Raw genomic sequence first — 59,128 nt, 5'->3', positions numbered from 1 at the left:
CCCTGCCTACCAGCCCCCAATACACACATGCAATAAGGCCCCGCCCCTCAGAACAACGGGTAGTTTCCCAAAGGATTACTCTTCCTACATTTCTAACCTGGCAGCAATTGCATGCAGCCATGTGACTAGTTCTGGCCAATGGGTTGAGAGCAGCAGAAGTAATGTGCTTACTCCCAGGCTAAAGCAGCTCACCTCCAGTGTACCTCCCTGCTCTCTCTTTGTCTTCCTGACCATATGTTGAGTTGATGAGGTCTCAAGCTGAAAGTATCCTAGATCACTAAGTCCCTAAGAGGCCAGTTGCTCTGAATGCAAATCCAACTTTGCTTGAATGAGAAACAGGCTTTCCTTGTGTTAGGCGACCTGGAGTTTGTGAGGTTTTCTTGTCCTGTGGTATCACCTACCGTATCCCCTCCAGTTCTTTTCATATACTCTCCGCTCCACCTATAAGGATTTTCCATACTGGCTCTCTACCACTCACCTGCACACCTGGCCAACTTCTATTTTCCTATCAGCCTTAGCTTGATTGTCCTTTTCTCCTGGACTCCCAAGTCTCAGTATGGGACTCTTGCTAAGAACTTCCATCCCATCCTGTAACATGGCACTTTGCACTTCATGTTATAACTAGTCATTCATTTGACTCACGTTCCGCTGCAGGTCAGCAAAGCTAGGACCCATGTCTATGTTGGCCATAGCTCTCTCCCCAGCACCCGACATGGAGCCTGCATGTAGGATATTGAGCCAATATTCACCCAGCAGGAAACTTTGTATTCATGGGACCTAGTCCATAGTTCAATAAATATTTGTTAAATGAACTAATGTGTGACTTTGCAACCCCTAAAATCAAACAAGCAAAAAAAAAAAAAATGAGATCTAAAAAGGAACCCGATACTCATAAACAGCCATGAGTTATGAAACTATACTCACAGAAAACTATTGATAGACAAATTAACACAGCTCCCTTCCTCAGGGCTGCCCTATATCAAAGGTCAATTGTATTACTTTAATGAGTCTTTAGTCCCTCTTTTAATAATAAACCATTGGGATAACTGAGCAACCGGGAGGGTGGCAAGCTCCCCTTTTCAGTGACTTATACTCAGCACAAATGTTGAGAATCTACAACCAGGTCCTTCCTCAGCCCCTCCCCGTCTTCCTTCATGTCTAACTCTTCCTCCCCGTTACCTACTGGGAATGCAGAAGGACATGTTCCAGGCTTTAAAACAGAAGCTATGTAAATAAGGGAAGCAGCTTAAGCTCTGGTGCCATGTAAGGCCACAGCTGTCCCACAAAGCCACAGGCACTGCTGTTGAGTCAGGTGGTTGGGAGGGGCACGGAGGGGGTGCTGAAGGGCCCCCTCTCTTTAGCTGTCAGATGCTTGCAGTGGCACTTGGGTCCTTCAGCTCCTCCATTTGTCATTCTCAGCAGAGCCAAGAGCTCAGGTCTCTGGGGACCGGGACAGGCTGCTGCAATTTTTCCCAAGGGTTTCAGTTCAATCTGGGTGAAACCTTGAGAAGTCAGCAGGGAAAGAGCCATCAATCAGATGCGATGCAAGGCAGCAAAGATTTATTGAGCATGCACATACATGAGTCCCCAGAAGGAATACTAAAGAAATCTATGTCCCAGATGGTGCCCTCAAGGGTCGGAGGCCCATGAAAAAAACCAGAGTGAACACGTGAGAAAAAAACTAGAGGACAGTACAAGGCAGCATATAATCAAGTGCTACATTATGCGGTTCAGGCTTTAAAAGGATCAAAAAGGCAAGAGTCATGTGACCAGGGGAAAGCAAGGAGGACCTCACTGTAATATTTGATGTTGGATGCCTGCTTTGCACCGAGTAGCACAAACATTAGTGCTTAGTTTTTACAAACCTCATGAGATTGGCTCAGAGAGGCTCAATAAAAAGCCCAGGGTGACAGAGCTGGTGAATGGCAGATGCAGGATTCTAACTCATGTCTAACCTCAGAGCCTGTCCAGACCCCTCATATATATGGCCTCATAAAGGGTATTGTTATGACCAAGACTCTGAGCTAACACCTTTACACAGACTGTTTTTCATCACCACGCTATTCTGGAGAGAAGGTATTACAACTCCCAGTTGACCCTTGGCAAACCTGGAGCTCAGAGAAGTTAACATACCATGGAAAAAGGGTAAAATTGGGAGACCCCTAATTCCCACACCATTCAAGCTCATTCAGATTCAGATAACTGTGCATTTTCATTTTCCCCTTGCCACTGATATTTGCTTGAGCCGCAAAGATTTTAGGGACACAAATGTGCTATTTTAGGAGCTGGGCATATTTAGATACCATAGATTACCTGTTTTTCAATGACACATTGATAAGCAGTCTTTTTGCAGCCCAGCATTCCTCCCTAGGAAGTAAGCACAGTCTCACCGAGACTTACACTTGACCAAGGTCACACCCACCAGCTCCACGTTGGCTAATATTTCCATGAAGTAGCATGAGTGAACTTTTTCAAAGCAAGCTTTGTGTTATATGCTTTTGCAGTTTCTTCGCATTTTCCAATCGCCATCAACTTTTGTTAATCATTTCAAAGACACCTATATCCTGGGCACAGGGCTAACCCTTCTTTCCACACAAATCCCATTCTGTGGGTCAGGGAGGTTAAGTTACTTGCTCCAGATCATACAAGTAGTCAGTGGCAGAGCCAGATTTCCTGTCTCCAAGACCAAAATCTGTTTTTACATCATTCTCAGTGAAAACTCCCATCTGAGTGGCAGTAAGGTGCTTCTTAAATCAACTTCTGAAAAACTTTTAAACCTGTAAATGTGTACTTTGTTCATACAAAAAGAGAGAAACACGTAGTTGTCTATCTCATTGACAACCTTTGTAACTTTTGATAAGTAACATAATCTCTCTGGGCCTCAAGCTTCTTGTCTATAAAACATGAGGAAGACAGTTCCTGTGCCATAGGACCATTCTGAGGATTAAGTTAGACAGTGCATATAAAACACCTAACATCATGCCTGGCATATCATATCACAGACATTCAATAAATGATACTTGCTAACAGTGACAATATTTATTTATTGTCTACTGTTTTCCAAATCTTATGCTGTGCATTATAAAATAGCATATATAATAAAACTCTAACATCATATGTGGTAAATACATGTATATATGTGTGTGTGTAGTACATATATATGAATGATTGGAGTATACAGAAAAGTCTAGAGTGACATAAACCAAAATATTAACAGTGATTATAGGAGGCTTTCATTTCCTTCTGCATCTTTATATATTTCCCCAATTTTTCTATAAAAACCATGGACAGATTACTTTTGTAATCAAAATAAAATCTTATGAAATCCATTTGCAATGCATTTCATTTTGGAATGAGAGGAATGCTTTATTTCAAAGAAGCAATAAAAGTTTAAAACCTTTTAAAAAGGTGCACGAGCTTAATAGCCCCAGGAGGGAAGAAGTAGCTTTTTCTAGTAAAACTGAGCAAACCCAGCTGACTTCACAGGCAGTTGCTGTGACACCTGGTTCTAGAACAAAGATCTTAGGACTGAAGAAAGAAGACTTTTCAGTGGCAATCACCCATCTGGCGGCTCAAATCTCATTTTTCATTGTTCTGAGGCCAAGCACTGCTAGGACTCCGAGCCCTCCTGTATCCCATCACGCTATCAGTGCGACATATGCGTCCTCCCTGAATGGAGACCTCACACTGATGCAGGTGTAGCAGTAAGTGGCAGCCTGCATCTCTCCCCACCTGGGAAGGCAGATTTAGCTGCTAAGCAAGGACCCACCTGGGCTGGCTAAACAGCAGCGTCCAAGGACAGAAGGGGTGGCATCTGGGAAGGGGACCTAAAAGAAGAGGAAGTGGCAAAGCAGCACTTGGGGGAGGGGCAGAGTGCTTCTGCTTACCAAGGAATTTCCCACCCAAGCCTCACCACGGGCTCAGAGGGTCATTGGGAACTCTGACTTGCAGATGAAGGGGTCTCGGGAATTTAAGAGTCTTGCTCAAATCCCATGGTTCGTGTGAGGAAAGCAGCTACCATGTGTGGACTTTATTTCAGATGGCACCAAAACAAATTATGCATGAGTGGTGAGGACCATGGCAAATCGGAGAGCTGAGCTGAACCAGGGCCAGCTTTTCAGCTCCGAGGGCTGTGCCATGCCTGAATGCAGGCCCACCGTGGCCGGGTCTACTGACTGTCTTGTGAAATGGCTCCACTTCTGAATGTTGGATTCACCTTAATGGTGAAATCAAATGAAGGCAGGCGGGTCGACCAGAACACCCCCCCAGGCTGAGTGTGGCCAACCAGCCTGAGCCCTAGGCCTCAGGGGTCACCTGGGTCAGGGTTGGGCCACCCAGCCTATCCAGAAGTGCCTCTTGCAAATGCTGCCTGGTAGTGTCATGGATTTCAGGTCTCCCTAGAAAAGAGAGGACACTTCCCATTGGGCTGGGGAGGTAACTCCAGAGAAATAAGAAAAGATATACAGGTCTTCAGATTACAGGTCAGAGAAGAACACGGGCTAAGTCCAAATTGGACAAGACAGCCAAGGGCCAGAATGGTATCTAGTTTTCTCTAACCACAGACCCTTTATTTTCGTGGGCTGAGTCAGTCAGCAGACATCACTTCAGTGATGACTGTACATTTACTGATACCATGCTAGACCCTGGGGATAAAGCCAGCGACAGAACAGAAAAAATACTGTTCCATAGAGTTTACAGTTGAGAGAGAGACAGTGGAAAATAACCCAGTGCATACTCCCTCAGTGGGGAGAGGCCAGTGAGGAAAAGTTAAGCGGGACAACAGAAACAGGACACATCGACCAAAGCCCATGCTGGTCACAAAGACTTCTCTGATAAGGTGAGATTTGGACAGAACCCGGACTTCATTGACTAGCCATGTGGATTTCTGGGGAAGAGCAGTTCAGGAATAGTAGGCAGGAGGACACATGATACAGGAAGAGCCATGAGTCAATATGCCCGCAGCGGAAAGGAGAGGGGGAGACGAGGCCAGAAGAGGTAAGCAGAGGCGAGCAGAAGGAGGAGTGGGCTCCATTTTGTAGGACCATGTTGGCCCTTGTCAGGACAGGTCTGAGAGATGAGACAGTAATGATATCTGCCCTCAGCCCTCAACGGGCTTGCAGCTTGGCCCTGGGACCACTGTATCCCATTCGTGTCCACATACATGTACTTGCTATCCTGAATTCTCCTCACCAGCCCCACATTGGTCTCAGAATCATCCGGCTGCAGGTAGGATACTTCAGAGAGCCCACTCAACCCTGGGCCACTTTCTGGATCTGGACAGAAAAGCAGAGAGAAGGGACAGCCTGTATGGCCACCAGCTGTAGGACCTGTCATGCAAGACACCGTGATTAAATGCCCACCTCCACTTCATGGGCCAACACACAGGACAAGAATCATTGTCTTTCCATTAGGAGCCAGAAGTATTTTTGCCTTTACTGTATTCATGAAACGGGTATGGATTGAGTGACGCCTGAGCATTCAGTCCTGATTAGTACGTGAGTATCCACACATTAATAAGATCACCCTCCCCACCCCAGAGCCCACAGTCCTGAGGGGATACCAACAAGCAAATACTTCCTGTAGGCACAGCAGGTAAGTTCTACCATGGGGGCAGGATGGGAGACTCTGGGTTGTAGTGTACTGGCAAATATTTAGCAACTGGCTCTCCAGAAAACTATGTGTGTGTTTATGAGTTTTACTGCCATGAAAGACGTATAGCACATAATTTACAAATAAATAATAACAAATATACAGTACTCTATATTGTAAATTCCATACAACCAATTGATTTTCACAGAATACTTTTGTTGACTTTTGCTAACACGTGAATCTGGAGCCAATCTATTAGTTGGATTTGATGAGCAGGTGTGATTGCAACAGAATATTTGCTGACATTCTTGTTTATGTTAATAAGAAAGACAAAAGTGAGATAAAAAACATATAGTGGAACTTCACCTATTTGTCAGTGACATGAACATTTTTGCAGAACTGGATAGTAGTTTTTAAATGCCAAATGAGTAGTTTCTTGATTTTTTTGTGTGTGTGCTAGTCACAATACCATGGCTACAAACACACTTTTGAGTTTAAATCTGTGTTTTCTCCATCACTTCCTTAAGTTTAGACAATCAGCACAACAGTAAATTAATCCCCAGTTAATAGGCTTTGCTGGCTTTCACGGTGTAGATATACATACAAAGACTGATTTCAAGCTATCAGTGGACTATGGTCTGAGTATTCATATGTTGAAATCCTAACCCCCAAAGTGATGGTATTAGGACGTGGAACCTTTGGGAGGTGGTTAGGTCATGAAAGTGGAGCCCTCAAGAATGGGATTAGTACCCTCACAAGAGACTCCAGAGGGATCCCTCACCCCGTCTACCATGTGAGGACACACAAGAAAGAAAGCACTGGCTATAAACCAGGAAGAGGGCCCTCACCAGAGGACAACCAGCTTGGTACCTTGATCTTGGATTTCCAGCCTCTGCAACTGTGAGAAATACATTTCTGTTGTCTATAAACTACCCCATCTATGGTATTTTGTTATAGAAGCCAGAACAGACTAAGACAGTGTAATCCACTGAAGGAAGATTTGGGAAGAGGTGCACAGCAGCCTACAAAACATATATAGTATTTTCCAGCCTATGGATACAAGAGATGGAATTTCAAGGGCATGGGTAATAGCAAGATGTACTAAAAGTGATTAGGAAATGGCGACTTTTTAGTATTTATTACCATACTTGAATTTGAGTAATGGCCGAGTTTAACAACCAGCCCGCAAAATTCCTGAAAATTGAACAATGGGTTCTTTCGAGGCACCCTGGTGGGCTGAGACCAACGGGGTGGGGCCTAGCAAGGTCTAGTGGGACCCCAGGACCAGGCAAAGGAAATCGATACCAGGAGGCGGATATGTGTTATCTCAGCAGCTGAACGGGAACAGTATTATTGGGGAAGAATAATTTTGTCTTCAGGAAAAGGTCTTGAATCAAGATACCTCTAAGTCCAGGGGGTGCAACCCCGAGGCTTTCAAGGATGGAGGGAGGGGCTGGGAGCTGTGGGCATCCAGGTGGAGGAGGGGTGGCAAGGAAGAGGGAGTGGAGTTGAGTGCTGGGCACTGCCCAAGGGCTCTTACCCTGAATGGTCCCCTCCCTCCGACCTCAGGAAAAGCCACACCACAAAGAGGCAAGACACTCGAAGAGTTTAGTTTCTTATGAGAAATGGATTGAGGACGTGGAGATGTGTGTCGGGGTTAATGCACACCTAGGCCCTGACGTGAGAGAGCATGGGGGTATCCCAAGAACTGAAAACAAGTTCATCCTCCAGAGACGTGAGGCGGGAAGTGGGGAGAAGACTGAGCCCCCAGAAGTCGGGTTGGCAGTAATGGATCCCGCCTGGAGCAGCCCAGGACTGCAGAAACTTCATTTCTACCCACAGTTCTGGGCTCCTTTGCCTCGCTCTTGTGGCCACTCCAGGTATGGGCACCCCACAAGCAACCTAGACCTTGCAGATCCCCACATCAGAGTCAGGTTACTGCCTTGCTGAACAGGACTTGATCCCCTGTCCCTGAGAACCCAAATGGCCTTCCCCCAATGCTAGAGGCTGTGGTGGGACAGGACCCAGGCAAACTCCACTGGAAAGCCCATGAACACCTGCCCCTTGGCTAACAATGACCTCTGATGGGCCCCAGGGGCCCCAGAGCGGGGACAACAAGGATTTTTCCCCAGCTGCAGAATGTCCTCTTCTGGGTCTCTTGAAATTCACCCCTGTGGTGACACAGCCAGCTCCGGGCAGTGACTAACTCAGGCTTGAGGTGAGTCTTTCCATGATGGGGCAATGAAGCTTTGGAAAAAGCCCCCTGCTGCAGGGGGTTTCCTTCTCCTACATGAGATGGCTCATCCTGAAGTCACAGAATTCTTACCTTCCTCTTCCCCATTTTCTGACACCCTATTCCTGTGGGAAAAGGAGGAGGCGGTTCACGAAACCTCCAGAATCCGGCTCTTCCTCCGTCCCTATTCTGCCCCTGAGCATCTGCACACCTCCTGCCTCCCAGGGGCTGGAGGTTGTGGGGCTTGTCTCTACTACATGTTCTCGTCTCCCAGGAGCCCACGGTCCAGTAGGTGGGGGACAGACAGACTGACAGTTGCAATGTAATATGACATACGTCCTAACAGAGATCAGCTCAGGGCTGTGGGGCGGGAGGGCGGGGGGGGGGGTTGGTGGCTGGAGGCCAGGACAGTTCAGGAAAGGCTGCCCAGAGCTGATGGCAGGGGAGTCTAGAATTAGACACTGAGTTGATGAGAAGCAGGGACAGGACAGATGGAACAGGCAGATGGAACAGCATGTGCAAAGACATAAGAAAAGAAAGCTCATTCATGGGATGCCTGGGTGGCTCAGCGGTTGAGTGCCTGCCTTCAGCCCAGGGCGTGATCCTGGAGCCTCAGAATTGAGTCCCCCATCGGGCTTCCTGCATGGAGCCTGCTTCTCCCTGCCTGCGTCTCTGCCTCTCTCTGTATATGTCTCTCATGAATAAATGAAATCTTTTTTTTTTTTATGATAGTCACACAGAGAGAGAGAGAGAGAGAGAGAGAGGCAGAGACACAGGCAGAGGGAGAAGCAGGCTCCATGCACGGGGAGCCTGACGTGGGATTCGATCCCGGGTCTCCAGGATCGCGCCCTGGGCCAAAGGCAGGCGCCAAACCGCTGCGCCAGCCAGGGATCCCTAAATGAAATCTTAAAAAAAAAAAGGGGAGGGGGCGCAGCCCAGGTGGCTCAGCGGTTTAGCACCTGCCTTCAGCCTAGGGTGTGATCCTGGAGACCCAGGATCAAGTCACGTGTCGGGCACCCTGCATGGAGCCTGCTTCTCCCTCTGCCTGTGTCTCTGCTTCTGTGTGTGTGTGTGTGTGTGTGTGTGTGTCATGAATAAATAAATAAAATATTTTTTAAATAATAAAATAAATCAAAATAAAATAAAAAGCACATTCAGCTCTTATGAGTGGATACTGGTGTGGTGGACCATGTTCTTGTTGACATTTCCACACCCCGATGAATTCAGACAGGGCTGTGGGACTTCCGTGGCTGCTGAAATTTGAGTAGAAGTGACACCAATTCACTTCCACAGAAGTGCATGGTTCAGGAGCCAGTGTCCTCTTTCTCTACCTCTGCGATCTTCGATCTGATCTTCTGATCTTCGAGGAAACACATGCCAACGTAGAGCTTCTATGAGCCTGGATGCCTGAGTGACTATAATGAATGGAGCCCCCTGCTGGTCTGAATGGCCACGTAGTGTGGACAAGAAAGGAACCCCATGGCTCCTTTGTTACTGCGGCACAACTTCGCCTGTTCCTCCCTGATACCATTGGCCTGGCTCCGGAAGGCTCATATTGGGGGATGTCGGGAGATGAGCCTAGATGTGGATGCGGCTAGACCCCCTATGATTCTTTCTCCAGATCTCAGACAGCAGCACAGTCTCTACGTAAGTGGATTAGAATCTGAGCTTTGTCATTTACTAGTTTTGAGAGTTTGGGAAGCTTAGCTAAATCCTTTGAGCCTAAGTTTATCCATCTATAAATTGAGAAGACTGAAAATCATATCACCTACTTCACAGGGCTGCGTGGTTTCCTGAGTAAATCTGTGCTGGATCTCCCCCCTCTCCACTGATGACCCTTGCAACAGCCTGTTCCCGGTCACGGGGGTGCCTACTTCAACTGCAAATTCCTCACCCCCACGCTAGACCTACCAAGTCTGAATCTCTGCAGGTGAGGCCCAGAAGTCTGTGCTTTCAGAAAGCATTCCAGGTAGTGCTCTTGCATGTTAGAGTTGAGGGACCACTGCCCTTAAAGTTTTGATAGACAATCAAAACCTCTGCCCTGAGGAGGGATCATTGCTTGGAGGCTGGCTGGGTCTGAAGCCAAGAATCTCCAGCCTGCTGCTGATCAGGTGGCTACAGTGCCTCGGACAAAAGCCAGAGGCTTAAAAGCTCTGTATTACTTGGAGATCAGGTAACCTTACTTGGAGCCAGATCGGTTTGTAGGACTCCAGCATTCATCAGCCCTCTGTAGCCCGCCTAGATCTCTGCTGAGCTTTTTATGAGGTGTTCTCCAAGGGAGAACCTCCAGCAATGCACCTCTCCCCACCCCGCCCACCCTACACTGGTCTAGGGAGGCCCACCTCCTAGGCATGTGGTATTTGTCCCTTTTCCTTCGGGACAAGGGAATCATGGGAGATTAAGACCAGGAAGTGGGCTGCAAAACTAGACCCTGGTAAAGTAGGCTTCTGAGCATATAGAGCTGCCCAAAGGCTACAGAGGAGAGAGATACTTTCAAGCTACCTGTAGTAGTGCCCAGACCAGGCCCAGCTGCCCTCTTTGCCAGCAGCTTCCTTGCAACACATACCAATGTCACATGGCTCTCTTCCTAAGCATTGCTCCAAATCGTACATATGCTCAAGAACACACCGTGGCTCCCTATGGCTTCCTGCCCATGACTCCTGCCTCTGGCTTCAGACCCTTCCAAGTCATATTGTACCATCCATCTCCAGTCCTTTCTCCCACAACGTTCCCAACCTACTAAGCTCTTTCTTCACTCCCTTGCCACCAGAAGCCACCTGGGAGGGAGTTTAGATCAACCACATGTAGCAGATGCCACTGGTGTGCCCCCCCCTCCAAACCTCCTTCCCTCGGCTGGTGCATCCATTCCCTGACACAAGGTACAAAAGGCTGGCCTTCTTGCCTCAAGGAAGCTCAAACCTGCAGTGCCATCCATGCTTCAGAGCTCTCCCTGGGGCCAGACTGAGGTTTTACTTCAATTGGACCTCATCTTTGTGTGACCTCTTCCCTTCTCCCACCCTGTCTTTCTCACTTCCTCACAGACTTTTTCTCCAGACGGAGCCCCCTCATAAATCACTTGCACAAGAATTGATGTCTTGGGCTTTGCTTCCAGGAAGCCTGAGCTAATGCTTCCAGAAAACCCGAGCTACGACTCCTGTGCCATTTGAGAAGTTACCTGAAGGCAATGATAGCTTCTAACTCTCCTTCCAGGCCGCCTATACCAGAGGTCACAGAACACAAAGGCTCATGGGCCAAATTAAGATGCTTCAATCACACCATTCGTTTCGTCAACTTAGAGCACGCACTGAAAAGAAGCAAGGCAAAGAGATGGGACGGGTGAACACACTTAGGATGAGGGCAAGCAGGTAAAAGGCCTGCCCTACCTCAGTCCTGGGTCACACAACGTCCACAGATGTTGTTCTCTCTCTGCCACAGCAGCCTTCTCTCCTGCTGGTGTGGCTACGGAGGTCAGTGTTGAGGGCAAGCCCCGGGAACAGCTGAAGGTGGCACCTGAAATAAACACACAAAAGAGCTCCTATTGGGACGACTCAGGGCCAAGTACACCTGTTCACACTACAGCACCCCAAGTAAGCTGCTGAGCAGCTGTGGGTTTTAGCTAGGTTTCTTGGAGCATCACCACTGAGCGGCCAACAGAGGAGTCACATTGCTTCAATCTGGAGAAGACGTGATCCGTGCCTTATAAATATTTAAGGTTTACTTAGTCTTCTCATCCCTTGTCTATAAGTAACATTCTGATTTGATCTATATCCAGCCCATATATGTTCTATTTATTTTAACTCTGTCTAAAAAAAAAAAAATCTCATAAGCTACTTGCTTCTATATTTAATTTCTCTCATTTTCTATAGCAAAATTGAATATTCATAAATAACATGGCAAACAAGACAGTTCCTTTCTCCAGGGTTAACATCTCCTACCCACTGGTCGCCAGAGCTTTATGTCGCCCCAAATATAAAACTGCATCTTTCAATAACAGAGCTAGAACTTGACTCGGGTTCGACTCCGGTTTTGAGCACTGATCTGTTTGGTTCTAAATCCATTGTGCCGGGTAACATGTTGTTTAGCAACATGGCTTACCACCCCTACAGATGGTAGGGACCTGTCTTCTCTCTCTGTCTCACACACACGCACATGGACACACATGCACACACACAGTGCTTGCCCGTGGTGAGCCCTTGAAAGATGTTGTGGGGTTCAGTTGTATCCATTAGCACGTTCGAGAGAGCACAACCAGTTTGCTTTCCTGTGTCACCATCACTTGGCTTTAAAAATCCAGAGGACAGAAAGAAGCTTCCCCCTCCAGCAAAGCTATGAATGGGGTATGTGCTAAATCCTGGTTTTCATTTGCCAGATTCAGCCTGTGAATACCAGTGTCCTGATAGCTCTCCAGATTCAAGAAAGCAAACTCCTGCCCCCGTGTGACTATAAAACCAGGAGCCTCTGTCCCTTTCCAACCAGTCCACCCATCACAGCACTAAAAGCTGAGCTTTTATAGGTGAAAAGCGCTTGCCAAATTCCCAGAATAGCCGTGGCAGGAAATTGAATAACAAGGTAAAAGTGTAACCCTGTACTACACCCTTAATACTGGAAGGGAGAGGGTGGTACAATCCATTAAGAAATAAAAATCTTACTGTTGGCCAGTCTAGCTCATACACAGAGCTCTAGTTGAGGTTCATGCCACCAATTCCAATCCACACAGAACTGGAGATGAGGATTGGGAAGGACTCCCTACTCCAGGCACAACCCCTCAGCTCATACCCCAAAAGGTATGGGGTTTTTGTTCTTGCCATTCTGCATCGCACCATGTGGTCACCCTTTCCTAGTTGGTAGGAAGGCCTTTCCCCTTTATACACTTTCTCTTATTTTCTCTATAACTTAGGATGCTTTTAGATGAGGATGGGGGTGAGGATAACAACTAACATTTATTGAGTCAGACATTGGGTTCCTGAGAAGAAACTCAAAGAGTAGCATGCACGATGTGCTGCTTGGATCCATGTCCACAGAAAGGGAAGAAAAAGAAGCAGAAGTGGGCAGAGGGAGAAGCTGAGCTGAGAAGGAAGCCCAACAAAGGCTTCCATTCACCCCAGGGAGAGGTCCAGGACCTGTGTGACCTTCCAGAGTTGTCCCAAGTTGAGGCAAGGGATCTAACCATTTATACTTCCTCATAGATCAGTCATTGGATGTAGACTGCTCCCGGAAAGAGACCCTGGCCTTAGGGTAACAAGGTCATCTTCCCCTGGGACAATACTTCTAAAAGACTCCCAGTGGTTGGGGGAAATAAGTCTTCTATTCCCAAAGTGTGGACTGGGTGACACATCAGAGCCCCCACAGCAAGCACATACTACATGTCCAGTCTTGTCCTACACCCTTCACATTCTCTCACTTAATCCCCACTTAAATTAAGTGAGAGTATAGTCAACCATCCTATGAGGTAGGCACTAGAATTATCTCCTTTTTGTATGTGGAAACTGATGCACAGAGAGATTTAATGATTTGTCTGATGTCACACAGCCACGGAGACGTGGAGCCACAATTAAAACCTAGGCAGACTGACTCTGATGATCATCTGCCCACCCCCCCTCCCATGCTAGTAAAAGAAAAACCAACAAAAACTGGACAGGGATTTTTCCCAAACAACACGTAGAACAGTGTTGAGCACATCATAAGCACTCAAAATGTTGTGAATGCATGAATCGGTTCACAAGGGGAAAAATCCAATGCTATGCATTTCAAGAGCAACTGGAAGCCTGGCTCTACTTCTCTGCTCGCTGCCTTCTTCCATGTGTTGGCTTTGTCCTCAAGGTGGCTTCCATGAAGGTCATAAGATGGTCTCAGGGCTACCTGTATCTGTACTTACACCAGGAGGGGAGAGAACTTCACTTCTTTACCCATCAGAAGACTCAAGTGTCACACTTCCCAGTCTGAACTGATCACGGAGACAAAAGGATTGAGATTATGCTGATCACTAGGACAGTCAGGAACCCCCTTGATATCCCGCCCAAACCTAGGAGGCAGATATGAGTGCTAGTAGGAATTACAGAGAAGAGGAATGGATATTGAGTAGGCAATCAATGAACAACCACTGACGCTTCAACCCCTGGGCCCCAAGCCCTCGAATGCTTTGCTCCCCTCGCTAGGGTCTAGCTTTTCCTTCTCCTCATTCCCTGCTTAAATGTCCCTCGTCTACCTCCATTCTGCCACTGAGGGCTTAGAACATGGGTTACCCTCAGATCCTGTGGGAGGAGGGAAACAAGAAGAAAGCAGTCCACTGAGAGTGGGGTCTAGGCTTGGGATGTTTAAGATAATTCTTTTTTTTTTTTTTAAGATAATTCTTTACATAGCTAGATTAACCACATTGCAGAGCCTCAGATAATCCCCTGTGGCCACGTGCCATACTCTCTTCTCCCCTTCCCCTGCTTTATTTTCTTCATAGCCCTTATCTCTGTCTAGACTTCTCTTGTGTTTATATTTATTCAGTTGTTTGATGTCTTCTTTCTCCACAAGAATAGATGCTCCACAAAAGCAACTACTTTATCTCATTCATCTCTGAGTGTTTGTCACCTAAAACAGTACCTGACACAAAACAGGTGCTCAGTAGACATTTGTTGGATGGATGGATGGATGGATCGATGGATCGAAGGATGGATGGATGGATAACCACTGCCTTTGTGTTGTTATATAACAGGCTCCGTCTCCTCCTCCACTTTGAATGGCATTACCAAAGACCTTTTTCTGTTATCCTCAACTTCCAAGTGACAGGCCCCAGAAAGGCAAGTGAAGAAAGACAAGAGAAGAAATGCCATCCTATCTCAAATAAATCACAGTCCATCCTCATGAACCAGAGAACATCTGATCCATAGATACTTGTCATCTCTAGGTAGAGTTTAAGAGGAAACAAATCAATGAAACCATTTTGTCTGTACAGATTTCACAAGTGTGATTTTTGACAACAATCCTTCTCAATTCTTAATAATCATTAAATTGATAGCAATCACACATGCGCTGCGAGGCCAGCAATGACTGTCTCACCTCGGCTAACGTCTAACTGGAGAGTGCTGATTGTCTCAGTCAACCTGTGTTCACATGGTCCACAGGCTCTTCGCCACAGAATGAGGATAATTCTGTCCTCTTCTGCATGGTGATTTGGGAGCACCAGTTAAGATAAAGAAAAAAAAAAAAAAAGACCACATAGTTTGAAGCCAATCTCCCTGGGTTCCAATCCCAGCTCCACTTTTTACTATTGGGTGGTTTAGAGTAAGGTAATTGATGCTTCTGTGTCTCCACTTCCTTATTCATCAAATGAGGATACTATTAGTAACTACTGCTCAGGACTGTTGCAAAGATGAACAAGTGATTACATGTGAAGCACTGAGAGGAGTGCCTGGCTCATAGCGAGCACCAAGAAAGTGTTGGCTGCTGGAACGTCTGGTCTTCAGTGTTGAAGAAATCAGGCATCAGGCAAGTCTCCTTCACTTACACAACTCACTGATATACATGTGATACATGCATAACACACGTAACACATACAACATACAACACAGAATAACACATAGAAGACACCACAACACATGCACATGTACACACATAACACAGCCAAGCATTTTTCTATACTCTGTACTTGGTGGTTTCATGCAACTTTAGAGCCAGATCGCTGTGAAGACACACTCATGGTACTCATTGCTCTTCCCCATTGTATGTCAATGTGACATCATGCAATGTTACGATAAAGCAATTTACCAATTGCTCATTCAAATTGCTCCCAGAGCAAAATATTCATTACCAGTTTGTTTCAGAAGCTTCTCAGAGGGGCACCTGGGTGGCTCAGTGGTTGAGCATCTGCCTTCGGCTCAGGTCATGATCCCAGGGTCCTGGGATTGAGTCCCACATTAGGCTCCCTGCAGGGAGCCTGCTTCTCCCTCTGCCTGTGTCTCTGCCTCTCTCTCTCCCTCTCTGCGTGTCTGTCATGAATAAATAAATAAAATCTTTAAAAAGAAAGAAAGAAAAGAAAAGAAGAAAAAAAGAAAAGAAAAGGAAAGAAAAGAAAAGAAGAAAAGAAAAGAAAAAAAAGAAAAGAAAAGAAAAGAAGCTTTTCAGCAATAGTGTCTTCTCCAGTGTAGTGTGGTGTTCTGGTGGAGAGCTCTGGAGTCAGACATGAGTTCAAATCCTGCCATTACTACTTACCAACTGTGTGACTAGGGGCAAGCTGCTAAACTACTCTAGCTGTTAGCTAGCTAGTTTCCTCATTTTATAGATGAGGAAACAAAGAACCAAAAAGAACAAACGCTAAACAGGACTCTCATGTTGTTATCCTCAAAGATGTACCTTGCATGGTTGTTATAAGAAATGAAAAGATAAAAAAAAAAAAAAGAAATGAAAAGATAAGGTATGAACCACATTTAGATGAGTGCTGAGCACATCCTAATATATGCTAACATAACATGTGGTGGGTAAATGGTGGTGGTGATGAATTTGAGTATTTCTTTCAGGATGAAAAAAAGTCACTCTGACTAAACTGTTAACTGTTAATGAAACCGATGGTGACTTGAGTTCCACCAGCACATTTGGGTTCCAGATCCATAAACTTTGACCCAGCATCGTTTTGTAACTGTACCATTTCCCTTCATGAAATTTGAGAGGTGATGTTTTGACATTGTTTCATTTCGTTTCATTTCCTCCTTATGGGTGGGCTTAACTTGTTTCTCAATTTAGGCCAGGCAAAAGGGAGAAGTGTTTTAAATCGCTGTGATAGCCCAAGTCGGTCCTACCTTCTGGTCCCTAAGAAGGAGCCCCAAGTTCTCTTCTCCCTCTCCCATGGTGTTTGGGCTTTTTCCAGCCCCTGTGATTGCCAAATATCATGCTTTCCTTCGTTTCCTCCAAAGCTTCCCTTTCCTCCCTTCAGCTTCCCCCCCGGGCATTTGGGTACCTTAACAAGGAGCTTTGAAATAATATCTTAGCCATATTTCACGTCCTTGTGGTGCCTTTCTGCTCACTCGGTGCTTTCAAGTCCATTCCTCATTACTGGCTGAAGGGAGACGAAAGTCCTCTCTGTGATGGCACAGCCAAGGCACAGGAGGTAAACCAGCAAACCCCAGGCATCGGCCTTCAAACAAATGCCCCTGTCTCCTGGTACAATGAGAAGGCAGTCTCTACTTGACATTTTTTTTAAGATTTTATTTATTTATTTATTTATTTATTTATTTATTTATTTATTTTTAAAGGTTTTATTTATTTATTCATGAGAGACACAGAGAGAGAGAGGCAGAGACACAGGAAGAGGGAGACGCAGGCTCCGTGCAGGTAGCCCGACGTGGGACTCGATCCCAGGCCTCCGGGATCAGGCCCTGGACTGAAGGCGGCACTAAACCGCTGAGCCACCCGGGCTGCCCAAGATTTTATTTATTCATGAGAGACACAGAGAGAGAGGCAGAGACATAGAAGAGGGAGAAGCAGGCTCCCTGGAGGGAGCCTGATGCGGGACTCGATCCCAGGACCCGGGAGATCACAACCCGAGCCAAAGGCAGACACACTCAACCACTGAGCCACCCAGGTGCCCCTCTAATTGACATTTTAAATTGTGATAAAATCTAGTAACACAGAATTGACCATTTTGATCATTGTCAAGTGTACAGCTCAGTGGCATTAAGCACATTCACAGTGCTGGGCAGCCCTCACCACCATCCATCTCCACAACCCCTTTCACCTTCCCAAACTGAAACTCTGACCCATGAAGCACTAACCCCCACCTTCCCTTCCCTGACCCCTGCGAACCACCTTTCTACATCTTGTCTCTGCAAAGGTCCTGCTCTAGGTCCCTCCCTTAAGAGGACTCACACAGTGCTTGTCCTTTGGCGTGGCAGACGCTTTAGCAGCAAGATTTCTAGGAGGACATACCAGGATTCTTTCCTCCACTGCATTTGTTTTGCTAATATTGCACATTAGCCAGAAAGAATGCCTTTTTTTTTTTAGTCAAGTGTCAGACTATTAATTATCCAGATGTTCATGGGCCAGAACACTCAGCGTAGACAAGCCTCTCTTTCTGCCACCTAATGACACAAGTGTGACACAGCAGCCACCACATCTGCAATGTCTCGGAGGGCAGGAAGGTGTCTACTCTTTACCCTAAAGTAACCTACCCTCATGGACGCGAACACCTCACAGGCCCTGCGCTGCAAAGCAGATGTTTGCTAACATTTGTTTTACGCTGAATGCTGTTCGTTCCTCTTGCCCTCCGAGTAATTACTTGACTTGCGGACATCAGCAAAAAAGAAAAGGGTGGGGGGAGAACAGGGGAGGTAGTTATGACAGGGGACACAGGAGAGGGGAGGGGAGGATCAGAGGGGAGGGAAGGGAAGGGGAGAGGAGGGGAGAAAAAAAGGAAAAGCAAAAGAGCTCCTAGAGAGGGATACAAGACATTCTCACCTCTGAGATTCCCAAAGACACACACCCCCATCCAGTGGCCTGTGTGTGTGTGTTGTTGTTGTTGTGTTGTTTTGTGTTTTTGTTTTGTTTTAGAGAACTCTGTGATCTACTTCAATTCATGTTTCGCCAAGAAAGCTAAAACAGCTGCAAATCCTTTCTGCCCGGAAAGCCTTCCAGCCTTTCCAAAGGCCTCTTTGCTAGTTCAGTGGCCACTTCCCTCCCTCCCAAGCTGGCCAGCCTCTCCCAGCCCACTGCCTGGCACCCCAGGTCACCCACCCAGGTCCTGTGAGAAGGCACTACTCTCTGGAAGTGGCCCTGCCTTCTCTGGATTACCATTACTTAGAGAAGTGCAGGCCACCTTGGGCACCCCAGCCCCCCTCCCTAGGCTTCCCCCTCAGAAAACTGGCTCTGCTGCCCGCTGGTAAACGGGCTGGCTGTCACCAAGACAACGGCCTGGCCTAGAGCCTGGATGACGCCAGGCCTGACTCCCCTCCCAGCCTCACCCAAATCTGTTTGTTCAAGTTCCAGCTGCTTTTGTTGGGCTTCGTTTTGCTTGTCAGTTTGAGGCGTCTCTGCTGCTGATTGGTTGCAGGGGGCTGGGCTTAGACTCCCTGGGTTACTAACCAGGAAGTCAGCTCCCTGCCCAGGCAGGAATTTCCTGGCACCCTGGGGTATTTCCCCATCACAGTAGGGAGAGCTAGAAGAGCCTTTCAGGCAAAGCAAAGCCTATAGGAAGCCGAGGTATCAGAGAATCCATTAATGCTCTGATCCTTGGGACAACTTCAATCAACGACACTCCTACTGACTCGTCTTGGTTTTCTGATGCCACACTCATGACCAAAGGCCAGCTCATTGTTTCATGAAACTGAAGAAGCAGCACACCATGTTGACAGAACAATCCAACTATGCATTAACATCAAAAATAAATAAAACCAGAGGCACCTGAGTGGCTCAGTGGCCAAGCATCTGCCTTCGGCTCAGGGTGTGATCCCAGGTCCTGGGATCGAGTCCCACATCAGGGTCCCTGCAGGGAGCCTGCTTCTCCCTCTGCCTGTCTCTGCCTCTCTCTGTGCCTCTCATGAATAAATAAATAAAATCTTTTTAAATAAATAAATAAATAAATAAATAAAACCAAGAAGAAGAAACAATTATGTGGATTTCTGAGGAACAGTGGAAGGTGAATGTAGCAATAGACATCCAAGTGAATTTTCCCCTCAACATTTGGGGTGGTTTTGCTTCTACTATTTGGATAACTCTAGAAGCAGGAATCTGGAACGTTGTTTGGGACCAATCTGAAACCACACTGACTAGCCTTTTGCCATTTCATCAGGTCATTCTCTCCCAAATAACTCATTTTAGTAACTTGCTTGGACTCCAGGGTTCCTGAGTTTATCCCCAGATTCTCTGATTTGTGGTATAAAAGGGGCTTCTCGTGTGTCACCATTTGAAGCTGTGTCAGGTCAGCCTCAGCTCCTCGTCTATAAAACAGGGGTGAATTATGCCAGCTAACCAGGTTGTAGAATACTTAGCTTAGTCTTGGCACTTACTGAGCAATTATCATCATCGACTTCCACCGATGCCTGTTTTCTGAGGATCCTGACACTCTTTATAAAAATTACATCATTGATTCAACAAATACTTATTTAACAAATATTTACTAAGTCTCAACTGGCCAGGCGCTTTGCTAGCCACTAGTGATAAAGTGATAGAAACACACACAGTTCCAGTGCCTTGGTAGCTTCTGCACTAGTGAGAGAGACAGACACAAAAATAATCACACAAAATGTAAAATTACATCTGTGTTGTAGACCCTCCAAACCAGCCCACCTCCCAGCCAAATACCACAGAGGACATCATCAGTCTGTGCCATACTGAACAGAACTTCCTAGCTAATGCCTGTCTTAATTCCTAACTCACAAAATCTCGAGATATAATAAACTGGTTGCTGTTTTAGGTACTGTTCCCCAAAAAAATAATTTCACGTTATTAAGTGCCTAAAGCATTAAGAGAACATGAAATAGAGGGACTAAACAGCACCTTAGCCACTTTTCCTAGTTAGAAGACAAGAGTTAAGGGACGCCTGGGTGGCTCAGCAGTTTAGTGCCTGCCGTCGGCCCGGGGGGAGAGGGGGGGGGGGGGTGATCCTGGAGCCCTGGGATGGAGTCCCAAGTCCGGCTCCCTGCGTGGAGCCTGCTTCTCCCTCTGCCTGTGTCTCTGCCTCTCTCTCTCTCTCTCTCTCTCTCTCTGTGTCTCTCATGAATAAATACATAAAATCTTAAAAAAAAAAAAAAAAGAAGAGTTAATATAAGAATGTAGAATGATTTGATCACCTAAATCCCCGAGTTTAGAGCAAAACCCAGAGATGCAAATTCTCCATCTGCAATCCTGAAGATCCAGGCGGCTCCTAATACCAAACCTTGTTTCGCTGAACAGCGCCCTCTTCTGGCTAAGGGCCCTTTCTCCAGCCAGCTACTTCCCTACTTCCTGCTTTTAAAGAGATGTGTAAAATAAAAAAAATTAAAAAAAAAAAGAGAGATGTGTAGAATCGAGGTCCACCAGTCTTTCATGAACCAAGGGCTGAGTGCCAGGCCCTGGAGATACCACCTGAATCAGACATGGGCTTCCCCATCCTTATGGAGCTGATGCTCATTTGAACTTCCTGACAACTCTGAGAGTGTGGGGCAAAGTTCAGAACTCCCACTTGACAGATAAGATTTTTTTTTTAAGATTTTATTTATTTATTCATGAGAGACACAGAGAGAGAGAGAGAGAGAGAGGCAGAGAGAGAAGCAGGCTCCACGCTGGGAGCCCAACATGGGACTCGATCCCAGGTCTCCAGGATCACACCCCAGGCTGGAGGCAGCGCTAAACCTCTGGGCCACCGGGGCTGCCCTTGATGGATAAGATCTTAACTGAGTCAGGATCGGCAGATAGAACTTTACTACGTTATCAAAATATTTATTTTATTTATTTATTTGACAGAGAGAGAGCACGAGCAGGGGGAGCAGCAGGCAGAGGGCAGGGGGAGAAGCAGGCTCCCCATGGAGCAAGGAGCTCGATGCAGGACTCAATTCCACAACCCTGGGATCATGACCTGAACTGAAGGTGGATGCTTAGCTGACTGAGCCACCAGGGCACCCCCATTATTGATAATTTGGGACTCGTTTTTAGGGCACAAGGAAACAAAAAAACCTCCCACTGAACATGAGATTGGGCCCAAATTCCTCACTCTCTGTAACCACACCCTGCCTCCTCGCCCTCTACTTCTTAACTTTCAGTTCCCTCCTGCTTGGGAAATCTCCTCATGGTCCCCCGAACCAAGGGCCCCCACCTGTCTATCTCTGTGGCCTCAAGTGCCTTGTCTTGCCACTTCAGCACTGCAGTGATTGCTCCAAAGCCAGTCTCAATTCTCCCTCTTTCCAAAGAGCCTCTGGCCCCCCCTGAACATCTTACCCTCCAGCATCCCTGCTACTGTAATATACATGTGGTAAGATATCCAGGCAGGAACTTTAATGTACATCCTGTCTAAGGGCATGGTCTTTGGATGGATCAGACCAACCTGGAGTTCAAATCCCAGATCTGCCACCTACTAGGCTGTGATGTCAAGAAAGTGACATCACCTTCTCAACTCTGACTTCCCCCTGGGGGCACAACATGGGTAGTAACTCCTATCTCACAAGGCTTTTCTGAAACTTAAAGAGTATGTTTCAAGCACTTGGTATATAGTAAACACTTCATATTTTGTATAAGTCCTTTAACATGTCCTATCTGGTCACCTGCTTTATTTCTTTTTTAAATATTTTATTTATTTATTCATGAGAGATACAGAGAGAGAGGCAGAGACATATGCAGAAGGAGAAGCAGGCTCCATGCAGGAAGCCCGATGTGGGACTCGATTCCAGGACCCCGGGATCATGACCTGAGCTGAAGGCAGATGATCAACCACTGAGCCATCCAGGCATTCCTTGTCACCTGCTTTAAAAGCAATCTGGCCCTCGAGGCATCTCCTACAGCCTTGGGCATGGTAGAGAGATATAACCTGGGCACTGCGGGGAGAAAAGGGCTGATACAAAAGGCCTGATGTTGAAGGCCCATGATATTTTCACAAATCCAAGGAAATGTTCTAATTTCTTTTGAAAATCAGAAGAAAAAGATTAACACACTGAAAAATTATAATATATTATATATGTTAACATATTTATCTTTATACCAATACAATCATAAAATACAATTTTCAATTAATTTTTATAGAGGAAGGAGCCCACAGAGACCAAAAGCACCTAGGGCCCATGAAGTCTTTATGCAGCCCATATGAAGAAAGGCCTCTGCTAAAAAAATAAAAAAAGAAAAAGAAAAAGAAAAAGAAAGGCCTCTGCTAATTTAAAAAAAAAAAAAAGGAGAAAGGGAGTGGGGGAGCAAACAGTAATGAGAGAAGAAAGTCAGTCACTAGCTAAGTGTTAGGGTCCCTCCTAGCCCTAACATCCTTCAGTTCAGGGAATTCCTTTTGCCTCAGTATGGCAGGATCCTTTACAGAGAGCAATTTTTTTTTTTAAGATTGAGTTATTTTAGAGAGAGAGAGAGTGCGCAGGCACGAGCAGGAGGAGGAGAAGAGGTAGAGGGAGAGACAATCTCCAGCAGACTCTGGGCTGGGTGCCGAGTCCAACTGGATCCCATGACCCTGAGATCAGGACCTGAGCTGAAACCAAGAGTCAGTCGCACCACCCAGGCGCCCCCAGGGTGCATTAACAGTACATTTCCTATTGCTTTCAGAATCTGTGTGCCATCTGCTTTTAGCAGAAGATCTTGTCCCCCAAGAACTTGGTGTGACTTAGAAATTCCAGTAGGCGCCCTTGATCTACTTGGTCAAGGACTGCCATGCCCGGCAGTGGCCGACAGAGGGCAGAGAGACTCAACATTCAGCCTGGGCATCACAGAGGCCCCCGGAATAGAAAGCCTCGCTGTTCAACAACTGGGGCCTGATCTGGTTGCTTGTTAGAGATGCAGAATCTTGGACCCGAGCCTAGGGAGGATCCTAGACCCCCATGATCACAATTCACATGTGAGGAAGATCCCCAGGTAATTGATATACAACATAACTTAAAGAAGCACTGATTTTAAAGGACATCTGGGTGGCTCAGGGGTTGAGCATCTGCGTTGGGCTCAGGGTAATCCTGGGATCCTGGAATCAAGCCCCACAATGGGATCCCATGGGGAGCCTGCTTCTCCCTCTGCCTATATCTCTGCTTCTCTCTCATGAATGAATGAATGAATGAATGAATGAATGAATGAATAAATAAATAAATAAATAAATAAAATATTTTTTTAAAAAACACTGATTTTTTTTTTAAAAGATTTTATTTAGTCATGAGAGAGAGGCAGAGACATAGGCAGAAAGAGAAGCAGGCTCCACGCAGGGAGCCGGATGTGGGATTCAATCCCAGGACTTCAGGATCATGCCCTGGGCTGAAGGCAGATGCTCAATCACTGAGCCACCCAGGGATCCCCAAGAAGCACTGATTTTAAGTCTCTAGTCTGAGAAAGAGAAGCCCACTTCCTCCAGGGAAAGGAGGATGGGAGAGGAACTGGCTAAAAGCATCCCTTCCAGTCCCCACATCTCCTGTTCCTTCAGCCAATCAGCCAGCATCAATCAAGAGGGGACTGAAGCCACAGGATGGGTGTAAAAGCATTTTACAGGTCACAAAGCATTGGGTTGCTTCTTCCATTTTGATAAATACTTATTGAGGCCCTACTATGTCCTGGGCATCAGGGATATGATAGTGAGCAAAAAAAAGACCCTCGTGGAGCTTTCAGCCTGGTGGGGATGCTACGGGAGAATCATCACACACATAACTGCAAACCTTGATGTTGCTATCATTGTTGTGGGTACCGAGGGCCAGGAGACAGTCACCAGAGGGAAGGGAGCTGGTTTATACCAAACGGTCAGGGAAGGCCTCTCTGAGGAAGTGAGCTTTTAAGCTTGCACTCTGATGCTGCCTAAAAGTTAGCCAGGCAGAGAGGAGGAGCTCCTGGCAGAGGGGAAGAGAATGTACAAAGGTCACACGACAGAGGGGAGCATCGCACTCAAGGAACTGAAAGAAGACTGGCAAGGAGTGAAGCAATGTGGGGCTCCAAGAGAGGCAGAAAGCAGCCTGGGAGGCGACTGGAGTGGAGGGTAGAGGCTCTGCATCCCCCCCTCCTTCTCCTTCCCCCCAGAGTGACTGGTGCACAGCCCTGCTACCAACATCCATGTGGACATCTCAGCCCTGCCCACAGAGTCCCATTCTCCCTGACAGCCCACTCTCTCCTCTTCTAACCCTTCCTCACCCTCCTCTCCACCAGCCACTCCTCTGCTACTCATCGACCTCTACCTTCCCCTCTCTAACATGTTCACCATTTACCATTTAAACCTGCCTGAGATCCCCCCTCCAACCATTCCAGGCAACCAGACCTCGATTTCGGGACAACTTCTTCCCCAGAAGAAACGACAATCCATACATCAAAAACCACAAGTTTACTGAGGGCTCCACGTATGGAGGGATCCTCAAGTGCTGTGCCAGCCACCACTTCACACATTTTTTCCAGCCGGTCCTGACAACTGTCTTAACTACATAACTACTATCATTTCAGTTTTATAGTTGAGGAAATTGAAGTGTCAAAAAGGTAAATAATTTTTACAGTTACACAGCTGTAAATTGGTTGAGCCAATACTACCTTCCCATTTGTCACTGGGCACTCTACTATGTGACCCTGTCTGTACTGACCAAGCAGCTGCAATTCAAAAGCCTTAAGAAGGAGGGCACCCTTGGCCCGCCCCAAAAGTACACACACAAAAAAATTAGCCGTGAAGATATTTGCAGCCTTGTCTACAATAGCAAAAAAGTATGGAACCACCTGAAGGTTATATTTCAACAATGCAGAATTGGTTAAATTGCGGGACACTTATAACTAGACTCCTATGTAACTAGCTATTAAATTTGATCACGTAGAAAAGTATGTTCATGGGACACCTGAGTGGCTCAGCGGTTGGGGGTCTGCCTTCGGCCCAGGGCGTGATCCTGGGGTCCCAGGATGGAGTCCCGTATTGGGCTCCCTGCATGGAGTCTGCTTCTCCTTCTGCCTGTGTCTCCGCCTCTTTCCGTGTGTCTCTCATGAATTATCTTTAAAAAAAAAAAAAAAGGGATCCCTGGGTGGAGCAGCGGTTTGGCGCCTGCCTTTGGCCCGGGGCGCGATCCTGGAGACCCGGGATCGAGTCCCACGTCGGGCTCCCGGTGCATGGAGCCTGCTTCTCCCTCTGCCTGTATCTCTGCCTCTCTCTCTCTCTCTCTCTGTGACTGTCATAAATAAATTAAAAAAAAAGAAAGAAAGAAAAAGAAAAATATGTTCATGATCTACAGTATAGAAAAAGCAGATTACAAAACATTATTACAGCGTGACCCTATTTCCATAAAAACCACAGCATAGAAACTAGAGAGTATAAAACTAAAGTGTACAGGAAAGGTAGAATAAAAAGTAATGACAGTCATTATCTCTGTGATGAGACTACAAGTGATTTTTTATTTTTTATTTTGATTGTCTGATTTTTCAAAGCTTTCACCATGAGCATTTTTTCTTTTGGAGAGAGAGGAAAAGGAAAAAGAAAAAATCAGAAGGTATTTGAACCTTCTCATTTATTATCTTTAAAAAAAAAAAAAAACAAACAAACCACTCTGCTGGGAACATTTAAAAAAAAAATCTTTTCTTCTTACAAAAGCAATGGGCGCTTGCCAAAAATAAAAAATCAGAAAGTACAAACAGGCAAAAAGAACAAAAACATATTCCCTCTTCCCCGCAGACAACCAATACTAGCACCTTTGTGACTCTGCATAGGTCCTGTTTTTTTACAATTTCTTTGAATTCTGCTCGAGATGCTAGTCACTGGGGCCCACCCTGTTGCCATCACGAGCCATATGAGGCTGGAAGGGGACTTACAGATTCCTGTGTGATCCCCAAACAGCCCGTAAGGCAGATTGTCCAGGTCCCAGATTGTGTCTGAGATCCCGGAATAGTGACTCCCTTAGTATAGACCCTGCCACTGGGGAGCACACAGCTTCTTGTGGGTCACAGGGCAAGAGCCATCAAGTGTGAGGACCACAAGAGTGATTCCCAGCGTGTTTGGGATTGCAACACCCTATCATTGTTGGATTTTGCAACCCTCCTTCCCCCTCTTTGAAAAGAACTCAAAGGACTACAAGCAACATTTGCATCTCCCACTTAGTACTTTTCCACACATGCAGCTGAAGGGAAGTAAGGTTAATTTGGCTTTAAGACTATCATCACCCCTCTTCCCCCCCACTCCCCCACCCCTTGGAGAAGAGCCGGCACCTGTCCCAGGTGTCCTCAGACAGGTTTGGGAATGGCAGCTTCCAGGAGCTGTGCCAACAGGTTCTGCTGTGAAGGAGGCCACACCAGTCCTGGAAGTCCGGGTCACAGGGCAGGATGTCCCTGGGCCATTCACACACACACACACACACACACACACACTCCACAACAACAGGTTTCCAAGGCCCACCCTGCCCACACCCTCTCTTACTAAAGTCACTTCTCCTGGGAAGGAGGTAGAAAGGCCTAGAGCTGGCATCTAGCCCCACTGCGTCCACACCCTCAGTGCACCCTTGGGCAGAAAATGTTCCTAGAGCTTGTGTGCAAGTAAAACCATTCTTCAGAGCCTGTGATATCCAGTCATGGCCCAGACCCAGGGCCTCCCCTCCACCCTGAGCTCCACGGTTGAGATGATCTCATCGCCATTCGATATGCTCACTCATTCTTGAAACTTCAAAGATTTTGGAGACCCTGTTCTCCTTTATATATGGCTCTTCTCATCAATAATAACCATCGCTTCTGTTTCTTAAGCTCCTTATATGACGGGTATTTTACCAGCGTGCAATTGGACAGCATTTTAATCTAGATACAACTATCCTCATTTCACAGATGAGAAAACCGGGGCTCCAAGAAGTAAAGTGATTTGCCCAAAGTCACGCAACTGCTGACAGGGACAAGAGTCAACTCAGGCCTGCCTGACCCTAAAGTGCATGCACTGTCCTGGAAGGCTGGGACAGAAAGGAATCGAGAGATCCTATCATGTTCCCCATCCCATTTACAAGGCACCTGAGCTGGAAAATTAATTTACAAACTGTTACATAGCACTTAGCACTTATGTGCCAGGCACTTTGCAAATATCAACTCAATTTATCCTCATCATATTGCTAAGAAGCTAGGTACTTATTTTTACAGATGAGAAAGTGACACACAGAGAGGGGAGTAAACTTGTCTGAGGCTACACAGCAGGTGGCGCAATCTGGATATAAACCTGGATCCAGAGCTTCTGCTGCCTGTCTGAACCCAGGAGTAGGGACCTCCCTCCTAATCCTTCATCCCTTGACCTTTCCACAGTGTCACCCTCCTCTGTGTCTGAGAGTCCACTCCAAACTTCCTCATCCCTCTCTGGGTGGCGGTGGTGTTCTCTTGTGAAATTGTTTGGTGGAACCACTTATTGTGCAAGGCTATATTTAATTAGGTCACTACCTAGATTCCCCCAAAGAACTAAGTTCTGGAAGGTTTGTCGAAGCGAAGGCTTAGAGTTTGCTTTTGCATAGATTAATCGGTTAATATATCAGTTAATCAGCAAGAGCTTGTTGAGAGCACTTTCTGTCCCCAGCCCTGTGCTGGGCACTACGGAGTCTATGAACATGAAGCCACAGAAAACGTGGCTCCCACCCACAGGGAAACAACGCTAATGATAGATAAGGGTGCCTTCTGTGTGTGGGTCTGTGTACAGCTGTATTTAGAAGATATACAGAACGGGAGAGTCAGAAAAGCTGTTATGAAAGAGGTAGAACTTGACATAGGGGCTGAAAAGGGGACAGGGTTTGGATAGTAGGAAGGAAAAATACAGTCCAGGCAAGAGAAACAACAGAAGTCTCTTCTGCATCCCAATTGACCAGATCCTCAGAAATACACTAGAAAGCGAAACGGCTGGGATTGGGGCACCTGGGTGGCTCAGTGGTTGAATGTCTGCCTTTGGCTCAGTTATGATCCCAGCTGTCCTGGGATCGAGTCCCACATCAGGCTCGCTGCAGGAAGGCTGCTTCTCCCTCTGCCTGTGTCTCTGCCTCTGTGTGTGTGTGTGTGTGTGTCTCATGAATAAATAAATAAAATATTTTTAAAAAGCAAGGGCTGGGATTATTTTTCTTCTGCCAAATTTTGCTCTTTGTATCAGAGCGAACAGAGTACTTCCTCTACTGCACCACTACGCTGCTGCTTCTGCACTGGAGAAGGGCGCTGTGCCTCCCGTGTCCACCGGGGGGAGAGCCTCTGCTTCTACCGCTTTGGCCCAGACTCCTCCAATCAGCCGGTTGGGGTGACTGAGGCCAGCCGTGGGCACCAGCCTTCTCAGTCTGAGCTGCCTTCTGGCTCAGTCTAGACATCAGGGAAGAAATAGAATGTAGGATGTAAGAGAAGTTGGTTGAGACATGAGGGGAAGAGAGACAGAGACGTTCGAGAGGCATTCCCCCTCCAGAATCTAACCTCCAAGCCCCATGAAAAGACCCTCCGATGAGCAGAAAAGGGTTCCCACGGGTTCAGGCTACGCATCTTCTGCTGTTCGTTTTGGCTGAGAAAAGCTTAATTAACGCAAGGCTTGGGTAACTATGCTAGTCTAAGATGGTTTCAGGACAGCCACCTCGGGCTCCCTAGACAAGAAGCCATTCCAGCTACCTTAGGAGGAATGCTTCTGGCTTTGGAAGCACACACCTCCTGGCCAGCGCCACAGGCCCTGCTGTGGGGCTGTGGGCTGTGTGGAGCAGCAGGTGTGCCCCTGGCCTCCTTTAGGAGGCCTGCAGTCAGCATTTATTTTTATTTTTATTTTTTTTAAGATTTTACTTATTCATGAGAGAGAGAGGCAGAGACACAGGCAGAGAGAGAAGCAGGCTCCATGCAGGGACTTGATCCTGGGTCTCCAGGATCAGGCCCTGGGCGGAAGGCAGGCACCAAACGGCTGAGCCACCCAGGGATCCCCTGCAATCAGTATTTAGCTTTACTGCACACACCCCCTCATCTGAGCCAGGCAGCAGGGTCCCCAAGACACAAGAGCACAAGAGGTTAGAGGTGAGGCAGAAAGAACTCTAGTTTGAAGCCAGAAATCCTCTTTATGTCCCTAAGTGCACTAGCTGTGCAAGTTTGGATGGATGAACCAACCTCTCTGAACCTTTGTTTTCCCATTTGTGAGATTTTAAAAAGGGGGGGGGGGCAGGATTAGGGGGAAATGTCTGACGTGCGTTCCAGCTCTGCTATTCTGGAAAACACACAGTTCTCTGGCCAAGGAAACTGAGGAATTGGAGGAGGGGGGTGAGGGGGGCGCAGGCGAGCCGCTCAAGGGTCAGCCCCAGACGCCAGTTCCGAGGCCCGAGGCCCCAGCCGCGGCCTCTGCAGCACTGCCTGCCCCACCCCCGGCCCCACGGCCCACGGCCGGGCACACACCCACGGCTCGCTCCCTCCCTCCCTCCCTCCCTCCCTCGGAGATTTCTGGAATCTCGTTGGATTCCTCCCAGGAATGCTTATTGCCCTTTACATCTGCAAATCGCTTTACATCAGCAACCCTGCTGCGCGATTATTAATCATCGCAATATTCTTCCTTCCGCCTGTAAGAGGAATTGCGGGGATCCGGATTTATGAAGGTGAAATCCGGAGGGAATGTGCCCGGGATTCATTCAATAATCAGTTGACGGAGTTCATTAAGCGCCTCCTAGGAGCAAGGCTCCAAGAGCCAAGAGCCGCACAAATGCGCCTACTGTGCACGCGGCTCAGGATTGCCGGGGCCCCCAGAGCTCCTCTGACCTCCCCGTCAGGTCAGGGACAGGGGACAGGGGGTGGGTCGGAGGGGACGGACGACCCCACACACCCTCGCCGGCCTCGCTGACACTGCGCGGGCGTTACGCTCCCTGCACCCACGCCCACAGCTCAGTTTACCAGGCCGGGCACGGGAAGGACCTTCCCAAGGTCACTCCTCCCCCAAGGGACAACACTGATCCCAGCTCCTCCGGCCCCAAAGCTCTCCGCTGCGCCACGGGCGAGATGTCAGCTTCGAGCCCATAAACATAAAACAGACTTAGGCGAGAGAGGGCTGTTTCCAGGACTTCCGGCGCCGGGCGAGGACATGGTGCTGCGAGCTCACCCACCCGGGACGGACGACACAGCCCTCGGTCTTCGTGAGCGGCCTCCCGAGTCCAGGAGCGCGGGGGACCTCCGAGCGCGTCCCATCGGCCACGCCCTCTCTAGGGGTCCCTAACGCCCTCGTCCCCCGCCCCCCACACCTGGGGTCTGCGCGCGGGAGAGGCGGGGGCGGGGGGGCGGGGGGCGCGTGACGCGGGGCCGCAGCCAGCACCCCGCGGGGGCGTGGTCGGGAACCGGGGGCGCGGCGAGGCGGGAGGCCGGCTCCCAGCCTCCTCCCCGGGCGACTCGCCGGCTGCGCCAAATATGGGCAGAACGGAAGCGGCGGCTGACGTCACGGCGCCGGGTGGGGGCCGCGCTGCGGGGCCTGTGACGGGAGGCGCTGACGGCGCCCGACGTGTCACCATGGAAACCAAACAGTAAATAGAGGACTCGCGAGCTCCTGGCAGCGCCTGACCCTGCCGGCGACCTGGCCTGGAGCGGACGGCCGGAAGCTGGGAAGGGCCAGGAGAGACCTGGGTCTGGCCGGGGGCGGGGGGGGGGGGGGGGGGGGGGGGGGGGGGGCGGCTGCGGGGAGCCGGCTCTCCCTCTGCCCCGGAGCCAGCAGGGGCCGGTCTGGAATAGGAAGGAGCCCTCCTGGATGGAAGCAAAGAAGCCTTCCTGTCCTTTCTGGAAGGGCTCCCATCGGCCTGCAGGGTTGCTGGGGAGCTTGGTTTCGCTTTGTCTGGTCTCACCAGCGGCTAAGAATTCAGGGATTGGAGCCGCATGACCCCGGCTCACATTCCAGCGCGGCCACCCTAGTTGGATGATCCTGAGCAGGTCACCATCCTTCTGTGCGTCGGATTATTTTTGTAAGATTCATAGCAGGACTTACCTGCTAGGGTTGTTTTCACGAGTTAATACAAATAGGAGCGTGTGTCCGTGTGTGTTTGGAAGAGTCTAGCACATGGTGAGCCAAATCAGTGCTAGCTATTTTTACTCCTGAGCAGCAAAACAGTAGCTCATCGAGTATTAGGCAACTGCTAAATCATAGTGTTGTAATGTTTTGTCTTCTCGATTCGTTTTTCAGTTTTACAGTAAGTCACTGTAAAGGAATTTTCCATCCTAAAGTTAATATTAAAGTTTAGGAGGAAAAAAAAAATAAAGTTTAGGAAAGTGTTTCCTGTGTCAACTGAGATGTGCATTTCCCAAATAAAAACATCACTCGTCTCAGTTTGCATCGCTTTACAGTATTAAGTGTCAAACACAAAAACTCCACACGGTCATATATAATAACAGAACCGAAGGAACTCCTGTTCAGTTTCTCAGTCTTTCCAATCATTGTTGCCCCCATTTTTTTCAGACCTCTTTAAACGCAGTACTGGGATGCCTGGGCTGCTCAGTGGTTCAGCATCTGCCTTTGACTCAGGTGGTGATCCCAGGTCCTGGGATCAAGTCCCGCTTCAGGCTCCCCTCAGGGAGCCTGCTTCTCCCTCTATGTCTCTGGCTCTCTCTGTGTCTCTCATGAATAAATAAATAAAATCTTTAAAAAATAAAAATAAAAAATAAACACAGTACCGTGTAGTACCATAACGCTGGAGACGGGCCTGGCACCCAAAACAATCTCAAATGACTCTGAACCATCACAGACTTACTCTTAAAGTGAAGGCATATACCTAAGTCCATGTGTTGGGGACCAACTCTTAGTATAACTGGGAGTTTACTTCCATGTAGAATACAAGGTGTTAAAGGATAAGTAATTTTTAAAATGAAGCTTACCTATGCATTATGAAAACTCAACAGCCCTCCCAGCAACTGTTCAAACAAAAGACTTTTTTCAGGAAGGAGTATTTCGTCATATCTAAAATTGGCAGTTTGTGGCATTAATAAAGCAAACCAACTTTATTTGGATTTTTTATTACTTTTAAATTCTCGGGATCCCTGGGTGGTGTAGCGGTTTGGCGCCTGCCTTTGGCCCAGGGCGCGATCCTGGAGACCCGGGATCGAATCCCACGTCGGGCTCCCGGGACATGGAGCCTGCTTCTCCCTCTGCCTATGTCTCTGCCTCTCTCTCTCTCTCTCTCTCTCTCTCTGTGACTATCATAAATAAATAAAAATTTTTTAAAAATTTAAAAAAATAAATAAATTCTCAGCAGATAATGTGACCCTTTATGGAAGACAGACCCTTGGATGACCCTAGTAATTCCTATCTCCTGGTGTCCATGCCTTTGTGGAATTCCCTTCCCTTGAGTATAGGTGGAACCTAAGACTTAGGTCTCAGCAATAGAATATAGCAAAGGTGATGGGATGTTACTCCTATGATATGTAATATGCAATGTTTATATATCTATTTCTACGTAATGGAGATCTGTCTATCTTACCAGCACACACTAGTAGGTTCTCCTCACAAGCTTCACGAAGTGAGTGGCCATATTGAGGAAGCAGCCTCCATGACCTGACAGTGGCCTCTGGCCAACAGCCAGCAGAAAGTCAGGCCTTAGGTATACAATCATGAGGAAATAAAGTCTGTGACAACCAGAATGAGCTCAGAAGCAGACTCTTCCCCATTCAAGCATCCGGCTGAAAACTCAGCTCAGCGCACGGAGCTAAACCACTGAGTCCACAGAAACTGAGAGAAGACACGCGTGTTGTTTCAAGCTGCTAAGTATGTGATAATCTGCCGTAAGAAGTAGAATCCTGGGATCCCTGGGTGGCTCAGCGGTTTGGTGCCTGCTGGGCCCAGAGTGTGATCCTGGAGTCCTGGGATCGAGTCCCACATTGGGCTCCCTGCATGGAGCCTGTTCCTCCTCTGCCTGTGTCTCTGCCTCTCTCTCTCTCTCTCTCTCACACACACACGCACACACACACGAATAAATAAATAAAATCTTAAAAAAAAAAAAAAAAGTAGAACCCTAATCCGCCTGCTTTGCCTGCACCTAGTACAGTCGGCTCCCACCTGGCCACTCCTGGTATAGCAGTGTAGCACTACATACACTTCTCAGGCCTTCCACCCTGAGTGATGGGCCAGGAATAGGCCCTTGCAGGGCATCTTCACAGGAGTCATTGATGTCAGAGTTTTAAACCTGGAAGGGGGGATCCCTGGGTGGCGCAGCGGTTTGGCGCCTGCCTTTGGCCCAGGGCGCGATCCTGGAGACCCGGGATCGAATCCCACATCGGGCTCCCTGCATGGAGCCTGCTTCTCCCTCTGCCTGTGTCTCTGCCTCTCTCTCTCTCTGTGTGACTATCATAAATAAATAAAAAATTAAAAAAAAAAAAGGTAACTGTTTAAAAATAAATAAATAAATAAATAAACCTGGAAGGGGAGCTCTTTGATATTTTTGAGACCCCCTCCTGTTGTGGTAGTCTCAGAGGGGTTCTGAGTCTCACCCTCGATCACATAAGTACATTTTTAGGAGCAGATTTTAACATTCTAGCAAAACAGTGAAGCACTTCAGACCTTACAGTCACAAAGAGCTGATTTCAAATCTCAGATCTGCTGCTTACAACTGTGTGACCTTGGTCAATGTAATCTTTCCTAGATCACTTTCCTCATCTGTAAAATGAAGATCCTAATACTATCTGCCCCATAGGGTTATGGTAAGGTCTAAATGGGAGCCTCCATTCAATAAAGTAAAATCATTACTGTGTGCCCAGTATGTGCCAGTTACCAGAGGTAAAATAAGTGAAGCAAGACGGTCCCTGATTTAGCATGGCCTGAGAAATGCGTAGCATGGCTTGGCACAAAGCAAGCATACGTAAAGTGTTAGCCATTATTAATATTATACCCTAGGGCCCCAGGTTCTGTCCCCACCACATGCCTCCAGACAAACACTATAACCTCACATATAGAACCTCTAGTGTATAATTCCAACTGCCCACACCCCCCACTCTGGATGTTCCACAGGCATGGGAAACTCCACGTGTCCAACATAGACCTTATCTTCTTATTCCCCCTTCTTCCTATATTCACAGTATTACAGCCTCCTTGCGTGTCAAGCCCAGTGAACCTGAGAGTGACTTGGTTCCTCTCCCTCTCTCACCTCCTACATCCACTCAATCACCAAGCCCCAACAGTCCTACCCCTCAATTACCTCTTGTTCCTTCCTCTCTATTCCCACCACCACTGCCTCACTTCAGCCTACACACAACTGAAGCAAGTAAATACTCGGCTTTTCATGATCTGGCCACAGTTACCTCTTCTTGACCTATCTCCAGCCCTCTCCACTTTGATGCTGCAATATTAATGTCAATGAAATCAAATGTACTTATATGATGCTCTGTAATTTACATCCTCCTTCCTCTCCTCCTCCCCCTTCCACTCACATTGTATAGTTCAGCAAAAGCAAATGTGCTGTTTTATGGACCTCTGCCTTTACAGTGCTATCCCTCTGCCTCCTGGAATCCCTAAACCTGCCACTAGCTGGTCTAGCAAACTCCATCCATCCTCAATGCCCAGCTCAGAGGTCACTTGCTCAGAAACTCCCCCATATAGGGTTTATCATTCACTCTTCCGTGCAACCATTGCGCCTAATGTTTTCATTGTTACAGGGTATTATGATGTATGCATTTACATGTCTTTCTCCCTTCCTAGACCATGAACTCTTTGAGTACGGGACTGTGTCATGCTCACATCTGAAACCAGCACCTGATAAAAAATAGACACTTGGCAACCTTTTATTGAATTAAATGAAGCCCATGCTAGCTCCAGAAGATAAATGTTTTCTTCCCTGACCCCCATCTCACATAATTACAGAGATAATAAATAATAGCTAACACATCTACACTGTGACAAGCACCGAGTACATAACTTTTTTAATGCTTGCAACAACCCCAAGAGATAGGTATAATTATCCCCTCTTTTACTGATGAAAAAACTAAGGTGCAGAAAGGCAAAGTAACTTACCCAAGGTCAAGGAGCCAGGATTCAAAGCTGTGTCTATGCTCTGAACCACTCTTCTATGTTGGATCCAAATCTAGATTAATTTGTCATCATCTTGATAATTATAGTTGTGATGAGAGTCTCATAATTGATCAAAAAGCCTGAAAATCGATCACCATTTCTGTAGATCTAACCACAAATTGTTCCCCAAAGTGAACTTGGCAACAGGCAGGGCCTCTACCATCCACCCTTATGAGGGAGGCGCTGCCGTTTGCTCCTCACCCTTTAACAAGTCCTCCTTCCTAGGGGCCTGTTCCTAATGTAACCATCAATCAAACCCCTCTGGGTTCTTATCCTAATCAGCTGATTGAACCAAACCTAAGCGCCTTGTCAGTGTGAGCTGAAAGTAAAAAGGGCTTATTAATTAAGAAGAGCTGATGGCCATCAGGCCTGGCAGCTTCTCTGGGACAATGGCCAAGAGCCCTTTCTGCCCTTGGGCAAAGGAAAGGCAACTCAGTTTTAGTCCTTGAGTGAGTGTGTAAAAGCCACTGAAATGAATTGCTTTGAACTAAACCAGTTTATGAATTGCTTTCTCCTGCGTGCAAAGAAAGTGGAAATCTATCCAGCCAGCTCCCTTCAGGGACTTTGAACTCATTCGTCAGGATTCAGTACACTTCACTCCCAACTGCTTTTCTTCAGGTCTGGGCATATGCTTGGTAACCAATGATTATGATAATGACATTGATATCAGCAATGACAGTAATAACAGCTAACCCTTATTCTTCTATTCTAATGCAGATTAAATTGTAGGCTTTGTAATTTAGCTTACCAACTGCTAGGCACTGAAGAACTCAAATGGATTTGTGTGATGGTCTAAAACTTCATAGGAACATGAGTGAAAAACACAGGTTTGTTTGTTTCTTTGAAGATGATTATACCTATATTTACCTATACATCCATTCTTCATTTGATGTTGAAACACATTTCTCAATTTGTAATTAGTCTGGAAGTGTCACTGACCTGCAGCACGCTTGTATTTTTGGTACCTCTTAAAATTTCTTCCCACGCTAGCTACTTCCTCACTTTAATATTATACAACCCAGGATTTTAAAAAATCCTTAATAAAGGATTAAAACAAAACAAAACAAAACAAAACCCAAAGGACATGCTCTTCTACCCAGAGAGAAGTCTGTGAAATACACACCTCCTCTTTTAAATTTGACTTATCTCCTTTTAGATATTTTTGTAATTTTCAGCCGCCTTCACTTACGAATCCATCTTCATCCACTTAACAAGCATCTGAGTGCCTAATAGATACTGGAGATATGAAAGTGATCAAGACAGGGCAACCTGGGTGGCTCAGTGGTTTAGCACCGCCTTCAGCCCAGGTGTGGTCCTGGAGACCCGGGATCCAGTCCCATGTCAGGCTCCCTGCATGGAGCCTACTTCTCCCTCTGCCTGTGTCCCTGCCTCTCTCTCTCTCTCTCTGTTTCTCATAAATAAATAAAATATTTTTAAAAAACGATAGCAATTGATTTACTTTCATTGACACATGGAAAGTTGTTGTTGATACGAAATGACTATCATTAGAACGAATTGCTAAATGTTACCTTTTAATTTTAATATTTGCACATGATGCAGGGATGCGCAAAGACAATACAGAATCTATAATTCACTATTATATAAAGATAAGTATTTTTTTTCTCCTTCCCTTTGTCCATCTAAAATTAATATGGAGCTAGAAGCACAATGGCAGCGTATTCATTGGAATTGAATGGGCAGAGGTAATCAGAGGAGGCAAGTAGATGAATTCCAGGAGACAACGAAAGAAGTGGGGCCTGTGTTTGAAACCAGACATAAAAGATGTGAAATCCCCATTGCTTAATATCATAAAAGGGTCTGGAATAGGAGAATTATTTTTTTTTAATTTTTATTTATTTATGATAGTCACAGAGAGAGAGAGGCAGAGACATAGGCAGAGGGAGAAGCAGGCTCCATGCACCGAGAGCCCGATGTGGGATTCGATCCCGGGTCTCCAGGATCGCGCCCTGGGCCAAAGGCAGGCGCTAAACTGCTGCGCCACCCAGGGATCCCTATTTTTTAATTAAGTAGGCTCCACACCCCATGTAGGGCTCAAACTCACAGCTCTGACATTTGAGAGTCACATGCTCTACCAACTAAACCAGCCAGGCGCCCTTGGAATAGGAGAATTTAGAGAATATGTGTGGAATTTATTTCTGCTCATGGAAATAGAGCAAAATGTATTCTTTTAGTTACCAGGTAAATATTTGTTGACCTGTATTATATGCCAGACACTGAGACAGGCCTGGAGATCCACTGATGAGCTAAAGTAGAAATGTTCCCTGTAAGGAAATGACCCCTCCCATCTTTATTCCCATCCCTATTATATGTGTATCTTTTGGGGTAGTTGTTTTGTTAAGACCAACAGGGGGTCATACTTTGTGGGTAGAGATTAGTCTTTCCCAAAGTCATATCTTGTGGGTAAAGATCAGTCTTTCCTAAAAGGAAGTCAGCATTCCTAGTGTACACCATCCATAGGAGTTGTTAAATCCTGACTCAGAAAAGGGAGATGTGGAAAGAGCCCTTTGGCTTCTTCTCTTGATCCCATGAGAATAGTCCACAGGGAGCTTGGTGTGATGTCAACTCTATGGAGCACACTCTGGCCTCTGAGAAGACTGTTAAAAGGATTCCCTGTGTGCAAGTACCTCTCCCTGGACCTGCACTGTGGTCTTGTTGATGGAGCAGCCTGGTCTCCACTGGGTTATGGTGACTAGAGGAAGGGTCCGGGCATAGGCTAAGGCTGTCAAAGGGAAAGCAATGTCCTTTCTCTATAGTCAGCACAGGATTGACAGGGGCCATTAGCCAGGTCCTGGGAGCAGTTCAGTGTCCAGGGCTGAAGTCCAGCCACAATTCTCCACTTCCATGGGTTGTTATCCCTGTACCCTGTAAGGGGAGCCAGCTGGCTTCCTTACAGGGTATCTCACCTTGTTATTTCAGATCTGGGTGTTAGTTTCAGTAATTTTCTAATTAGTCTCGGCCATATTTAAGGCTACAGAGGGGTGCCTGAGGTTGTTCAGTTGGTTGAGCATCTGACTCTTGATTTTGGCTCAGGCCATGATCTCGGGGTCATGAAATCAGGCCCCACACCCCCACACCCCACTCCGCTCCGGCTCATGGAGCCTGCTTTAGATTTTCTTTCTCCCAGCCCCTACCCGCACTCACTCTCTAAAAATAATAATAATAATAATAATAATAATAATAAAGGCTACAGAAAATTTACCCTCTGAACAGCAAACAGGGAGTCTAAAGCCACTTCCATTACTGTAAGACGATGGGCAAGAGTAATATGCAAGTGGTATGGCATATATCTATCAGTGCTCTTAAGAGCCTAAAGTAAGTTGGTTTCAAATGTCAATTATGTGTCGCCTAGGTAGATCAGAGGTGAAAATATCAACCTCAACGGAGCTGTCATTTTCAATTAAAACTTTCAACTTGACTGAGTGTGACACCCCATAACCACCCAGTGATTTTCATTATCACCAAAGCATTGAGAGGCTAGCACTGAAGCACCTCTTCCACTAGGCAGGTGTGGAAGCATGGTCTCTGGCTTTCAAGCATGGGGCCAGCATGGTATCTGAGAGCAGCGGGGAGAAAGGCTCCTCTCTTCATGATTTGTGCATGTGCGTGTAAGGGACCCATTACTAGAGGTGCCCCAGACAAAGGTCATGTTCTTCTTTAAGATGATAAAGGTTCTAAGTTACAGCTCATGTTGACTTCTCCATAATGAGCTATTATGTAACTTTTTATTGACCGAAAGATCAACCATTATTTGGGTACTGTTGGAGAGATCTCTTTCCAATTCCCAGAGCCAGTTTTCTCTTCCCTCAGTGTAAACTAAACAGCAGGTATATGATCAAGAAATGTCAGAAATTGGAAGGCATTTATCATTAAGGGATAGGACAAAAGCTCTCCCTTTCTTATGAGAATAAAAATAGTCCAAGGAAGTGTATGTTCAAATGGAGGCCTGAGAAACTTTTCTTTTTTTAAACCAAGTATTCAGAGACAGCTTGGCCTTAGGGATAGGGGAAGGAATGAGGAAGTTAAGACTCAAATCTCACTAGTGCAACATTGAGAAAGTCATTCATTCTAACCATTCTTCAATTTGCTCACTCTGAAGGTAGGAGCAAACCCTCACATAATCTTGTGGGAATAGGAAGCTAAAGTGGTTTGTACAAAACTTAAATTTTGTTTGTTGGGCAGCCCGGGTGGCTCAGCAGTTTAGTGCTGCCTTCGGCCCAGGGCGTGATCCTGGAGTCCCAGGATGGAGTCCCATGTCGGGCTTCCTGCATGGAGCCTGCTTCTTCCTCTGCCTATGTCTCTGCCTGTCTCTGTGATTCTCATGAATAAATAAATAAAAAAAATCTTTAAAAAATAATAAATTTTGTTTGCTAAAAGTATCCCATTAAGTTCAAGGCATTTCAACTGAACATAAGCACAACTAAATTTAAATATCTCCCCCTTTGACTTGCAAAACAGAGAAGCAGGCAGACATGTTCCCACAGAGCTATTGCACAGCCAACTCCCACCCCAGAGTCTGCTAGAGAATCTTAGCTCGGCCGTGTGAACACATGTATTTGTCAAATATTCCAACATCAGCTCTAGAGTTTCCTTCTCCTTTTTGATAAGGGATCAAACAAAGGGGCGTGTCCCCCTCCAGGAGCTACCCTTCTGGACGAACTGGTCTCCAATCCCTTTCAGAATCTTACAAAACTTCCCGAATGAAGAGCACAAGGTTGGTCGCATTCAACTTAAATGCTTTTATTGACAATGTCTTTGAACAATAAGCAAACAATGCTTAAATTTTTCATTCAAATTCACTTTCCACATGTCAAAAGACCTCAAGGTAGAAAAAAATAAAATAAAAATATAAATATCTGAGAATCCATCTTAATAAATAAATTAAAAACACAATAAAACGTTTTCATGGAAAACTGTTAATGTCAGAACATTCAGACCACCTCAACAATGCATGATCAGTAACGTTACAATGAACATTGATGTTGAAGAAAAAACTACAGTACATGGATAGAGCTATTTATTTCTATCTACTAGAAAATAAAGTCATATCTTTTCTTAGTTTAATATTGGTCATTGCTAATCAGAACACACTATTGCCGGGAACACAGTAGTTATTGTTAAAATCAGCTGCACTAGATACAATTCGAAAATATCCAGCACCAGGTTAATTCCAATAATGAACCCAATAGATTAGTTAATGCTATGAGAAGACTAAAGAGAAAGAGATAAGAGACACAGACCCAGGCCTGGCTCAACATGCTACTAACTACCAGCTCTCAGATGTGTCACTGGGAACAATACACACTCCATGCGTTTTGCTACATCTCCGGAAGAGGTAAGGACTTGAGGCCGCGCGTGGATGCTTTCAAGTCCTTGAGGCCCACCGCCTGGTGTGTTTCGCGCACAGATAAGGTCCTCCCTAGGTCTACGGGAACCCTCGAGGGAAGACGTGTTTCTCCTCTCTGTAATGCACCAACTTGGGCAGTAGCACCCTAGGGTGCCTGCCGCCTCCCCTCCCTGCCTGCTCACAGGGCCAGCAGCGTGGGTGAGCTGAGCGAGTCAGAGGAGGGTTCGTTGCTGCTGCTGCCCTTGCGATGAGCGGCCGCACAGCTGGGGAAGGAGTCAGCCTCAGGGTAGGTGAAGACGAAGGAAGACGTATAGGTAGTGCAGCTAGGAGTACAGGTGACTACGGGGGTGCACAGAGGCTCGGGCTCTGTGGCCATGGGCCCCATCCCCAGGGAGCCACCATGCAGGGGCTCCCAGTCTGCTGCATAGAAGGAACCAGACAGGTCCATGTCTGGCACGGAGCGGGCGGTCTCCGAGCCGCTGGGCCTGGATGATGCTGGAAACAGGAAGTCATCAAAGGGCTCGGCCTTCAGCTCCATGCTGCCGATGCTCTTGACGGGCTCCACGGAGGGCTTGGGCTCAGGATCATTGAGGAGGGGCAGGGTGAAAGCCTCCTCGGACTCCGGGGTGGCAGCTTCGGGCAGGCCCCCGCTCAGATCTAGGGAAGCCACGGACATCTCTTCGGGGAAGCCCAGGTCATCAGGGATCTTGCAGGCAGGTCGGTGAGCTGCCAGGATGAACTCTAGTTTCTCCTTCTCCTTCAGCAGGTTGGCAATCTCGGTCTGCAGAGCAGACTTCTCGTCTTCTAGTTGGTCTGTCTCCTGTATCCAGAGGGACAGAGCAAAGCATAAGACGCGGGCCTACTCAAGGGCCCTGCTCCCGGATACCCAGTCTCCAACTTTCCCCCTAAGTTTGAAAAAGGAGTGACCCACAGGGTCTACCTACCGCTTGGAGCGTGTCAGTCAGCTCCCTCCTGCGGTTCCGGCACTTGGCTGCAGCCATCTTATTCCTTTCCCTTCGGATTCTCCTTTTCTCTTCTTCTTCTGGGGACAGCTAGAAAAACAATTTCCAAAAGGCCAACAGTCAGTAACAAGGTCTGCCATCAGCTGGGTTCAGCCACCCCGGGGTGAAACTGGTCCCTGCAGCTTCCCAGCTTCCTGGCACCCCTGCGAGGAAGCCATTTCTAACCTGCACTTGCGGGCTGGGTGTGACTTGCATTTAAAATAAGATCCTTAGCAAGAGAACAAAGAAGAGCCCGGTCTAAAAGCTGGAGAAGGAGCCTATGAGGGAAGAAATACTACCAGAGTATTTCTTGGGGTAGGACTATCAGAGTCCGGCGTGGGACGGAAATGGCTTGGAGCCAGGGTTCCTCGTGGAGGACAGATAGGTGGTGACTCCATCAGTGGCTTCGCCCTGCCCACGGTGCTCCCCAGCTCCACCAATGCCAACCCACGCCCCCTACTGAGAGAAGGTGCTGGAAGAACCGCTCACCTGTTCCACCTTGCCCCTCCGGCCAATGCTCTGAGCTCTGCCTCCCGTCATGGTCTTCACAACGCCAGCCCTGGAGTAAGCCCCAGCCGAGGGGGTGGGGACTCCATACGGGTGGGGGGCTCTGGTCTGGGACGGGGCCACGGAGGAGACCAGGGTGGGCTGCACCAGCCACTGCAGGTCCGGGCTGGTGGAGATGGCAGTCACCGTCGGGATGAAGTTGGCACTGGAGACGGCCAGATCGGTGCAGAAGTCCTAGAACGGAACAGAGGGGGCAAAGCTGACGTGAGGGAGCAGGTTCCGGACACAGGTGCGGCGGGCCGGGCGTCCAGTGCCGCATGCAGCGGCGGAGAGCGGAGGAGAAGCACGCCCCGGACTGCTCGGGGCTTCTGATGTGCCCCTCGTCCTGGAGGCAGGGGGCTCTCCGTGTCCTCCCAGGAAGCCCGCGACGCAGCGCGTTTCTCCTCCACCCTGCTGCTGCGTCCCCGTTACCCCTCCGGCATCACTCGCCTGAAAGGGGGTTTGTTATAAATATCCCTGACGTCTGCGCTGACGCAGGCGCCGCTCCGGAGTCTCCTGAATGAACTCGCTTTTTATCAATGAAACTGCCTTACACACCCGCCGGCTTCACCCTCCTCCCCCGCCCCTCCTCCCGGCTCCGGGCTGCGCGGGGAGGGGTGGGGGCGGGGGGATTGCCGCTTCCCGTCGCCTCCCGGAGGAGCCAGGCGCTAGTTCGCGAGTCTCGGCCTGGGACACGCTGCGCCCCGGGTAATGCCAGGGAGCGCGGCCCGAGGGCGGCCCCAGCCGGGCCTGCCGCGGGAGAGGGGGGCCGATCCTCGCTAGGACAGCGCGCGTGCGCCCCACCGAGTCCGGGGGTCCCGCGGTAGGGCAGCTTCCCCCCCGACTCGCCTTCCCGAGCGTCCCGCCCCGGAGTCTCCGCCCTGGGGTCGGACCCTGCCCCGGGCCCCGCGGCGGCGCGAAGCCAGCCTCACCTGCGCATTGACGGGAGAGCCCATGCTGGAGAAGGAGTCGGCCGGTGAGTGGTAGTAGGAGAGGGTGTCCCCGGCCGGGGACGCGCTGCTGCAGCGGGAGGAGGACGCCTCGTAGTCGGCGTTGAAACCAGAGAACATCATGGTCGCGGTGAGTCAGGGCCGGGGCGAGGGGCTGAGGGGCGGAGACAGGCCGGAGCTGTGGGGCAGAGCTGGGTGGGAGCGCGGTCACTGCTCGCTCGCTGCGCCGCGGCCGCCGGCTCCGTCTCGGCTTCTCGGCTGCTCGCTGCAGATGCGGTTGGAGTACGAGGCGCCGCAGCACCGCATTTATAGCAGCATTCTATGAATGAGCCCCCACCCACGTCATGGGCGCAACCATCGCGGCGCCAGGGGGGTGGCCGGCCGACCTGCGCACGCCTTCGGCCTCCTTGCCGCCGCCGCCGCCCCCGCCGCCCCCCACTGCCCGTCTTAATGTGGTCCCTTATCTCCTGAGCGATCAGCAATTTGGGTCTCCGGGGTCCCGTGGAGCCCCCGAGACGAGGGACTCCGGGGACGGCTCCCCCCACGACCGCAGGGAACGGCCGTGGAAACCTGCTGACGCAGATGTCCTAATATGGACATCCTGTGTAAGGGGGGACGGATTGACGGGAACTGCTCGCCGGCTGCAGCCAACACCGAGGGTGCAGCGCGGGGGGAGGCGGGGGCCGCGGCCGGGGGAGGGGAGGCGGGAAAGGAGAAGAACGCGAGCGAACATTCGCACCTGGTTCAATGCGGACCCTTGTTCCCCGGGCGGGGTGGGGGGATGGGCCGGGAGCGCCTTTTTACCAGTATACGGCGCCCCGGAAATGTGCTGGGGCTCAGGTATGGGAGAAACAGGTACACAGCCCGAGGGCTTAAGCCTCAGCCCCAGAAGGAATGCGCCGCCTCCACCCCCGCCCCCGGCCATTCCGGATTCTACCCTGATTCAGTGCACCCCGTGAAAGCAGACCCTCAAGCCCCCAGTCCGCAGCAGTACTAGGGCTGTTACTGCATTTGGAAGCAGAAAAGTCGGGAAATCCGAAATAAGGGAATACGTACGCTAACCTACTTTATCTACGATGTTGGGTATTTTAATTTTAATTGTTTTGGTTTTTTATTTTTAGGGAAAAAAGCGCATTTTTTTTTTCTCGGCCATACTTAGGGACATTAGCGATACCGTCAAATCTGAGACGCTAGCCAGTGAATATTGGGCAGAGCCTCCATGCAAGGATATCTGATGGGTTCGTTTGCCTAGTTCTGAGCTGGGGCCCGGGGAGTGGGATGCGATTCCGGGGGTGCTATGTGGACAAGGTGGTCAGTTGAGGGTACCGGGTGGAGAGAGTTCCCCGGGGGAGCGCAAATCCGAGCTGGGAAGTTAGACGAGGCTCGGTTCCCCCAGGAAGCTGGGCTTACTGGCTGCCCACAGCGGGTGATTTTCCAGCGCAGACTTGGGGGGGGGGGGACCGGGGGCGCTGGAAGGACTGTAGCCAGCAGCTCCCAGGAGGGAGACCTCGGCCGCTGTGGGACCTCAGGCGCGGCTCTGTGGCCTGGAAAACCGGGTTGGGGCGGTCGGGGGCTCGAGCGTGCGTTGCACCCCCAGAGACCCCCCCAGCCTCCTCCTCCGCTGCAAAGGACACCTGGGGTCACATTGCCCCAGCCCGGGTTCCAGCGCGCGGCCTCCTCCGGGGCGCGAAGTCGCAGAGCCCAGCGGAGCCCCCGTGTGCCTTCCCCACTCTTCCGGGCCCCGGGCTCGCGGTGGACCCCTGGAAAGGGGCGAGGCGGGACTAGGGCCGCGGGCGGATCCCTCGGGGCGCGCGGGGAGCCGGACCGCCGACCTGCCTCCCGCCGCCGCACCCCGGAGCCAGGCGATCCTGCTATAGATAGTAACAGGGAAGCGGCTGTTTACAGCAACACTGCGCCGCCAGGGCTGTCTCCAGGCGACGCCGCGCGGCCGGGCGCGCCGTCGGCCGGGCCAGGCCGCCCTCCCTCCTCGCTCCCCCGGGGCCTCGGCCTCCCCGGCCCCGCCGCGGCCACTCCCGCCGCCTGACATCATCCTCCGGGTCCGGGGGCTGCGTGCGGCTCGCGCGCGGCTGTGCGCTAACCTCCATTCTTAGAGATGAGAACCCGGCGGGAGCTGGGAGGGCAGGGAGGCGGGGATTCGTGGAACTGGGCCACTTGCTATTTTTGCATTCCCTGTCACAGGCAGAGGTGAAAACAGAATTTCATCATTGTATGTCACTGGTTTATGTTGGTGGGAATTCAGGCGCTTTTTTTTTTTTTTTTTCCTCACTTAAAAAAGGAGAGAGAAGGAAAAACACATAATACATAAACACAGACTTCTCGGAGGTGCCCTGAACCCTAAAACAATTCTTCGGCTTTTAGTTCTCCTAATTCTTTATCTGTCAGGCTACTTCACTGTCCTTGATTATTTAATTAACAAAAAAAAAGTTATGAGAGTTGAGAGCAAATCCATCTCTCTTCTGATTAGCTCCGACAAAATAGGTCAAGCTTTGAATTCCTGGGTCTGGCCTTGCCTTCCATTCATAAATGGATCTCAGGCCACTTAAGAGAAAACCTAGAATGATTTTATTTACTTGTCCTTTAGAGTTTGAATCGGCTCAGCCCAACACCTAAAGACTGTGTCAAGATTTTATATCCAGGATTTATCCCATATCTCACTTTATACTGTCTTTGTCAATAAAAGGAAAAGGGTCTTTGGATGAGCCTGTGTCCTCCAGATGGCTTAACTCTTTCCTTCCTTCCTATGACCAGAGAGTTGGAGAGTTAATAAATCCATCCTCTGAAAGGACAGAACCATGAATTCATAATTCTTTTATTTGTCAAAGAACTACTGAGAACCTCCTATGGCTGTGCACTCCTATGAGTGCTGGGGGCTGGCATTTACTGTAATGAACAGAGTGGACCTGTTCCTATCCTCAGAGAGATTCCAGTCTTGGGCAGAAGACTGAAAAATCAATAGAGAATTGCAGAGCAGCAAGCAAGTACTTTGACAGAGGTAAGGACAGGGTGCAATGGAATGCAGAGGAGGGCCTGAAGACCAGTATTAGAGGAAGTGACTGTAGTCCAAGAGATGGGACCCGGATCCACTGTCCTCTGGGAAATGGCATGGTAAAGATGGAAATGCCAGAGCCTCTGAAACTGTGATCATTCTAATGTACTCTCACATCTCAATCTACACATGATATCCATTTCAGGACTGCAAAATCACATTTTTAAAAAATATTTTTATTTATTTATTCACGAGACACACACAGAGGGGGGAGAGAGAGAGAGAGAGAGAGACAAAGACACAGGCAGAGGGAGAAACAGGCTCCATGCAGGGAGCCCAACGCAGGACTCGATCCTGGGTCTCCAGGATCAGGCCTTGGGCCGAAGCCGGTGCTAAACCACTGAGCCACCCGGGCTGCCCACAAAATCACATCTTTAATAAGGAGCTCACATGGTGTAGCCGTAAAATAGAGGGAAGTCAGAATCAACAAGTGAAATTATCTTTGCCATTTGCCAAGGTCAGAGTGACTTTGAAGACAGATGTGCGTGTGCCTCTGTGAGCGCAGTGGTGCCTGCCAGCAGGGCAGGGATTCTGTGTTCTGGACAAGTCTGAGCATATAAAAACCAAAACTTATGCAGTTTATGATTATCTGTGTGCAGAGTTCCTCCTATTTGGGGATCCAAAAGTGAAAAGGAGGATAGAATTCCATATCTGATTTTAACCCCAATTGAAAACAAATCTATCTTTCCTCTACAGTTGTTCCTTATCAGATGGAGACTTTTCCTATTTTGCACTTTTCTGGCATTTGAATTAAGAGACCTGACCCACATCAAGCATTTGTTCAGTAACTCTGGAAGTCACTGTACATTGTTTAGCCTGGTGTTATTGCAACATTAAGTGAAAGGCTGCTGTCTGTGCCGCCTACGTAAATGCTGCCGCACACAACCCGTCCCCAGCATGCAGAAGTAGTTATTTATTTGGGGAAGTGTGGTCTAGCGGTGAAGGGTTGTGGTCAGAGCACGGGACCAGAAGTCAGGAAGATGCGTATAGCAAAATCAACTCCTTCAGGGACTTGGGGAAGTCGCTTCCTTAGACTTGTTTAACATCTACATACTTCTGGCCTTTGTCTTTTTCATGTACTGATATTCACTTAGCACCTAGCACAGTGCCTGGCCCATAGTAGGTGTTCAATAAATATTTATTGAATGGACAAGTGAATGAATGAACATCTTCATCTAAGCAAGGCAAATATTGTTCTTTATGGGTACTTAGAAATCAATGGAGAAGGTTCTTTGAATCTTTGGAAAGGCTGAACAGGCTGAGTCTTTTATTCTTGGGTATGAATAGGCAAAAATTGGGAAAGAGAAAATAACAAGATGTTAGGGCTATTTTCAGCTGGTGCAAGCTCTAAAGAACACCCCAGCAGTTCGTGATGAAAGATCAGACTTGCCCTTGTTATTGAGCCCCATGATAAAGACAGCCAGTGCCCATATATAAATGCCACATTGTCTGCAATGACAATCACCATGTTACCACCACCCTCTAATTTATTCATTCTAAATGTCTGGACCCAAGGAAGAGAAGCATTCCACAGTTCCTGCAGGACTCACACACACATGACACCCATGGAGGGTTTTAGGGGTCAAGGTTACTCACCCTATGGCTCAGACAGTGAGCAAAATAGACTGCTCCTATTTTAAAACAGTGGAACACAGGATTGCCACCACCATCTACACACACCACACACACCACCACCACCGCTACCACCGCTGCCACCACCACCACTAATTAGTACTAGGGATTTAGCCTCTTTGGGAAAAACTTCTCCTTCTGAACAACTCTTGGCTCTTTGACAGGAGATGATGATTCAATGGGATCCCCGTCCTTCTGCTAATGTGAGCATTTAAATAAAGCTCCGTGTGGACCCTGGGATATACTCCGTCTGGAGCTGAGGAAACGGGAAGAGTTATGGTGCTGAAGGACACCTTTCAGCCCAAGCTTGCAGCATTTCTCACTACAATCAGCATCACCAGACCCTCATTGCCAGTCACTCTGACATGTCTGCATGGGCAGACAAGCTAGTCCCCTCCAGGTTCTCAGCTCCTCAGATGTCCTGAGCTGACTTTCTGCCGCTCTGGAGAACTTAGCTCCTGGAATTCCAAAAGAACCCCATCTACGTCATGAAACCTACAGGACAACAACACACCCAGACCTAAAACTGTGACTGCATGACTCCCATCCAATGGGAAAAATCTCGGAGTCAGCAAAGGGTAGGGCCAGGGATGGCCAGAATGGGCTGGCACATGACGTGCTCCAAGGTGTTAAGACATCTCAAGCATAGTTTACGCCATTTTATCCACTACCTTGCTCAACAAGAAAGATCTTTAAAAAAGACAGTCATAAATTGTGATGCCAAAAAAGAAAAAAAAAAAATCCTTAGTCTAAACCAGGAAAATCCCGACTGGTATGTAAGAATTCAGAGTTACACTGCCTGCTGATCTAGAGTAGAATTTCATCCTCAGATATGAACACTTTTCGTCCTAGTTTAGTATTTGACTCTGTCCTACAAGAAAACTTCTAGTTGCAACTCCCAGATGAAGTCTGATTTTCCCCACTAATATCTTACCTGGGTGGCCCTGGGTGGCAGTGAGTTCTATAAGAGATCACTGGTAAAATCCCCCAAAATGGCTACTGAAGAATTCTACCTTCAGACTCTGGCCCACCCTAGACTGAGAGGTAATCAATTAAGACGGAGACAGATCGCACACTGAAAAGTCCACTTTCCTACTTAATGGGGCTCTGAATTAAATCATAACATTGATCACTAAATCATAAATCCCTCCAAATCTGTTTAGTGGCCAATTCACAGAATTACACTTAGAAAAAAAAAAAAAAATCTACACTCTTTACTGAGATCCACCGAGTATATGACCCAGCCTCTGCCGAGTCCTCCAACCTCATCTTAAACCACTTTCCCTCATTTACTCCACTCCAGCCACACTGGCCATTTTTCCGTTCCTCAAATATGCCAAGCTGGGTCTGTAGGACTTTTTACCCATTGTTTCCTCTTCTCCCATGGTGACTCTTCCTTCATGTCTGCTCAAATACCAATTCTCTAGAAAGCCCATCCTGCCCCCCATCCAATGTGGCATCCCTCAGCACCTTCTGTCACATTATCTGATTTTATTTTCTATCTAGGACTTTTCACCATGGGACCCTGTTGGCTCATTTATATACTTTTTCATTGCCTTCCTCTACTAGGCCATAATCTCCACGAAAGCAGGGACCTTATCTGTCTTTTTCAGTAGGAAACTATCCTCAGTGCCTAGCTTCTTGACACTAGAAGGCACTCAATAAATGTTTGTGGAAAGAATGAACATTAAACAGAAAGCTCAAGCTCATCCTCTATTGTCCATGTGGCTGAAAAGGCAGCACAGATTCTCTCTTTGGATAAGGGAGCTTGATGGGCGACTTCTGACCTGTACCCTCCACAAGTGAGCAGAACCAAAATCCTGATCAGGCATAATGATTTAGATGCTTATAAACCCCATGCATACACACTCATTCTGAGAAATGTACAGACCCATCTCATTTGCTGTCTAAATGCTTCTACTACCTGTTATACAACGACCCCATCCAGAAACACTGATCAGCACAGCAAGAAAAATTCCATCTAGGGCAGGTGAGTCCCCAAGTCCTTTCTTTTTCACAACCTCAAGTTAATACCACAAGCGACTTCTTAGAAAATATTTGGGCATTAAAAAAAAAAATCAAAAGAAAATATTTGAGCATAAAAGTTAAAAACCTTTTTTTTTTTTTTTTTTTTTTTTTTTTGTTTAAAAGCACTAAGAATCAGGCCATAATAAAATGTTTATGGCCCCAATACTAAAATGGTTATGGTACCCTCCCAAGTGGTTCAAAATAAAAACAATATTAAATTGCAAAATAAAATTTTATGGAAAAAATAAAGCTTTATAAGTATGCTGAAATAAGGCCAGAATGCGAATTTGTGAGGGAGGGAAAAGTCTCTGGCTCCCCCAGGAACCATGTCTTGCACAATAACAAGCCCTCAATAAATAGAATGAGGGCTATAGTTTTCCCAGTTTTTTATTGAATGCCATTACCCCCATCCCTGCCCCTGTCCTGGCCCCAGCATGTGCTTCCCTGGCTTCTTGGGCAATCCAGCCATGATCGGACATGTAGCTAGGGCCAGGTCAGTATTTGTTGGGTATTATTAGACTTGCACTGGACAGGACTGGAGTATCGCATACCACAGGCTCACCTGAGGCCTGGATGCAGGACTTACCTACATCAGCCCTATCTAGGCTGGAGCTGATCTGCAAGGTTACGTCAGGGCATCACGTGCTCCTACCCCATTCAGATTACTTGGCCCAGTGGATGGGATCGGAACCCACAGGATTCTTCATTTGCATCATTTTGTTGCAGAATCATTTTATCCCTTCTTCCAGATTAATCAGGTGGTTTGGAGGGATCCCCGGGTGGCTCAGCAGTTTAGTGCCTGCCTTTTGCCCAGGTCATGATCCTGGTCCCAGGATCAAGTCCCGCGTCAGGCTCCCTGCATGGAGCCTGCTTCTCCCTCTGCTGTCTCTGCCTCTCTCTCTCTGTGTCTCTCATGAATAAATAAATACAATTTAAAAAAAATTAGGTGGTTTGGAATAAATTGTGGGTAAGCTGTCCAGGGGGTGTGGGTGAAGAATCTGTGTTGTCCCCTGGTCTCTGTTTGCCATGAGTGGGACACCTCACAGTAGGAGGGACTTTGGGGTCCATTTGGAGGTTCGTTTGCTACTATTACTTTGCCATCCAAGTCAAGTTTTTTGAACCAGGTCTTCATCCAGCTGGTGTCTGTCTGAGCTTGGAACTTGGAAAAGAGTGAAGCAAGGGGTTGTGAAATAGGCCGGGGAGATGGAGAAAACCTGGTGTTCTTCAAATAGCACTCTGCTTCTTGGTCTGCAAGATCAGCAGGCTCACCAAACATCAGCTCCAAGCCACAGTGAGTATTTCGACACTCCTTACCCATTTCTGGCCCGTGTGGTAAAATGACCAGAGAAGTACATTAAAAAATAATGGAGAAAACCGAAGAGTTCCAAATGAAGTGATTTTAGATTATATGTTCAGATAAGAGCAGCCCTGTGGTGTTTATATCACACATCTGGCTTGAGATTAATTTAGTTATAGTCTTATCAGATATCTCTATCCTACTTTCTATTTTTCCGTTGGCTTCAGAATCCCCTCCGGGGAAGAAAGGGATTTCATGTGACTCAAATTATTATTATCTTGCATAAGAGCCAGAAAAAAACAAATGGTTACCTGCAGGTACTAGGTAAGACCTCTACAAAGTTAATTTTTTCATGACTCAAATTGTACAGGCACAATTATCCTATTCCTTATTCTTCATCCCATACCTTTACTGACCATCTACTATGTGCCAGTCACTGGAATCCATAGTAAATTAACAAACTGCCTATAAATAAGTGACGCTCACAGTCTACTAATGTTATAAACAAGTAAACAAACAAAAATGTCAGATGAAAGTGAGTGCCGGGCAGGGTATTAAAATGGAGGGATATGTTGTGATATCTCAGATTAGATGCAAGGAGGTGACTTTTGTCATGAGAAATAAATGATGAGAAGGAACCAGCCAGGAAGGACAAGAACAGAGCATTCTAGGCAGAGGAAATGCTTCCCAATGTAGAGTTAAGTACTGGGAAATGTAACTCTCAGTTCTCCCAAACCTCTGAACCCAGCAACCCTCTGTCCTTGCAATGTGTACCTCAAGCTTTACTCTCTGAGTTGCCACCAAACCATCTCTCCTTCAAATTTTGGGTCAGTGCTACCAAATTCGGAAATGTCCCAGCTATTCCCAATTTACTTTTGTCCCTAGCTGTCACTAGACTTCAAACCGGGCCTGGACAGTTCTATTTTATTTTTATGCAATAACGACCCATATGGATCCTTCTTATAAATGGCTCCATGCTAAAATTGGTGGTTGGTAAGATCTTTCTCAACAGCTTAGAGTCTTAATAGAAAGCCCTGAAAAGCAGTGACGTAAAGAGCCCTAAACCAGGCTCTGAGGTCTTCCAGGACCCTTTCACAAAGGAATTTGAAAACAGGCACATTCCATTTTGCCCTTTGTTAGAGAGCTATTGACAATAAACAGAATTCAGCTTAGAATTTGTGCTGTAAAACAGCAGAACACTGAACAAACCACGCTTTCTCACCCAGGGCAACACTCTGCTGTATTCTGCTGATATTCACACAGGGTTTAAGAGGAACATTTGGGAAGTTTATGAGGGCCTAAAGTCTCAAAGCATTAGTTCCTTGAATTCTTTGTTATTTTGACTGCACTGAAGACTATTCCACAAGCCATTATCAGAATCCACCCATCTTCAGTTCCCGTAAATATTATGTCTACCCAGAACTATGTGAACTATTTCATAGCTGGAATATGAACCAGGCTGTGAAACCTGCTAATGGGAATGAAATAAGAGGAGCATTAAAACCTAAAGGAGAGAAAATTCAGTAGTAAAGAGAAAAGTAGACTAAAGGATTATGTATGTTTTGGGGAAAGAAGATAGCTCACCCCTCAGGGACTGCACTTGATTATTTAAATCCAGCAGCGAATGTACCCTGGCACATTCTTGGGGGCGCGAAGGTGACTTTCATTATAACAAGTAAAAGAAGCTGAGTTCAGCTCTCAAAGGTCATTCTTGTCGTAGTGATACTAACTGTTCCAGGCAACAGAGAGCAAGGGAAACGGAGGCAGCAACTGTCAACTGTCAGTGATTTCCTGGGAAAAAGCCAAGTAGGCAGCTGCTGCTGTGTATTCTAGAGCTGAGACTGAACTCAGTCCCGTGCCAAACCTCTGATGCAGACCATCTCCCATCTTTGGCAGCCCTGGCCTCTAGGGCTTTTTCACATTTGTGAAAAGGCATTGTAACCTGGAAAGCAAGAATTAAATGTGAGTTACTAGCGTTAAATCATATGTTCTCTGCCCCCACCTCCTGCACTCTCCTCCTCTCTCCAGATGTCAAACTTGAAATATCAGGTCCTCACAACAAGACTTCCCTGAGCACCCAGGCTTTGCATTTGTAGCACTTCACACCATTTCTAATAATAATCATTTAGAAAACAGTTGGGCTAATATCTAAAAGATAAGTCACACAAGGGTTGGGATCTTTGTCTTGTTCTTTGGTGAACCCCCAAACACCTACAGAAGACCTAACACAAGTAGCTGTTAACTGTTGATTGAGTTTGTTTGGTTCTGTGTCCGCTCCAGGAAGGGAGAAATCTTGCCTAGCTCACTCATGATGGACTTGCTAGCCCCTAATGTAGTGTCTGGCCATGTACTAGCTGCTTGAAAAATTCTTCCAGAATGAATAGAAAGAACAATAGCTAATATATATTGAGTGTTTGTTCAGGGATTATGCTGAGCATTTTACAGATATTGTTATGTTATTTAATATTCACCCAAATTCAATGATACAGATATATTAATATGCCATTTTGGCTGAGTAGTTTCAATACATTCTTAAAAATAATGATCTTAAAATTCACTAATCCACAATGGATAATTGGGCTGTTTTCTCCCCAGTATAGTAGGTAGATAGTGCCCTGCTGACCTGAATAAGTGAATTTATTTTCCTAGGTATCTAGCAGGGAGTAACTGATGAGAGAGAAACAGTCTCATGGGACTTAATTATTCTTAAACTGATTTGAATTCAACTATAGCCTCAATTTCTATTTACCTTTAGGAGGAAAAATATATATAATACATAATACTATATATATATTTATATATGTAATACTATATATTTCTATATAATACCATATATTTCTATATAATATATATAAAATATAAATATATATATAAATCATATAAATATATATATATAATTATATAATGCTGGTTGCATTGGGCTTATATACAACCACACAAAACATGTAGAGTATGGAGTGTTTCCACTTCTAACCAACTGAGCTTACCTGCCAAGCAGTGTTTCCACTTCTGCCAGAGGAAACTGCAAAGAGGAAAAAAGTATGGGCCAAACCTTGCCCAAGATGCTGGTTAAACTGGCTCTGCTAGTGTCTCCTGCACCTGCCTGGGACACCAGTTGGAAAGCAAGCTTGTTTCCTCCTCTGGGAACCGTGCCAATTTCCACCATTCAGCCCCATCTGATCTGGCTAAATGAGGCATAGGGCGGTCACAATCCCACCTCCCCAGGTAATCCTAGAAGTGTTTGGGTGGGTGGGGCTCACTGGAAGCAAGGACCCAACCAACCAGAAACAGACTGACACAACCCAGAGTGGAAATAATTCCAAGGGAAGTACTCAAAGTATGATATTCTCACAATTGTATAATATTCTTACCCTTCCTGGTGAGATTATGTTACCAAAGAAACTGGTGATCCAAAGGTGCACAATGCAGAAGTGGTCAGTTTGATTAGGAAAATTAAACAATCCTTGAATTAGATTTTTACCTCTTGATTTCTCTGTCTGCTCTTCACCACTGTCACCATCACCCCATGGAGACCAAGAGGGAATAGAACAGTTAGAGGAAAAAGGACAAAGCAGGGACTTTTCATAGAGCTACATATATTCCATTTAAAAGGACAGTCCCGGGATGCCTGAATGGCTCAGCCGTTGAGCATCTGCCTTTGGCTAAGGGCGTGATCCCGGGATCTGGGATCAGGTCCCATGTCGGGCTCCCTGCAAGGAGCCTGCTTCTCCCTCTGCCTGTGTCTCTGCCTCTCCCTGTGTGTCTCTCATGAATAAATAAATAAAATCTTTAAAAAAAATAAATAAAAGGCCAGTCTTTTAGTCTTAGTTTCTGTCTTTTTGACTTTTTTAAAAGTGTGAAAATGTCCTATTATTTATAAAATGATGGTGATAATAAATGGTAGTTGGTAAAATTAAAAGCTGGCAACCGATGTCAGTTTACCAACTTTAGAAAACTCTGCTGGCCCCTAAAATCCAGTAGTGTGGGAACCCCTGGATTACTGTACAATAGTGTCCTCAGAGGCTTTGGGAGAGGATGGGGCAAAGAATCTCCCCTTTTCATGTATGAATAGAGCTCCAGATCTGCTGGGTGGGCTCTGACTATCCTCTGTCACCAACTGGCACAACTATGAGGGCTGACTTTGAGTAAAATGAATCACGTTCTCTAGACTCCCAGGATCCTGTTTTTCAGACCAACCTAAGAGCCCAGTGTCCTTCTGTGGTGCTGTCTCACCTGTCAGGGAGGAACGTGTCTGATAACCTAATTTAGGTTAAATTTTAGTTTACTACTTGTCAGAAAATTTGTACTTTTTAAAGGATGTATGTATTTGAGTGACAGAGAGAGAGAGAGAGAGAAGCAGACTCCCCAGTGAGCAGGGAGCCCCATGCGGGGGCTAGATCCTAGGACTCCAAGATCAGGGCTTGAACCAAAGGCAGATGCCTAACCAACTGAGCCACCCGGACGCCCCAGAAAATTTGTATTTTAAAGCTGAGACCTGAAGAGAGTAGTAAATGCTAACTCCAAAGGCACATTCCATTGACAATGAAATCTTAGGGACAGTGAGGGAGCATGCCTTGACATGGGACATATCAGATCTCACAGGTGGGCCTGCTCCTGAATTATACCCAAGTCTACCTTGACACTGCTCCATTTATAGGTCACCTTGCCTAGTAAAACATTTTAAGACGTAAATGCCTTCTGCTTTATGATTTTCAAAGCCCTTTCATGAACATTTCTTAATATATCCCTCCTAACAGTGCTGAAAGATAAGCAGGGCAGGTAGCAGTACCTTTGTTTTTATGACTAAAGAAAAGCCATACTTGAGGAGTGGTGGTTGAAGAGCTGCATTCAGTTGTGGCTGGGATGGGCAAGACGGACAATGTGCACTTTGGTGTTAGAAGGCCAGGTAGGCCATGCTCACTGGTCCTCCTGGCCCGAGACAAGGCCTTTCTGCTGTGGAAACCTGGTAGGTGGAGGCTCCAGCTAAAATGAGGAGATGTTGGGGGAAATTGTGCCTATTAATAATAATTGAGCATTTATACACCATTTGGTATTTCCACAGTACCAACTAATAATCACTGTATCATTGTAATCCTCTTAGGTCTACACAAACATGGAGGGTCAGAGAGTTCTCCAGATCCCATTTTATAGATGAGGAAATAAGCTGGGGAGATTAATCATCTTGTGGTTTGAGAAAATCAGCAGCAGAGCAGGACAGCACGGTCCTTAGGTTGAATTTAGTCAGCTACATGGAGCAGCTCGGACAAACCCCAGGGCAGGAAGGGTCTACGCCTGTGTGTGTGCATGCAAGCACATAGGAAACAAACGGCTGTTTTCAATACCATCAAAACTATAATCCATTTGGTATTTCCTGGATTTAAAACTCCCTAGGCCACACACCATAGCCCACAACCATGTTTGGGTGATGGTCAAAAGAACAAAAGGGAAGAACTAAGTCTGGGCGGGGGATGGAGAAGGACATGGAAGCTTTGAGATTACAACTGATGTCCTTGGACAGAATCATAAAATCCAGTTCGTGTGCTAGCGTCAAATCTAGGCGCTTAGAGATTCTGTTATCTTCCATCACACTCCCCTCTTCCTCAGCCACACTGAGAAATCCCCTCAGTCACCTCTCCTAGCTTTTCGGGTCATCTTCGGTGAATACTGTAAATATTGCCTCATGATTACTCTTTCTGTACAACCCAGATAGGTTGGCTCTCAGAGACCAAGACATTCTGGATTCCTGGAAACGTAAAGAGAGATGTTAGAATTTGAAAGGGATGTTTGATGGTCTAAAGATGATCTTATATCAGACTTTCAAATATCCCTTGGCAGTGTCAGGACAAGAGGGAGACTTGCCTAGCAATGTAATGTATTTACTGGGTAAATAGTAAGCACTTGCAGTCTCTGTGACTTAATCAGAATGAAGTTCATTACGATAAAGAGCTGTGCCCTTTGGTCCTATTTGCATTAAGCAGGCTCCCAATTTCATTCACATCTCCGAAGGAAATTGTAGGCTATAAGCCGGCCAAGGAGTGGTGGGGAGGACAGCTAGCAAGGATATTCACCAGAGCAGATAAAGGGGAAAAGAGGTAATGGGCTAAGATTACAGCAGAGAGAACAGATGCCCTTCTTATCAATTCCAATCTATGAAAGTAATTTTGCTTTCTTGTTTTTAACTTGAGGTTTGCATCAGTCCCCCTCTCTCTCTCTCTGGGTTTTGAAAACATATTATCAGGTCATCTAAACCTTTTATGAAACATTTCAGACTTGTATGTGCATGAGCTGGTGAAGATTTATTATATTTGACACCATAACTAAAGATTTTAAGGCATTCTTTCAAGCACAACTTGACTGAAACCCCTGAGGCTAGATCCCTATCTCTTGCCAGATGTTAACTCGGTTTCACTGGTGGGAGCCCAGGGTAAGGTTAAAACTGTTTCTGGAGACATTATCTGTACCTCAGAATGTTTAACTCCATCAGTATACCACTATTATATATCAAGAAATCTGGGATTTCCAGATCAGAATCCGCACCCCCCCATCCACCCCTGTCTTCAACTTATTTCTATTTCTTTCAGAGAAGTCGTGGCCCCCCTCGTTTTGAATTAAAATAGGCAAAGAGAAGAGCCTAAGATTCAATGAGTCCATGAATAGAAGTACCAACCCTTGTCCTTTGGGATTCTTTGGTATTTGCTCAAGGTACAAGCAATCTGGGCATCTCTGGGTAGGAATACGGATAAATGATGTCATTCAGCAGAATTAGGGCCAGACGGAAAAATGTAGCCAAATCCTGCAAGGGGTAGCCCTGAATCCTGGCATCAGGTAGGAAAGGCCCCGACTGCTCGGGGGTAAACAAGTGTAGCTGTGAAGGCAGCACACAGTTCCTGGGATGAGGCTGAGAGGGGAAGTGCATTTTCGAGACGTGAAGTGGGGTAGGGTCGGGGGTATAACACCAAATACTGGGCTGCGACAGCCGCCAGGCCCCAGGGCCGTGATTCCCACCATGGACCTGGGTCACACAGGACCTGTGTCATCCTGAGGCTGTAAATCGGTAGGTGCAGGCTGCACGTTGAACACGTTTTGTCCTGGACCCTATCCCTGGCGACGGATCCAGACCTCAACCTCCAGGATCTGTTTGAGAAATAAACAAATAGGAGACAAACAACCAAAACAGCAACACAGCCGAGCGGGCGCGGGCGGCGAAGCTCCGCCTCTGGAAGCCTCGGGCCAATCAGAAGCCTGTTGCTGGGGCCTGGTGTTTGGCCGCCTGACGTTCCCATGGAGACGGAGGAACGTTACACACTAAACACCGGGCGACGCTGACGTCTATGCATTATATCCATGGAGACGACTGAGTAAACGTCATGCCCCCCGGCGCTCCCCCGCCCTCCCGCCGCGCCAGGGGCGGAGGGAGCGACGCAGACGTCGCCGTCACGTGCCGCCGGCCGCGAGCGAGGCCGGGTGGGCGGGGCCTGTTGCTATGGCTGCAGCTGCGGCGGCTGTTGTTGTTTGGAAGCTGGAATTAGAAAGCGCTGAGACGGCAGTGGAGCCAGGACCGATCCTGGAACAGCATCTTCCGCCCCCGGGCCAGAGAGGGTTCCCCAGCCCCTGGAAAGCCAGGACACCCCCTCGGCTGTCCCAGCACGCCTCAGCCCCGGGTCCTGAGCCAAGATCTGTGTGCTGCCTGGGACTCCGGACTGAGGGCCAAACCTAGACCACTCCCTCCACGCTTCGTCGGCGGTAATTGTCAGGGTGACCTCCCAGACCGCCGTCTCCTCCAGACAGCAGCGGCCCACAGGTCAACCACTGCCCAAACTGCCTGGCCCGCGACACAGGA

The 59,128-nt window shown here is 47.4% G+C and overlaps 1 protein-coding gene, 3 long non-coding RNA genes and 1 other non-coding gene across 6 annotated transcripts; all 5 read right to left on the bottom strand.

The window, feature by feature from the left end:
• Positions 1–1,057: 1,057 nt before the first annotated feature.
• On the bottom strand, positions 1,058–30,638 carry LOC111097109. Of its 2 annotated transcripts, none has more exons than XR_005363550.1 (4): positions 30,472–30,638; positions 11,206–11,332; positions 10,998–11,126; positions 1,058–1,502 (listed from the first exon to the last, which is right to left on the bottom strand). It is a non-coding gene; the product is annotated as an uncharacterized LOC111097109 (long non-coding RNA). The 2 variants fall into 2 exon arrangements; XR_005363549.1 differs by lacking the exon at positions 1,058–1,502 and adding an exon at positions 3,426–5,273.
• LOC119873136 lies at positions 17,810–17,940 on the bottom strand. Its single transcript, XR_005363928.1, has one exon. It is a non-coding gene; the product is annotated as a small nucleolar RNA SNORA17 (small nucleolar RNA).
• Positions 30,639–40,139: 9,501 nt separating the features above from the next.
• Positions 40,140–43,547, bottom strand: FOS (Fos proto-oncogene, AP-1 transcription factor subunit). Its single transcript, XM_038544050.1, has 4 exons — positions 43,247–43,547; positions 42,258–42,509; positions 41,712–41,819; positions 40,140–41,587 (listed from the first exon to the last, which is right to left on the bottom strand). The coding sequence occupies exons 1-4, from the start codon at positions 43,385–43,387 to the stop codon at positions 40,946–40,948; spliced, it is 1,143 nt and encodes a 380-aa protein (XP_038399978.1). The 5' UTR covers positions 43,388–43,547; the 3' UTR covers positions 40,140–40,945.
• Positions 43,548–52,509: 8,962 nt separating this feature from the next.
• Positions 52,510–55,014, bottom strand: LOC119872902. Its single transcript, XR_005363547.1, has 2 exons — positions 54,276–55,014; positions 52,510–53,230 (listed from the first exon to the last, which is right to left on the bottom strand). It is a non-coding gene; the product is annotated as an uncharacterized LOC119872902 (long non-coding RNA).
• A 661-nt stretch (positions 55,015–55,675) lies between these two features.
• LOC119872901 lies at positions 55,676–58,629 on the bottom strand. The gene is made up of 3 exons (XR_005363546.1): positions 58,317–58,629; positions 56,919–57,031; positions 55,676–56,271 (listed from the first exon to the last, which is right to left on the bottom strand). It is a non-coding gene; the product is annotated as an uncharacterized LOC119872901 (long non-coding RNA).
• Between the last annotated feature and the right edge of the window lie 499 nt (positions 58,630–59,128).

Source organism: Canis lupus, chromosome 8 (assembly GCF_011100685.1).
Source record: "Canis lupus familiaris isolate Mischka breed German Shepherd chromosome 8, alternate assembly UU_Cfam_GSD_1.0, whole genome shotgun sequence".
NCBI lineage: Eukaryota > Metazoa > Chordata > Mammalia > Carnivora > Canidae > Canis > Canis lupus.
The sequence above is the reverse complement of the archived record's forward strand: the minus strand, read 5'-3'. Positions and strand labels throughout refer to the sequence as shown.

What these genes read in the sequence shown, in the direction of transcription:
- FOS (XM_038544050.1), bottom strand. Translation starts at nt 43,387, where the DNA reads ATGATGTTCTCTGGTTTCAACGCCGACTACGAGGCGTCCTCCTCCCGC. An exon ending in GGAGGGGCAAGGTGGAACAG is followed by an intron (nt 41,820 to 42,257) that starts GTGAGCGGTTCT and finishes TTGTTTTTCTAG; the next exon opens with CTGTCCCCAGAAGAAGAAGA. An exon ending in TGACTGACACGCTCCAAGCG is followed by an intron (nt 41,588 to 41,711) that starts GTAGGTAGACCC and finishes CTCTGGATACAG; the next exon opens with GAGACAGACCAACTAGAAGA.